The 62,090-nt window shown below is 40.3% G+C and overlaps 2 protein-coding genes and 1 long non-coding RNA gene across 3 annotated transcripts; 1 reads left to right on the top strand and 2 right to left on the bottom strand.

Annotated features, from left to right (window-relative positions):
- Positions 1-215: 215 nt before the first annotated feature.
- Positions 216-6,427, bottom strand: arpc1b (actin related protein 2/3 complex, subunit 1B). The gene is made up of 10 exons (XM_010790823.1): positions 6,140-6,427; positions 5,448-5,582; positions 4,553-4,657; positions 3,784-4,006; positions 3,584-3,691; positions 2,512-2,748; positions 2,331-2,406; positions 1,275-1,474; positions 777-867; positions 216-636 (listed from the first exon to the last, which is right to left on the bottom strand). Exons 2-10 carry the CDS (start codon positions 5,509-5,511, stop codon positions 598-600), a joined length of 1,143 nt encoding a protein of 380 aa, XP_010789125.1. The 5' UTR covers positions 5,512-5,582; positions 6,140-6,427; the 3' UTR covers positions 216-597.
- Positions 6,428-7,305: 878 nt separating this feature from the next.
- On the bottom strand, positions 7,306-8,312 carry LOC104962391 (uncharacterized). Its single transcript, XR_800198.1, has 2 exons — positions 8,194-8,312; positions 7,306-8,104 (listed from the first exon to the last, which is right to left on the bottom strand). It is a non-coding gene; the product is annotated as an uncharacterized lncRNA (long non-coding RNA).
- A 3,436-nt stretch (positions 8,313-11,748) lies between these two features.
- pdlim4 (PDZ and LIM domain 4) lies at positions 11,749-54,242 on the top strand. Its single transcript, XM_010790839.1, has 7 exons — positions 11,749-12,098; positions 21,387-21,535; positions 29,969-30,050; positions 40,168-40,556; positions 42,076-42,233; positions 49,891-50,029; positions 51,799-54,242. Exons 1-7 carry the CDS (start codon positions 12,006-12,008, stop codon positions 52,001-52,003), a joined length of 1,215 nt encoding a protein of 404 aa, XP_010789141.1. The 5' UTR covers positions 11,749-12,005; the 3' UTR covers positions 52,004-54,242.
- Positions 54,243-62,090: the final 7,848 nt, after the last annotated feature.

A 62,090-nucleotide genomic window follows, 5' to 3' on the forward strand; every position in this document is an offset into this window, starting at 1 on the left:
ATCACATCGTCCTCATCAGCAGCGCTTTCTCTGTTCGAACTGCAGATGTTGAAACCTCCCATAATTATGTAAATTTTTGCAGCAAGAAATCAATCTTGAGATTGTTCTCTGCTGCAAAATGAAGAATGTCCACTTCAACTTCTTCATGTTGTTAAAACCTCCACATTTCCAAATAGCTTATAAGCTATTACACACCTGTAATAAACCAAGCATTGTTGAGCACTGTAACAGCAATCATTTATTTAATGCATGTTATGACCAGCATAAGCTTTAACACATATTCATCGTGATTAATATAAAATTCCTGCTTAAAGCATTCAGCTCAGAGGAGCTCTCTCTGATCTTACTAATCTAACTCATTAAGTACTGCTTGCAGACCTGTGGTCAGTCCTCTGCTTACAATGTTGAGTTCAACAAGCTCAGCAAAGAGCTTCAGAGGGATAACAAACACTGTTTGACACAAGTCTGATCGTTTAAAAATGGTATATTAAAAAATACCTGATTAATTAAGGCTAAGAAGCTTTGTGTATAAGGCAGCAGTTTTTCTTCATATCTCCAGAAGCTAATACACTTTGGGCGGAGTGACGTAAACTTCATTCAGACTATCTTTAAGTCCTTCATTGCAGACGCCAGCGACTGAAAAAAATATTCAAAAACAATAACCATGTATTATTATATTGTCTGCGAAAAGATGTCAACAGTATACCAAGCACATACACATTTGACCACATCAATGTATTCATGTGTGATCTTTAAAATATATGTGTATGTGTTACCTTCACATCCCAGATGCCCATTCCCCCATCCATGCCGGTGGTGCAGAACTTGGCGCACTTGTTTCTTCCTCCTTCCAGCACAGAGATTTGGCTGAAACATAGTTTAAGACAAGTCATGACATGTGTTGTGTATTTATATAAAAAAAAAGGGAGTCATACTGTCAAATAATTTAACATCTCCTTGTGGAAAGACAAATATGTTATTTTGTTATTTTATTCCAGAGGCATGAAAATTAAAAGTGATGTGTGAGTGGGTTCCCAAATTAAGAATTCTATATTAACCCTGACCGACTGTTAATTAGATGAAAATCATGCCATAATTTGCCATGAAGTGAAGTGAAATGCACTCATAAGTCATGTCTATTTGTACTTCACAGATCTCATAATCAGATCTTATTTACCCTTGACTTATTATACACAATACACAAATAATTTGAAACAGCTTTGAAGACTGATCTACCCTCCAGAGTCAAAGCATGCATTTTGTTTCCCCCTCACCTGATGCTGTTCTTGTGCAGGGTGTTCAGGTCCTTTTCTGTGCTCTGGGTCTCTGAGGCCCGACGGTCCAGGTTCTGGAAACGTTCCCTGGCACTGATGCCCTTCTGGGCCGCTTGCTTAGGAACGTCCAGTTTGCCACCAAAAGTCAAGCTGGCTTTGGCCCCGTCGTAGACAAACAGCACCGGGTAACAGTCGTGGCCCTAGGGAAACAAAAACACATGAAGATGAAGCTGGAAGAGGTTTTATTTTGATATAATATCTATACGGTATAACACAAGATGTATTGCTTGTGATTTTGGTTGTTATTTCAGAGGTATAGTTAAAAAGCTCAAGGCGAATGAGTGTACCATTTTTTTTTATTATTTTGACCACATACATTTGTGTCCCCATCTGTAAGACTGTGTTTTTGTAATACTACCAGTGGGGGTCGCTAAAGTAAAAAATGACAAAGCTACTGTTCAGACACAGTTGACTTTAAAACAACACTTTGTAGCTTTTGAAAGAAAAATAAATAACATGCATTCTATTACAAATAAAACATTGCAATCACAATAAGTGGATTTTATTTTTGCCTAATTCAACACACTCAGAGATACTCTTGCTACTGACTTACTTGATATGGTATGAATGACCATTAACTTGTGGTGGATAGCTAGCCTTAGTTATCATCATTTGGATATATAATGCTGCTGTATAACTGACATCACTGCTCTGTTCACAGAATGTTGTTACGGTAACACTGCATTTAAGCATGTAACAGATAAACCATGTTAATTATTTTATATGAAAAGATAAGCACAATACTGGGCATTATGAAGCGACGTGGTCTCGCTTCAAAGTACTATTTTCTAAAAAAGGGACCCTTGCCAGTGGATATGATTTGAAAAAGTCAAAAATTCTAAATCATTATTTCCCTTGTTGAATGGATATTTAAAAAATGGTGCAGTTCAACAATAGCTTAGTCAGGCAAATAACTAAATGTGAGTAAAATAAAAATAAAAACTGATTAACATTTGAATTTTTTCAGAAGATATTGGATATTTACTGTATACTCACAGCTGCTACTATGCTGTTCTCAGTGATGAAGGTGACACACAGCAGAGGAAGAGTCTCAGACCTCAGGCTGTTCACCCTGTGGAGGCATAACAAAGGTCAGAGTGCACACCTATAGAATAACACACACAGACATACGCTCATAAAGACAGACACAGAGGTATGTAGCCCCGCCCTCTCTTACGTGCTAGTCTTGCCTCCCTCAGCGACAGACACAGTGGAGTCGTGCGAGGTCCAGGCCAGACGGTTGCCGGAGTGTGAGAAACACACACCGTGCACCCATCCTCCGGCTCCAGCTACGGTCTGATCGGCTGCTCCAGACTCGCTAGACTCAAACAACATCTCTCCGAACGGCATCTTACTGCCCCAGGGAGTGGGGCCGGGCTTCTCCTCCACCTCTTTGATGTAGGCTGAAAACACCCTGTGGGCGAGGGCAAGAGGGGTGAGGGTGTGCATACGATTCAAAGAAGAGAAAGGGAGGCAAAAAGACAAAACGATGGATGTCTGCGCCTCCAATCAAGAGTTGGATGAGCAGAAAAGGTAGACTTAAAAATAAAATAATAGGGGGGAAAAAAAGCTAAATGCATAAGAAGTTATTACACTTATTAAATAACAATATCCAAAATCTTAAAGTGGACCTATCATGCTATATTTGAAACATATATTGTGGGGCCATACCTATATAAAACATGTCTGTGAATTTTTTTTTCAAAATACCAAACAGATCATGCCTTTTAGCCATGCATCATTTCGCTCTATTTGCTCTTTTTTAGCACTGTTTTTGCAAGGGCTGAATCTGTGAGAAGTCTTCTTCACTGCTTTTGTGGCAGACTACAGCGCCACTTACAGGCCTGGCATATGTACTACAGCGTCTCCAGCGGCAATGGCCGTGGCTGCCTCCTCCTGATAGGTGGAGAGTTGCCCATATAGGCGGAGCTCCTCGCTCCTGACGTCAGAGAATTTTCAAATTTGTATCAGTCTGTATCAGATCCGTTGCAGCCCCGTTTTTAGAGGTTTGGGTATGGAGGAAAAGAGAGAGGGTTGTGTTTTCTGACACACCGGGGACACATGTTCACGTATAAAAGACGTACAAAAGTGCATTTTGCATGATAGGTCCACTTTAAACGATATCAAGTCTCATATCATGATATAAATAAGAGATCAATATATTCTCAACCAGAGTTATTCGTTATATACGTATGTAGTCTTTGAAGTGTCCTCAGAAGTGTAGTGACAGATATTTGATTCACTGATACCTGCATTTGAAGTCGCAGCATCCAGCCGCCAGCAGGACGTTGTTGGGATGCCAGTCCAGGCTGAGGATGGTGGAGCGGATAGGCTTCTTGATGTGCTTACACACCCACCTTAAATAACAACAACAAGCATGTGGTTCATATTAATTAAATGCAGCCTACCATATAAATAAGTGGCAATGAGCTATCCTGTAAAACCTCACCAGTCATTTTCTTGCTCGAAGTAGCAGATGGAGATCAGGCGTGAGCCGCTGCCTACAGCAAACTTGTTCTCTTTTGGAGACCACTTCACACAGCGGGCAGCGCGGTTGATCCTGAGGATGACCAGGGTGGGCTTCCATGTGCCCTCTTTCAGGGTCCACACGTAGGCGTTACGGTCTGCTCCACAAGTAACTATACGGTTACTCTCTGTGGCCCAGTCGATACCTGCAGGAGAAAGACGTTCTTATTGTCATCTTATCTCTGTGCATGTTTTATGATTTTATAATTAAAGGACTAGTTCAAAAATGTGTGAAATATGCTTATTTGCTTTAAATCTGCTTCAAGTTGTGTCTTCAGGTTGCTGTCTCTTACTGTAGGCATTTTTGGTTAAAGGCCTGACAACATATCCAGTCCAATGATTAAACGTCTTGGGGCACTAGGTCGCCTTTCACTCAAGAAAGCGATATTGTTTAAGCTAAAGGAGCAAAAAGCCAGTATTCGCTTCTTGTATCCTAAGTACCAATGTTTTTGAGCATGCCTGTTTTTCCAAAATGTTGATCTATTGTTGTATATAAATAGTCCAATTTATTTATTAGATGTCACTGAACAGGAACGTTGGAATTTTAAACAAACGTGTACAGGACATGCAGCACTATGCATGGAAAAGATTATTTATTTATTGAGCTATTCATATATCAAATCATTTTACAAAGTTTGGTGTGTTTATCTGAACGTCAATTTGTGGAAAAAGTATTTGTGATTGTGTCTCACCTGTCACCTGCCCATTGTGCTCCTTCAGCTCATGGATCCTGTTCCACTGGGTCCCATCCTTCTTGTAGATGTGGACCTCGTGGTTGTTAGGGCATAAGGCGATTTCTATAGCACAAACATATATTTAAGTACAATAAACTTCAACAGATAAAAGTTCTGCAAATCAGTGTTACACAGTAAAGGGAAATTCATCAGTGTGAGTAGAGAGTGATTGACGAGAGAAGTTTGAGAGGTTGATCAGTGGAGTGGAACACCAAACAGCTAACAGGATGCACGAGAAAATAGAAAACTAGAGAGATACAATATGTATCTGCCTGCAGCACACAGGCACATGGTATCTTTAAATAGACAATGGGTGAGAACTGTAACCTTCCCCACATAATAATGTAGCAAACCCTGCACATGTTTTAGTCAGCAGATGAGTCAGAGGCAGTGTTTGTCCAAGAGCAGCAGTGTGGGTGCTTTAGTGTGCATGTTTGGCTTTTTCGAGTGTTCCGCCTGCAAGCTGAGCAAACTTAAATGTGCAGCTCACAAGTTGAGTGAAACTACATCTGCATATGACTCGACCACATTCGTCTGTAACATCCGCTTTGCCCAGAAACCAAAGCTCTCATCAAAACAGCCAAATAAGGCATTAGTTTCCTGTAGCTAACAGAGCACAAGAGCCTCTCAGAAAGGCCAGCAGACACCACCGTTACAGGAAACAGGAAATACCTTCTCCCACCTGGGAGCCAGTCACAGCCCTCTGACTCTTACACTTCTTGTTATTTGGCACAGACTGTAGTGGAAGCAAGATGTTCCATGATGTCTGTGATTAAAGCTGTGAGCAGTTCAGAGAGAAGACTCACTGAAATAAAAACCCCAGTGACCAATCAGAGACGGCGAGCAGACTTACGGGTACGATCTTTGTTCCAGGCATGGCAGCTAATTGGTTCCAGCAGGAAACTGTGGTACGCCATCGCCAATCAGATGTTAGAAACAAACCAGGAAGGGGTCTGAGGAACCAGTGGCTCGGAGATAACAGTCAAGTCTAGAAAAACAGAAGTTAAAAAGTTTTTGTTAGAACAAAGAAGTGGTAAGGAGAAAAACCCACACATGATTGTACAATTAGGGACATTTACACAAATACTCATCAAGATACAGACAAAGCTGGTTCAGACTATTTAAGGTGCTTTGAGAAGTAAAATAACATCAGCTGATCTTTAACCCTCTGTGCATAGAAAACAACACTGAACTTATCTCACTCAGGTTGGGTTAATGAAATCCAGACTCTCAGAGGCATGATAGGAATGATGCAGGTCAAGGGGTAACACACAGCCCCAAAACAAACACTTTACAGCGAGCAAACACACCCAGGAAATGAAACTCCATGAGAGCCGTTATAACTTTACTTGCCCTAATCAAAGACAACCTCTACACAATGACACCCAAATGTATATTTCCTTATTGAGTGTGGGTGGGTTAGAGTGCCTGTTGCATACTTTTAGCTTTTCCCTTTAAAATGCATTACTCAGTGTGTGAATATGTGTGTTACTCACATGTCTAAACACACTCAGTCAACTGTTAAATAGTTTCTAGGCTACTTACCCTTAGGGCTGGAGCGAGATCAATGGGTGAATAGCTGCTGTGATGGAGAGAGAGAGAGAAAGAAGGGAGAGGCAGAGGAAGGTGGCGGATCAAACAAAGATGAGGGTGCTCAGCTCGCGGACTCTGGCCAGTCAACGCGAACGCCAACGACAGAGTGAGCTCAGGAAGAGAGAAGCAGAGCAGAAGAGGGAGGAGAGGTCAGAGGGGGAAGTGGAGGAGGTTACAGTGAAGCTCTGAAGTAGAGACATACAGGAAGTTTGTGCAGGTTTATGCTCGAGGCAGAAAAGATCATGGGTGTAACAATTCAAAAATGTAAGCTAACTTTGAACTTTTAACTGATACAGAAAGAGAAAGAGGAGTTTTTGTTCCAGTGAAACTAGGACAACAGGGAGGGGCATGAACACAATACAATGTTCTACAAAAAGGAGGAAGTAGAAACTGAAAAGGGAAAAAAAAGCATGAAAGACACAAAAAAGAAGGGGGAGGGACTTGTGGTCACTTCTGCATAAAGAAAGAGGAACAAGTAGAAGGGGAGGGAAGAAACGTAAACTGCAGACAGGGGGAGGAAACAGTGGCGACAGGAGAAAAGGTTGACTAGAATATATTTTCTCCTGTTTCTTCATGCAGTTATAACATAGTTCCCTAATCATGGCAGTTCCCAACTTCAACTTTTCATGCTTTATAAACAAAACCCCCCAAAACGTTTAAGTTCAAACTAAAAAAAGGTTCAAACTAAATTATGGCATGTTTTTCTACAATGCCTATTTTTTTTATTTGGGAACTATAAGCACAGTGGACCATTCTGTAAAAAGAGACGGACGCATTCATAATCCGGACACAAATATGGGAACTCAGTCCACTGCTAACAGGACACAATTAGGTCAATAAAGAAACACAGGATTGTTATTTAACTGCTTTTAGTGCATGGTACACATGGCTTTTTATCTAATGTTTCAGGAACTAAAACCTCCTAGTTGAAAATCTGAATCTCAAAGTTACCAATTATAAAAACTGATATTCAAAGTTGTCCCCACGTTAATAAATAGTTTTCTAGCAAACATGAACAAATATGGAGTAAAATGTAAGAACATAAACACAACCAACTAAGATCCCCTAAAGGCATCTAGTCTGAGAGAAAAGACAAAGGACGAGAAAAGACGAGTGAGTTGAGTTCTGTAAATTGACCTCATCTTTATTTCATGTCTACCTCATGATCAGTTACATAGAAATCCTCCATCTTGTGTGGTTTTAGTGAAATAGCTACAGAGCCAAGTGCTGTTCGGCAGTGACTCCGCACAGAGTTTAGACAGCTGCTTTCTCTCTCCACCGTCAGACGCTGCACATCTCTCTACAGCCAACCTGCAACGTGACCTCAGAACATCAATAACCCGGGTCCTAATCTAAACAATGACTTCACCTGCTGGAGAATATTTACTCTCCTCCAGGAAGCAAATCATCACGTCCTCCGTTCTACTAAACACTGATGTTCAGTGATCACGTTGAGGTTGATCTGAGGTGAAATGCAGTCTGACTTTTGGATAAAACGCACCTTTTAGTGTCAACTTTTGGTACAGGAGGTTAGATAACATAAAAACACACATTTCACTTCACGTTTGAATACGTGTCAGGGGACCTTCCCACTTTGACACCTGGTTAACCTTCATTTAAAAACAAACAAACAAAAAAATCAACAGTGATGTCACACGTCAGCTTAGTGTGTGTAGTGTATGCGTGTGTGTGTGTACTTAAGTGTGTGTGCGTGAGAGTGTTGGTACACCCAAACAAGTGTGCTGTGTTCTGATCAGTGCTTTAGCAGACACTCGATTAGGGGGTCAGTTATTTGTGTTACTGGCTGCGTCGCAGGAGCGGCGCGGGGGGGGGGGAATGAGGCCTGCTGCATTTTCTTCATTCGTTTACAAGACTTCTTCACATGATGCGGAGACCCTGGATAGATGCTTCTAGACTCTGAGGAGGAAAACAAAAACCCACAAGGAAGTTAGAGACACGAGATCTCAAAGAAATGATCCGTGTAGAGGCGATTTATGTCATTATACCTTGAAGTCCCAAATGGTCATTGCTCCATCGATGCCTGTGGTGCAGAACTTGCGACAATCCTTTTTGTCTCCTTCATAGATAGACACTTGGCTATGGACCAGACATGGAAATACATAAAGACAGTTTAATGGGAGTAAAGCCAAGGAATGTTTATTTATATAGCACCCTTCAACACAAGGCAAGTTAAAGTGCTTTACAAAAATGAGAAACTGAACTGAAATATAGAAATTATAACATACAGCAAATGATGATGATGGATTTTATTATACTGCCCTGACAGCGGTACTGATCCTAAATGGACCTCTCTTAAAGATATGAGATTGGGCGCTATGGCTAAAATCAGCCATAAAACTACAAGATGCTGCTTTTAGAACTGTTTTTATTTTTCAATTGGGTAAAAGCTTATGGTTGCACATTACAACAATTTTAGAGCAAATAGTCATCTGCTTAAGTTAAGGAAGGTAAGTTGCAAACTCCTAAACAAACAGTTACTTAAAAGGTAGGGTAGGTAAGAATGGAGAAACCAGCACGAGTGCGCTAGAATTTGAAAATACACAACCGGAAAAAATCTGCCCCTTCCTTCAGATTTCCTTACAGAGCCCCTCCTCCAACACACACGAACATGACCAATGAGGGCACGAGATAAGTTTGTGCACAGATGGAAGGCTGACAGGCAGGTAGGCCATCCAGTTATTTTAGCCGGGCCGGCTAAAATGATTGGTCGTGCTTTTTACAGTACTACGGCTTCCACAGAGGACATTTTTGTATGGATTTTTTGTCAAAGCACTTCAGATATTCATTGCTATCGGGATGTTAAGAGTATTCCATGGAATATAACAAAAAGTGTATCTCGAGCCGGTTTCTCAAACTTACCCCACCTTTAATCGTTGATACATCAGGTGATTATTTTCCATCCCAGCTTTCTCAAAGTCCATTGTGATGTCTTCTATTGTTTTGCCAATACAAGACCTGAAATATATTCCTTTTAAAATGATATAAAACTGGTAAAAGCACGAAAAAAATATATCCAAGAAGCTTGAAATAGCATGTTTAGTGTTGTCTGTGTGAAAAATGACTAACTCAAAGCACTTGGCTATTATATTTCCATCGATCAACAAATCAATTAGTTGACTAATCCCTGAAGATCTAGACATTCATTATACTACTTTATTCACTGAGGCTTAGGGATCAACAATTGTTGAACAGTTTAGATGACATCACTCCCCAGACAGTAGAAATAATCCAGACAGAGGCAGACAGCCCATGATTACAACACCGCTCGTCTTACCTGCTTTCACTCAGGTTTATTTTGGCTATAACTCAGGGGTAAAATCAGGGAGTCGATAGATTTGTAGGGATTTAAAAAGGACTTCTTAGCCGCCGTCTGCCAAGAGGATGTCAAATGATGACCATCCGGAGGAGAAGAACAGAGGGTCGGGAGCTCTCTGTAGTTAGACTCAGATTTATTAGATACAGGCTTTGAAGAAGATGCATATCCGAAATGTCAGCCTGCTCATCTGCTCAATAAATCTCCAGAGCAGACTACAGCCCTCTCATCCTCTCTTGTTCTTTGGTTAGTCATCCTTTGATGTACCCTTGGTCACAAGTAAAGGAGTAGTACGTAAATACTGTCTGGGTACACCTTTTAAAACATGATTATTGGCTTTGTTATTGTCCATAAAAAAGACTGTATGACATTGTTTTGTTTTGTTCAACTCTGGAACGTTAGTTGTAGAAATGCAACTTGTAAATACAGTTTGATGCACGGAAAGAAAACAGGATGAGCTAATAGAGATACACAAACGTTTTTTCCCCCTATAGTTTGTCTAGCAATTAAAAATGAGCAGCCAGTATTTAATTTTCTGTCAGTTAATGAATTTTAAATCTCACGAGAAGGTTTTGAAATTGATCTGACACACCTTGGTGACTTTGGAGAAACATCACCTGACTCATAGTTTTCATTTGTCAAAACTTGCATCATTTCAGTCACTACTTTCTCAACATGCGCTGTGTCGTCAAGCTGCTAATTTCCCAAGTTTTTACAAGACTTGAAAAACACTTTTACTCATGATGATGATACCCATTGATGAGATCCAGTTTGTTTGACATTTGTCTCAGTAATATTGAGTCAGACCTTCAGACAGAGCTTCACATGCCTGCAGTTGTCGGAAAGGCATATTCCCAGGAATGTCTATGAGCTCATTCCCTCTGCAGTAGAAAAATCGTACTCAAACTCAGTGACTCACCCTGCAATTGGCTCGGGAAATGAAAGAATCAAGAAGTGGGGCAGTGGGGATACAAGGACATCCCCTGATAAATGGGAGAGGTCATTTCTGTCAGTGGGTCGTCCAAATTACTTCTTCATTGTTGAGGCTGATACGCTTTAGACCCTGATCTGTTAGTTATTGACTGTTCTCAGTTATAAGTGTGTGAACATATTGTTTTACAAGCCCCAAAAGCCAGTATATTTGTGTTATCATTTATTTTTAGTCACGCTAGTTAGTGGCTCTATGGATGTCAAAGTCAGTCTGTCTGTCAGTCAGTTGGTTTACTAGGGAAATTGTCTCGACTGTTGGACTGCCATGAAATTCGTTACAGATGTTTGTGTTCTACATAGTTCAATTGTAACAACTTTGGTGATCCCAACTTTTATTGTGACAGTATTATGAGGTCTGAATGTTATTGTGTGCAAAACCTTTGCATTTAGTTTGGAAGAAGTATAACTAGTACTGTTAGAAATGTTATTTGGTCACATTTGCTGGAAAAAGCACATTTTGTAATGAACCAAATCAGAGTTTTGGTGTTGAAAAAAGGCCACATAAAAAAAAAAGCTACAACTAGGCCTAAGAGGGATACTGCCACATGGGGCAGTCTGTATTGCACCTTGTTTTCTGTATTCACGTCACCTTGTTTTTCGTTTATAAGTTAAAGTTTTTATTTTCTTGTAGGCTATGTATTTAGAAAAATGTATAAAGTAAGAATAATTAGACAGTATGACGATGTCAGGTAACCTGTTTCGCTGATGGTACATTTTCGTGTTGACTTTTGATTAGGTTTTTGGTTGTAACTTGTAAGCAGCTGTGATTGACAGACCATCTATTTTGTGTGAGAGGGAGTTAAAATAAGACTTCTCCCTGCTCCTTTCCATCATGGGGTACAAAAAAACTGCTTAAAGTGTACATGTTTTGTTATAATAATTGCCATGAGTGGAATACTACTATTTATTTATATAGATTTTTAAAATGTTTCACTTGCATAGTACAAAAGCTAAGAGAATCAGTAATAATAGTCAGTGATGAATAGGCTACAACTTACCTTTGTGTCAAGAGCCAGAAGAGGAGGAACTGAAAGAAAGTGACATGTAGAAAAATCATGGAAACAGCGATGCATACACCACCCTACTGAGCAACTTGTGGAATATGTATAGTTAGCCCCGTTTATACTTGCACCGTTGAACAACAAGCTGCTTTTTGTGACTCACAGATGAAATGTCGCTGCGATAGACAGTATATCGCAGCACACTGCAGGCTCGGTCCACCCACCTCTCCGGGCTCCATGCTCCGTCCCCTCCCACTCTGCAGACCGGCTGAAGGCGGGCATGTGGAGCCGTAATCACACGTCACAGGCGGCTTCGTTATTTAAACTTGAATCGAGAGGAGTGGAGGAAAGTTTTCTCAGACGGGACAGCGTTGCCTAGCAGCTGGGCAGAGGACTCTCTACTTCACCTTTTTGTTTCCCGTAGGCTAAAACCGAGGCACCGCGGATATCCCCTCGTTCTATCTGCTTGTCATCCACATCTTTATAGCCAAACATGAGCCAGACCGTGACACTAAAGGGACCCTCTCCCTGGGGTTTTCGCCTGGTGGGTGGACGTGATTTCAGCACACCGTTAACCATCTCCAGGGTAGGTAGTCTGTTGCTTCGCTGTGTATCCATTCATTGAGCCGTGTGCAAAGTGGAGATTGGCTAGACAACACCATGATGACCATCCTGATTATAATCATTTAACCGACAATAAATAGTAAAAAAAGAAATGAAGGGAACGTTTAAGTGACTCTGTGAAGCTGGAATACTTTGCCAATAAATTATTCTTCAATACATTTTCGCCAAGGTCTAGTATAGCAGTGTGCATGGGGCAGTATGAACAGGAGCTGACAGACGGTGCCGTCTAACTCCTGGCAGCTGAAGTTGCCAGTACAATTTAGTGAGTCATTGCAATTTGCCGACCATAGAGTAACATCTTTCACTATCCAAAGCGAGGGAGGAAAAAAAGCAATATGGTAGTATTGCCTCATAATTTGTCAATATGAAGTAAATAAAATACAGTTTTAATATTGGTATTTATTATTTTTTTCCAAAATGTCCCCTCCTTCAAATAAGGATTATTGAAATGTTTGAACAGATGCAGGAAATGGCATTATAATAATAATAATAATAATAATAATAATAATAATAATAATAATTATAGGCTACATTGGATTTTGATAGCGTTTTTCCTAGCGCTCAAAGACGCTTTACATAAAAACAGAAACGGTAAAAAACAAAACAAAAAATATAAACAGTCGTCCTTGAGAGATTTTTTTTTAAGGATTCAAGAGTGTTGGCCTTTCGGATCATGATTATTGTGTTATTTTGATGATATTACCTGTTAAAGTGCCACCTAGTAGTAAAGGTAGGGGTAGTGGTTTTCTTGAACTTTCATGAACCTCAGAATATGGGTCAGAAGCGAATATGCTGGCAGTATCCAATAGTTCACCCCGGCCAGGGTAAACACAGCCCGGACCTGCTGCAGGGCTTGCAGAAGGAGAAAGGGGGGGCTGCTGACATTTGTTTTTCATCAGAGCTCATTGGTGCTGCTGAGGGATTCCAGGTGTTGTGCTCAGCTGTACCACCAGCCCTAAACAGACCCTTTAACTACAGGGCCCTAGCACTTCAAACTAGACATGTAATTTCTCGATTTACGGCTGCCGATTAACGACTTTGAGAGAAACAGACAAACCCTGAAGGTCACCTAAAGTGCTCTTTTCTTCAGAACCTATCCCTTCAAAGGAGTTTGTGAGGCAATGGTGAGGCATAATTTGACTCAGTGTCTGGCAGTGTGTCACTTGCTTGCTTATTTGGCGCCTTTGCTTCTTCAAAATGCCAGAAAGTTGCATTTTTGCAACTTTAGAAATGTCTATGGACAGATCACTCACTTCATACTTGATCTTCATGTTTGAGTTTGTGACCTTGTGCACGGAGTAGAGTTTCCATCTGAGACCATGCTGAAGCCCAGAGTAATTTGGAAAAATCTACACTGCAGGCTATTGCAGCTCTCTTGTGTTTCATGCTGAATTTGAAGTCAAAATGTTGCCAGCTTCAAGGCATCTCCGGTTTTGTGATGCATACCATCCTAACTGCTTTAATCATTTGGTCAGCATGCAAGTTGTGGTTTCAATTTGAGTGATTGAACAATTGTTCAAAAATGTTGCTATTTCTTTGCATACTTGTATGACTGCCAATGTTGAAACCATGACATGCAAAGGGAAGTCCTTGCATTGTGAACATTGTATAACTTTGCAATAATGGCATCAGCGAGAATAATTACAGGTTACACTTTACAAACAGTTGCATGGCGAGACTGGCAATAAAACCAATGCTGACATGGAATAGATGCTTGTAAAACGAAATAGGGGAGTTTTGACTAATCCCTAAATCTTGGCGTGACATTTAGAGAAGGAAGCAGCTGGTGACATGCAAACATTCATCAAAATATGTAATATCAGCAGCATAAATTCACACAGTGATTTGGCAGTATGACCCAGAATTACCTCCCAAAGACTGTTCTCTCTACCTGCCGTCCAGAGCAGTTCAGTGTCCAAATGATGTCACATGCTGCAGAAACACCAGATGACAACACAAAATGTGTTTTATTGGCCGAACTTGATAATTGTTTTATCCTGGGGTCTAATATGCTGGTTTACAGAAGTCAATAAATCACAATTATATTCATGGGGAAGTTATTAAAAATGGTGGGAAAGAATCCTCGTGCCTCACCATGGGAGCTGGTTGTATTCTAAGTTTGAGTCCCGGTGTGATTCATTGCTGCTGATGTACTGGAGTATCTCCTAAACTCGCTATTCATCACAGGCTTGCTACATTCTTGCTGTACAGTGCGTGCTCAAGACGGCAATTACAATGTGTTGAATGGTGACACAGAAAGAGAAACATGGAGGGAGAGAGTGTGTGTTTCAGAGAAGGATAGTTTATGTGATAAAGTATCCAAAATGCCTCTTCAGGGAGGCTTAAATATCATGTAAACCTGCAAAACTCTGTGAAGGTTGTAAGAGTGCCTGCTGGCTGTTTGTGACTAGAGAAGGTAAGGTTTAAGACTGCAACGAAACACAAGACCTTCTTTTATTTTATGCGCTATCCTTACATCATTCCTCTACTTTGCACCATTGACAGATCTCCTCCCCTATTCTTAAATTCCCTTATATTAAAGCGAAGAAACACCTGCACTCGGAGACAGTGAGAGTTGTAAATTCCAGTAAACAAGTTGTGATGGCAGCTGCTGCTTTTCCCCTTAAGGTGATAATGTTCCAGGATAAGCCCATTAGTCTCCTGCCAGCCCGTTAAGACTTTAGCCAGTTAATGACGTGTCTACTTGACTCTTGAAATATTTGTGTGTGTGTGTGTGTGTGTGTGTGTGTGTGTGTGTGTGTGTGTGTGTGTGTGTGTGTGTGTGTGTGTGTGTGTGTGTGGTAAAAGGTGTTATGTGCATGAGACAGAACAAGTGGCAGAGAAACACAAACATAATAAAAACCAATGATGTAGCGGGTGGAGCATTTAGAGAAGATCCGTTGGATTTGTAAGGACGTGTCAAACCGACGTCTAGGCAGAAGGTGACGCAGGACACTTGTCCATCCTGACGATTGTCAAACAGTCATTTTATGGACATGGAAATTCACAACTAAGTGTTAGGTAAATAAGGACCCGAGCCGTGCACAGAATCACTGTCCAGCTTCCCTTCTGACACCTTTTTGCTGTTCTTCCCTCTGTGTGGTCTGGCTGGTATGTCCATGCATGATGGGAAATGGTCTGTCACTTTTAGACTGTCAGTGCATTTAGAAGGTTGTTTCCGCAGGCAACTTTCTGCCATTTTTGTGACTTTTAATAATCATTAAATGTCAAAGAAAAGTGAAATGTGTCCATCCCAAACCCCAATAAGACATCTTCAGGGTGCTTGTTTTGTCAAATATCTTGTCCAAAACCATAGTAAATAATGATTATAAAGCAGAGAAAAGCATACATCTATAAATTGATGCTGTCCCAAATCAACTACTTTAATATCATTCAATATAATGAAAAGAAGCAAATCCCCACAATGAGAAACCGTTTGGCATTTTATCTTGAAAAAGTAGTTTAATTATTAATCCATTATCTTATCAACTCGGCAGCACCTGAGGGCTTATTTTTCATAGAGTATCTTTTTTATTACACCTGTTGTAGCTTATTTTATCTTACTGCTATTTACGGCTTTTTCTTTGTCCATATTAACGGATCAAAGTCTAACCTCAGACAGGCAGATATCTTATCAGTGTAGGATGAACGGGGATTTATCTTAAAAAAATTCCTATGCCCATATAAACATCCAAGGGGTTATATTAGTTTATGTAGTTATTCCTCCTCTTCATACTGGCTGTAGAGATACCCCGTCTTAGGTCATTTCAATGTAAAATGTCCTCACAGAAGTGTCCCTTTACCACAAGCTTAGTGAATTTGCGAACTTATCTTTTAAAAATCAAATACAAAGGAGAGATAGAGAGTCAGAGTAATGTAGAATCGGTGAAATCCTTGTCATGTCTCATACTATTCTGCTGCATATAGGACTTCTGGAATGTGTCAGAGTTTGAAGTAAGTCTTGTAATCCATATTTGCTACGGGCATTGGAATCATAAAGTAGGAACACATATTTTAGGTTGCATCAGCAGTAGTATAGTCAATGAACTCAGTGCCCCTTGTACCCTTTTAATCTCCCTGTCTAACTTCTCCGAATACCAGAGACAGGACATGTGACCCAAAGCCACATGGGTTGTTTCTGTGACGCTGCTGGACATAATAGTATGCTTTAGGCTTTTCTCCGGCAGCTCTTTACTCTAAGGCTAAAATTACAGATTCTACGAGCTGCTTCCCCTCAACCAAATGAGCAAAAGATAACATGGCACTCTCCAAGAATGTCCTGTTGTCAGTGAAGCTTTGTGGTTCCTGAAGCAGTATGGGCCCGAGAACAATGCAAAAAACCTTGGGTTGTTGCTGAGCTTTTCCTGCCCATCTTGTTATCTGATGTATGTAACTGAGTCTCTGTGATTGATGTAAAAATGGAAGTGTGTGTGTGAGTACGTGCCGTGAAGACTATGGGCTGAAGGATTTGGAAGAAATTACAAATTGCAATTGTTTTGTTATGACTGTTTTTTGTTAAGCCTGTTGAACACGGTTTGTAGGACTATATATCGCTGTAGCTCCACAATACTTCCCTCAAAAATGATATATTTACACATTTTTGGCCTTTTTACACATATTGTTCTTCCTGCGGTTTGGATATTGCACTACTCAACTGTGGTTTTATAAGTATCGTAATAACAGTTTTCCAGATACACTTGACCATTATGAAAAACAGCAAGTTCTTATTCTTTGTCTATTTATTACGTTAAGTTAAGCACCCTGCAGTTTGACAATTTCTTCTCTCGCAGAGGAAGTCAGTTTTGATTAATGTGCTTTTTCTTGTGAGCTTTCATGCCAGCGTAGCATAGACTGCCGAGGATCTAAAACATGGTTCTTGGAAGGCTCTTAAAATCATGCCAAACATATTGAAGCATGACATGATGAGAAAGACTTACAGGAAACTCCTCCAGGAAAGCAGATCCCACATGCAAGAAACAGTTAGAATTAAAGGGATGACATCACACTTTTTGATCAGTAATATCATGCTCTTTCTGGATATTCACAAATGGATTACAGACTAATTAATTTCCAGTGAATCTCCCATTCTCATTTAACCCCACATAGTTAATTTTCAGCTGCTTGTTGCTTATTGGTCTTGGCAGGTTCTGCTTCTTTGTTTCAGTGTGGTAATCATACACCAGTCAGAACCTCACACCCTGGGCTGTGTAATGGCTTTCCACAGCGTCATCAAGGTCATATCCATGGTTATGGTTATCGCAGGTTCAACAAGCAAACAAAGGCTCTTGACACATTGCCAGCAATTATTCTCTGTGTTACTGAGACTCAGTGCTCCCGCCCAGCATTAGCTTCTCTGTGGGATTCACATGCATGAGGAAAAGATTGGAAGTAATGTTTTTTTTTCACAGCTCTATGACTTTTTCTAGAATTACAAGAGTTTATAATTATCTAATTTTGAAGTGACTGTGGTCATTTTAATATGTGTATGCAGACCAGAAGCTGGGAGTTTTGCCATCCTGGGTCAATCTGTGTAACTATTAAAGTCAAGAACCTCCAAAGTTAGATTTGTCATCGAGCCAGGATGATGATACAAGAGAATACTATACGGCATAAATGTTAATGCATCACGTATAGTGCTATACACTATAACCTTCACACATCTTTATTATTTTCTTTGCGGTCTCTCGTTCATGCTCAAACAAACAGAAAAACATGAGCGCCCACAGTGAAACCACACTGTAGCACACACTCAGGCCTCAGCGTGCCACAGGATGAATCTTTGTGACATGAGGCTGTCATTTGCTAACCGCGCTATCTGTTAGCAATTAACTTTGTCACTGCATGTGGAGCAGCCCCCTTATGGAAACTGTGTGTCTGTTTGGATTGCCCAACAACCAGTAAAGTTGCTTTCCACACAATCACCATTAAATCCTTCTTGGTCTTGATCTTATGTGACCTCATCACAAATGAGCACCATTTTTCACCATTGCAACTTTTATAGTTTCAGAGAAACAAAGAACATCCCTTTTTGTTGTTGTGATCAAATTCCACAAATATCTGCTGTAAGAAAAGTGGTCTAGCAGGTGAAAATGGAATTGATTTCATTTCAAACGATCTCATATGAAGTTGCTATTTCCAGCAAAGTTTGTTAATTTTGTTGAATTTATTGTTTTTTTTGTTCCCCTTTCACACCCATAGTGGTTTAGAAACCACTTCACAATTATTCACCAACGTTTCAGTTCCATCTTCTGCCTCTGCCAATATAACACTTTATTATCCCATGGATAAGTCCTTTTTTTAAGACAGCCTTCATCTGTTATTTTTTACTTGTACTGTCATTATATCCAACAACATGAAGTGAATCACTCAGGTGTTGTTACCAATGGTTTCATGTGAGTATGAAGACTAAAATAAAAATGTTTGTGTGGTATTTAAAGCCACTTGCCCATGTCATAGAGTAAAACATACTGTAGATCTCTGAGTTAAACCATTACATCACTTTACATCTGCAGTGTATATATAGCAGATTATAATTATGTGGAGCACGTAACTCTGCCTACTTACATTTCCTTGCAGGCAGGAATGCTTTGTCCTCTAGTGACGACCTCAGTCTTGCCATTGTAGCACTTTGCATACCATTGAATGTGTGTGTGTGTGTGTTAGTGTGTGTGTGTGTGTGTGATTCATGCCCTACTCATGGTCTGACCCTGAGGTGGCATAACTCACTCTTGCTTGTGTGTCTTTTGGGGGTGCATGAACTTCGGTCCACTATGACACAGCCCATGCACAAACCCAAGACACACACACATACACATACACATACACACCACATCATAAATGCGTTCTCACCAGGGAGGTTGTGCAGATTAGTTTGGGGTAAACTATAACCTCTAGTTAGTGAATGTCAACAATGGAACTGAATCCGTTACATTTATGCTTTTTGTCTTTTTAAAAGACTCCATCTGTAATTTTCCTTACAATAATTCCTGCTCAATATTGTGGTTTATGTTCGATTTCCAACATTGCATCGCATCAATAAAGTTACTTTACTTTCTCCGTAATTCAAGTACACATTACACATTTCCCACAAGGCCCCTGACCTCTGAGTTTACCGGAACTGAGTCAGGGACATTTGGGCGGTCAGAGGCTGTAAATTAGGAATTCCACATCTGAACCACACGACTCAGCTATTAGTGCTTGATGGAGCGTGAACTTGTGTGCCTTTGCTCTTAAAATACTCTTCCCAAGTTAGCAAAGCTGCTTGTCTTGCACAAACTGATATTTTTCTCTCTTTCTGGGTTCTGTTTATCATTCCAGTCAATCATATCCTAATTTATCTAAGATTACTTATGTCTGTAAGACAAATACATACAAAAACAATACATCTCAATGCACAGCTGTCAATGTAATAACAAGATGTTGTGGGGTCAAAGAAAGGTATTCACGTAGAAACTTAGATGACAAGACAAAGATGAATCACTGACACTTGACATGTTAGGTGTTCATTAACTTGAAAATCTTCCTAAATGCTCTGTTCCCTGTGTGGTTATGGGTACAGGTAGTCATTTTAGCCTTTTAGCTCTTTGGCATGTTACAAAGTGCTGGAATCCATCCTACGTTGTTAGGATTTTTGAGATTTCTTTCTTTTGTTGTATCTGTTTCTCAATTAAAAAATTGTGTCGAACAAAATATTAATCTACAACTACAATTATCAAGTCTTTAAAGCAGAAATGTATGTGCCAGCCTTTCTTTTTGATTATTTTCTGGGTTTTTTCTGTATTATACAATTCAAATGAGTTTTTATTGATTGTTGGAAAAAAGCAATCTTAAAATATCCATTTTTTTTTTTACCATTTATATAAACAATATAATTAATCAAGTAAATAATCAGAACTTTATTCGATTCATTCGATAAGGAAAATAGTTGTTGCTGTTCTTGTAGGCGCTTCTCTTGTCTTTGCAATTTCAGCCAGGTACTCTTGCCAGCTGCCGACAGCTGTTGCCGCTGCTAGATTTATAAATCTTACTCAATGCATTGTAAACAGGAAATGAATACTGAGTAACTATTGTGCTTTTTCAATTTGCAACAGAGAGGCCAATCAAACTCTTAGTTAGGCGGTAGTAAAATGTCATAGACTATTGCTTAAAATTCCTCCTAAAAACAATGTGACTACAACAATTGCATCCAGCTGCCGAAAATCTCCTCACTTTAAATTGAATGAAGAGATAATATGGAAATGGTATATGGAAAACAAATCCACGTCATAGCTTCAAAGCAAATTGAGTGTACAGAGAAGAACGATGACGTGATTACAAATGTTGGCATTTTATTACATTTTAGTTTTTTTGCTGTCGGAGTATCCTTCTTTGCAGCTTGCTGCCATATGATAGGGACTGTTTCACTGTGGATATCTTGGTGTGACAAAGGAAGATTTAATGGGTCTTTTCACGTTATTTGTGTCAGCCAACAACCAACTATCAGAGGCAGGCCTGGAAATAGCCATGACATTTGTGTGTGTAATAATGGAAAATTGTTATCAGATGTTGCTTAGTGTGCGGGTATGTGTGTGTTCCCGTATTACCAGTTCCTACTCCCGCCTTTGCCTTACTTGATGGCTTTAAATGTCCACAGACTTTTGAGTGGATTTCTGGAATAAGAAATCACAGAAAGAAACCTGCTTACTGTCCAGGGGCTCAAAGATAATCTTCCAAATTAAAGCGATGTGGACTTATGCATCAATACAGGCCAAGTGAGAAATCTGAGAAAGCTTAAAGAACTTATTGAGCAAATGTTTGTAAATGAATCTAACATTACATAGAGAAAGGTTCAAAGTTCCTTAATGCAAACTCTGTTAGCTTACTTAAATATCCACCAGAGATTCAGGCTGATGCAATTGCTGAGTGAACGTTTTTTTTACTGAATTTCAAAGACCAGGCGTGTAAAAAAAGTTCCAGTTCTTTCCAGACATTTCACCGCCTTCAAACTCTGAGTGGCTTCACACTTCTGAGTGTCGCTGCTGGCTTTTGAAAATGTAAACCTAGAGTGCTGCCCAACGCAATATCACATCAATCAAAAGAGAGCTGCTTTTTGTTGTATTTGGCCTCTGTGTTGACACTCCCACGCTAATACTCTTTTCTTGTTTTTCTTTCTTCCTGACAGTTTGACACCACTTATAACGGCTCTTTCTTTTTCTTTTTCTTGGGTGTGCTTGGATTGCTTTGTGTGTGTGTGTGTGAATGATTCCTGTAGGTAACACCAGGCAGCAAGGCGGCCCAGGGCGACCTGTGTCCAGGCGACACCATCTTGGCCATCAATGGCGACAGCACGGAGCTCATGTCACACATGGAGGCTCAGAACAGGATCAAAACCTGCACTCAGCAGCTTACACTCGATATCAGGTAACACAAGACTGTCCTTAGAGAGCATTAGTCATCTGATGAAACTCTTATACCAACCTACAGAATGTGTAGATTTCATCATCATGATGTTGCTGTTGCACCACAAACCCCCTTATGCTGGCAGTAGACATGGATCCATATAGGCGCAAAAAGCTTCTACTTTTATACCTCAGTTTGAATCATAATGATCAACATCTTTTTTTTTTGTTGACCTTAAAGGGGAGTTCAACAGATTTTACACATTTTGGTATTTTAAAAATTATTTTAAAGCACTTATAAATCCTTTTTTTGCCGTTTGAAACACCTCTGAGCTCAGGGCTAAAATAGCCGCTGTTTCCATTACACAATTAAATTGTCTGAACTGCCTGCATTGCATTGTGGGTAAATAATATTTAACATGAAAAAATAATGTGTGGAGTAAAAATCTGAACTGACAATGCTCCCACAGTCAATTGTTGTAATAATCATACGGAAGGCCACACACATACCAATAATGATGATGTATTTAGTTTACTATGTGACAAGCATGTAGTCTACTGTATGGCTAATGTAATTGCTTGCAGATGTGTAATTTAGAGGCGCTTGCTTCTTTAGAATATGTGACAAACTGTACATGAAGCCAGTTTTCCACACATGAAGACTGATGGGAATTTTGGTGTTCAGAATAATTGGAAATCAGTAAATTATTCCAACATTAGTCACTGAGTCAACGGTCGTCCCTTTTTTGTCAGCAGTGGCTGCTTTTGGTTTTAGTTTTTAAGCTCATTAACTGCAATTTTTGGGAAATACGTTTTTGTGACAAAGGTGATTTACTGCCTGTGGTCCAGGAACACATTGTTTCTATTTCGGGTCGATTGCTCAGCTTGGTACAGTGGAGTCGGTTTAAAGGAATCACTCTCTGCTCCTATAGAGCGCTGTCAAAGTAAATGAGGCTTGCGCATACAGTGAGTCACACAGTGACCTTTAGAAATGGACTTCACAGGTCGATGTTGCTCATTTTGCCAGGACATAAGGCTGGAAAATTAACTCCTCAACATATTTCTTAGGCCATGTAAGGATGGATGATTCGGCCTAAAGCGAAGGACAGAAGCAACATGTTTCTGTCAACAGGAAATCATCCATCTAAACAGTTAATGACAGGGGGAGGGGAGGGGGGTTAACCAAGGAAAAACTGAAATGTCAGTTGCTTCCCACATTTCTATTAGATGGTTAGTGTAGCCAGCTTACTGGAAAGTGCAGAGCGAATCTGGCAACCTCTGAATCCCGTCCTCTCAGATGAAGAACACTGTGTGGTTTAGCCAAATGGTGCCTCAGCTCTGTCCTTTTAGGGCAGCAGACAACACAGTCTCTTTCCTGTAATGGTTAGGAGCACCATGTTGACTTGCAGATGTGGTGGAAATAAGAATAAATCCCGGAGTAATCTGACCTGTCGGATAAGCAAAGCTTCACACATGCTGCAGGAACCTACATTCAGACAGAGAAGCACTTTTCTCTCTCTCCTTTATTTCCACTGTGTTTGTGCTTTATAGTATGCACTCTAGCATGCAACAGACGTCCCTTTCCCCACAGACTGTAGTAGAAGCCATCCATCCATATATCAAGCTGAGCGTTAAGTGGTTTATCCACATAGGGATGGTTAATTTATTTAAGGATACATAAAGTAGTATTCAGCGCAAAGACTGGGGAAGCTCTTCTGCAGCTGCATGACCACAAAAAAAGGAACTCCCTCACTTAGCCCCTTGCACCTTAACTTCGGCTTCAATCTTCCTTTAAGAAGTCAAAATTGTTGGAGACATTACAGCATGTAATTTAGTGTGATTAAATAAAATAACCACAAGTAAACCACCAGACAGTCATGTTGTTCATCAACCCCCCTTAATTTTCCATCGAAACTGATGAGATAGCAACACAGCAGACGCAAAACAAGGTTATCTGCTGGTATGTGACCTTTCCACAGTTTATTGCTTGAATAATTACAGTCTGAACTGCCCTGCCGCTGGACAGGAGCAGGGTAAGGCGTGTCTGAGAGATAGGCATGCACCTTTGGCTCCAGAGCGCTGAGCTGAAATGAACTGCTGGTGAAGGGCAGGGCAACAGGGGTTCAAGGAGAAGAAAAACAAGGCTTTAAAAAATGGATATGATGTTTTAGGCTAGCAGACAGATAGGAGTTGAATAAAGGCATGGCTTGAAGGTGTGGATTATGAGAAAAGACAAAAACAACAATGGTGGAAAGAGAGCAAGACAAAGAGAAGTCAAAGCCAAATAGAGGAACGGTGAACCAGAGTGACTAAGTGAGAAATCCACATGGCCTCTTCTCTGCCTCGACTGCTGGTTTACTGCCAACATTTTCTGCTGGGTACATTGATGGAAATTCAATTACCCAGACAACACAGTGAAGCAATAGTTGAATTTCTTTCCCTGAGATAGGGGACTTGCGTCACCACAAGTTTTGAAATAAAGTGAATATTAATAGAATATCCCAACTGGACACTATGAAAACACAAGATAAAGAAACAAGACTTTCTCACACACACTTTAAGTCAAATATATATTTCAGGCTGTTTATAGGTTCAATCTCATTCCAATTCTGTTCAATCCATAGCCTGGGGATTAAAGTGTTACATTGGGTGTCTTTAACATCCAGTGTGAGGTAGCTTTTGGCAGGAATAAAGCTGCACAGGAAGTTGGGATAATAAACGGCAACGGTCACTATGACAAGGCAGACAAACAAAAGCCGCCCTAATAACCTCAACCTTCATCAACAGGATGAAATAGGTCATGGTTTTGGCCTCTACTTATTAACCGCTAAAACACGATTCAAATATTGACATAAAAACGGCACAATACAAAGCAACTCTAAGGCAGGTTTTCACATTTTCAAAACCTTGAAAATGTTCCCTCATTAAGGCAGTATGTTCTCCATTTAAACATTAAAATCCATAGAATGGGGATCTCCTATTCATTTGAACTTAGTACTTAGGTTATTTATTGAAGGAGATTGGTTTTATTGGAAACACCCCTCAGTTGTGGAAATAATGGAGTAAACTAAAAGAGAAAAAGAAAGTTGGGAGTGACTCAAATAACTCACGTTGACTCACTAGAAAATAATATTTTAGAGGTCACCACTTCTCAGCCCTCCATTAAAAGCGTAGCTCATAAAGTACTCGAAACAGACTCAGAGTCGTAGAGGGAGAAACGGGAGACCTATAATTTTGTGTTGCTGCCGATAGACAAATATATGAGTCTACACGTCTGCTGAGAACCAAAATTACAGTATACTGGATACATCTGAGTTTGAGGTCTTGTATAACACAAGAATGTTCCTTTGTAATGTCTTTGCATTTATTACTTCACAACCCCCATTTTTTCATAACTCCTATTACCGGGCATTTTGAAAAGTGCTCCACATCTGAAGTTGGTGTCCAAGAAAGCTCTTGAAAGCTACATTTGAAAAAAATAAGCTTCATTAAAATTCAGCCCTGTAGTTTTTTCCCCATGAATGCGGTCATTTGATGAACATTTCACCTTTCAAATTCTCATATACTGTCATAAATGTCAGTTCTCCCGGATTTTCTTCTTTTGTGTAATTTACAGGCAATTATTTCTACTGACTTTGATGTCACCTGTCCTTTCCTTCTTGCGCCACTATGATGTTGACTTTTGTGGTTATTACATGCAAAACAAAGGACATTTAGTTCTCAAAGACAATTCTTCCAAAATAAATTAACTTATTTTGCGTTGGTGTTCCTTCCATGATAATAAAAAGGTCTCTATCTGCCACCAGAGCTCAGTTTTGTTGTGGCGAAGAAGGCCATAGCAAATTATCATATCATAGTCAGACTTTCATCTATCCATGTACAGAAGACAATTGATGCAGAAAATGGAAAGTATGGTACATTAAACAATGACTCTTGTATTCTTGGTCTGTAAATACAGCAACCAAGTTACGAGAAAGATTAGAAGATAAAGGAAACACGTTAATTGGGGAAAAAACAGAGAAAGAAAGACAAGGAGAGTCAAACAGAAAGAAAGTGCTCTGAGGTCACCGCTGCTTTACCACAGCTTTCCATTTCATTCAGGCCTTTCTACTGATCCAGGCCTGTCAACGCTCCACTGTGAGGTGAAACACCCTTGCTATTTTCTGTAAGTTCTTGGCTTCAGTTATTAAATTGAGCTGTGTCATCTCGCTGAGAAGGAAAAATGTCCGCCACCCCCACCACAGACACGTACACTATCCAAGTTCATTGTAATGTCAGAGGACTCGGACAGACACACAATGGACTGTGTCATGTCTGCTTTGCTTGGCCTTTATTTACTCTGACCTAAACTTAGTCTTTGAGCATGTGAACCAGCTGTGGTAGAAACCTTTTCTCCTCTATTTCCTCCTTGTTGTTCTTTTCATGCTCATCCTTTGATTTCTCCATCAACCATTCTTCCATGATTTCTCCAAACCTAATTCCTTCACTAATGCATCATGTCTTTTTTATATCTCCCTTCATCTCACTCTCTTCCAACCTGCTTTCACCTCCCTGCTGTTTCTCTACGTTTGCCAGAGCCTATTGGAGAAGGCCATGTGGTTTAGAGGCCTGAGAGACAGATGATGGCGGTTTGGATGTGTTTCCACCGCTGGTCAGGCAGTTCGGAAAGCATCATGCTGGGGTGGCAAGTGAAATGTGCTGAGAAATGAGTCATGTTGTCTGAGCTGTGTGTGTTACTCTGGCTGTGTGTCTTGTTCATGTGAAGGAAGGACACCCTGCTGTGTTTGTTTCAGTTTAACTCACTGTTGAAAGGAAAATGTATTAGCTTCAGGTCGGATGGAGATGCAGATAGTTATAGTTAAAAGGACCAGTTCACCCCAAATAACACAGAAACATGTTAAAACATACCAGTTATTGGAGTCATTTGTGCAACTCAAAACACTAACAATGACATTTAGAAAACTATTCTATTCTATTGGGGCCACAGAAGAACAAGAACATTGTAATAGGAAACTAGCCGTTTTTGTGTTTAAAGCAACATTTGCATTAGGTAATTTGGATTTAAATGAATCATTACGAATCATAGCAAAACAAAGGCAGAGCATAATGTGAAATCAGGGAAAACAAGCCGAGAAAAGACCTCTGAAGACTTGCCCCTGCTGCCTTTCTTTGACTCTCAGACCTGTGACTCACAGTTGAGGAATTATGCACGAGGCTGCATGGGACCAAAAGGAACACAGGACTCCAGCTGCGATGAAGACAAAAAGAAATACACACACTCACAGCGCTCCACTACAAGCTTCGCTGGATTCCCCTTCATCATCCCTTCATCGCATCATTCCTCTCACGCTCTCCCAAGGTCTCTTTCTTTTGTGGTGAACCATCAATAGAGTTTGAAAGGCTGTGAGGATGGGGGAGACCACAAACCTCCCTCTTCATCACTTGCATCGATCTTGTCATTTCCCAGATGGCGATCTTTTCAAGTGACACCCCAAAAGTGTTCAGATCAGACCCCCATCCTCTTTAAAAGGAGGTTGTCTACCTTCAATCTCAGGGGAGAAAACATTTAGACTCTTCTAACATAACAAAATAACAAAGGAACTCCTCCAGTGTTGGTAACGTATCATAGAAAAAACAATTCTGATGGGTTTCACAGAGCGAGGCATCGGGGCAAGTCTCTTCGGTGAACCCTGAAATGTTCAGTGATCAGCCGCATCTTAATTTGAGGGCATTTGGTTTTATAGCCTCGTGTCATGCTCCTCCTCGAACATGGTGATCCTCTGCAGCCAAAGTAAACTCGTCCAGCACTTTAAAAACCAGATATCCCCGATCAGGAAATTAAACCTGACGGGGGAGGTCAGGCAAGGGAAAATATGACCATAGGAAAGTGGTTCTGATGACCTGAGACTTTCTATTTTCTCTGCATGTATTGTTTTTCTTTGTTTCCCCTTGATTTTGTCTATTTTCCTATTCTTATTCAGACTTCTGACATTGGTAGTTTTTTTCCTTTCTTTTTATAATCCTAACAGTACTTTTATGGCCAATATTATGTGATCTTTTAAATCATGTCCTTGCTCTTTGAAGTTCCTTACGATGATAACTGTGACCATTTGAAAACAAAAACCAAGTAATTTAACAATATGAGAACATGTGGATCTATATTTCAGAAACGTGTGGTCTCTGAGTTTTCTTTGTCTTCCACTTTTATTTCCATTTATCTATATTCAATAATGTTCAAATCTGAACTATACAGTTCAAAGCAGATGCTGGATGAAAATCAAAGACAACACTTAAGGACTGAGCCTGGAACTACTCATTCCTGTCCTATTTATCATTTTGAAAATGTATTAAGAAAGTGCACCTAAACAGAGGAGGTAGAAGTAAATATGGGAAATTGATCATTCAATTTGAAAAAAGCTAGGAGGGTCTTTTATGGCTCAGGCTCGATTTTCACCTTGGATCTTATAAAAAAAAAAAAAACAGACGGAGGAAATAGAAAAACAAAGAAGAGAAGAAAAAAAAAAGTTAGTGATGATTCACGGGTTGGTGAATGTAAAGCAACAGCTGGATCCTGATTCCTCACCTACTGACTCAATACGTAACAACATGCTAAAGCGGTAAACAAAAAAACAATACAGTTCATTGTCCTTATCCAAAGTGGTGTGCACGAAAATGTTTCTTTGCTGTACTAATGTACATTTAAAATACTTGATTATGTCCATTGCTCAATATTTACAGTGTGACATCCAGTTGTAAACATGAAGCCTTATAACTGAAATCGCAGCCAAGAGGCTTAGCAGTCACGTAGCAAGTGGAATTAATCATAAAAACATTACTGACATCCCTCTTCAGAATGACCTAATGAATGCAACAGTGTAACACTGTAAATCCCAAGCTGGTCTGCCTCTCACAGTTTCCACCTATGCGTAGCCATTTAAATCTCCATTTAGATGGATGAACGCAAAAATTCCTTGTTTTCTGTTTTGCACTTCTGAAATGTCAATTCAAATAGGCCATTTAATACTGAGCATTTACTTGTTTCAATGGGCTGTTTGTGCGGTAACCATCGAAACCAAACAATCTGAGAACACGTCGGCTTTCTGGCGTTGGAGGGGCATGTCAGCCCACGCAGTCTGCCAGACACTCGTCGCCTCATAAGAGTGTCCTTGATAGCAACACCTCCGTGGTTCATATCTGAAGCATTGCCTCAGCTCAGCCAACGCTGTGCCAGCTGCAGCCTGATGACCTCACCTCTTCAGACGTCAATCCTCCCTCACTGTGGGGTCCATGGATCCATGCAGCACACTCACAGTTGATATTCATGTCCTATGGGTGGAAGTGTGAAAGAAAAGAGGGTAGATGCAGTGTCCTTTAGTAGATCTGCTTGATCTCCTGGTGTTACTCTTTTGGAAGTTGGATGCTTTCCCACTGCTGAGCCAACACCATGGATACAAAACCCACCCAACCCGTCGAACCAAAGAATTCCCCTCAGATATCTTTTGTTGATATGGCATGTAGACTGCCATTACTTTAACACATAACTTGAAAGTGAAAACGGATTGCAAGTGAAGCGTTGAGTGATGCCACTGAAGATTTATTGCTATGTTTTATCAGCATGGGAAATGTGTTCCACTCTATTAATTTCATCAAACCTTAGAATTATCTGGAAATAAAATATGTTGGTCCCTGCTTATGAATGCAGACTTGGCCCATTCAGCAGTGTTGTAAATAATGTTTTATCATTTCTGCCAGTCAGTACGTCATGTAGTTTCTTGTAGGGAAATGCAACTGGAGTCTATCACTTGTAATCCGAACAGAAGGGGGGGAAGCTTCAGATACTAGTAATTCAGTTATCACTCCTTTTGAAAAATCATGGCCCAAAATGCAATGTGTTTTTCGAAACATTTGATAGTTTGTACCCTTGAGTTATGATGTGATGAGGATTTTATCTTTGTACCAGAGGGAGGAGGCCAGAATGAGCTGTATCCCATTCCTAATGTGAATACCTGCCAAATGTACAAATCCAAATATTCACACACACACACCTTAAAATGGAAATACGAGTGCAGTATATGAATTTTTTTTTTAACTGCAGAGATTAGTGTTTTCTGCACATAAAGGGTACAGCAGTTAGCAGGATATCATGTAACATGAAATTGAATATCTTGAATCTCAATACAATTCGATCATCAAACGACTGTGAAGCCAAAGTCATTATATTTCCCAGCTTAATGTCATTCTTTTAGTATTTAAGTTAAATGTGTCTTGGCATTCCCTTTTTTTCCAGTTTCCTTTCAAACATTCCCACTCAGAAATAATGAAACTTTATACACTGGATATTCTGTGGAAAGGAAAATTCATACTTTTCAGCATAAACGACTGCATTCCTCAACACTTGGGTGTTGGATGGCGGAACACTTATCTGACTCTTTCTCTCATGGGTATTGTCTTTCAGGTCTGGATCGGGAGAGAGAGTGTGGTCGCCAACAGTTAGTGAAGATGGCAAGACAAGCCCTTACATGGAGCCCGACTCACAGGTAAACACTGTTTACTTTGGATTTATAAAAACACAAGTAACAATGGTTGCTCTACATTTCTATTCACACCCACTTGGATGCTATCAAAACCCATGTGCTTTTTTTGTGCTGAGTTTCAGTGCTCGGATGAAAACATGTTAAATTACTCACCAGACCAAAGAAAGACACAGAAAGAACCTGCACATTAGTTAAGATGGTGACGTCTTTCGTTGGATTTGTCACTTTTTTTTAATAGGTTTGATTGTCTCTTGCCTTGTGGGGAGACACATCAGGTAAAATATATATTTGAAACATACAGAGATGGGTTGCTGGTTCTGGTTGTGATTGTAGAAGGTCAGTTGTGATATATTATATTTAAAGTTAGGATTAAGGTTAGGGTTGGTTAGGGTTAGGTCCTATGAACAGGATCTTACACTGTAACTATTCATGAAATATCAGCTACAGCAAATTATTTGATTATATTCTACGTGTTTTACTAAGCTAAGCATGTTTTATGCTGCTCAAAAGCATATCTACTAACCAACCAGTTTCAAGCGCTAGGTAGCTTCTTGTGTTGCACACATTTCACTGGTTTGATTTATTGTGAACATGGTTTCAAGCCTTCAAAATCTACTGCTTTGTGTAAGGGTCCTTTTGCTTCGTACTGAATCAGCCACGAGAGGATCAATCAGATCATGGGTCATAACTTTAAAGTGCAGGTCTGTGCCTGGGTGTGAGACTCAAGTCGTCTCAATCTGTTTATACCACAAACAGAATCCATGGAAACAGCCACAACACTGGATCCTTAAATTGCATGTACGCTATTATTCACATGATATAAATGAGATAATGCGTCCCACTGTTCACTGGAATGGTTTTGAAATAGTATCTTGATTGTTCTTCAATCGTACGAGCTGCCAAATGGACGTCAAAGGCATGATGATCTTTCCCAAGTTTTCCAGTGCTGGCAAGCCAACAGGTTTTTTGAGCACAGAGAGAATAGGAGGTGTGTGTGTGTGTGAGAAGACTTTGTGACTGAAACAGACAAACAATGAGCATATTGTGGCTCCGACATGCGGGTGTCCATTTGTCATGTATTGTATTGTGGAAGTTGTGAAGTCTGGACTGATGTGTCTCTCAGCCCTCTCTGTGGCAGGGTCTCCTTGTCTGAAAAAGGGTGGAACAGACACACAAAGAGCTAAGTGAAATCCATCTGTCCACTCATCAATGGGAGTTTTGATGTCTTGCTTACAGGAAAATATTGTTTTCAGTGGCAGAGATGAAAGTCAAAGAAGCTTTAGCATATGTAATTCATCTTTGTTGTTGTGGCTGTGAGAGTAGAGTAGAATTCCCATCAAATGATATTTCACTCGCACACTATTGTATATTTTGTACTATATGTGACCTGCTCTATCGAAATCAGTCGCATTGACCCGAAGACACATTTTGAGTTGTATACACTGCTGGAAAGAGGATATTCCTAGCTTTCTAATGATATCAGGATTGTTTTTGTACTCCAAATATTAAGCGAAATATGTCACATTATATAATGACTGTCACCGAGTCATCATTTTGAGAAAAAGGCCTTCAAAGTTTTCTCTTCTCTGGAATCCATCGATCTGATTGATTATTAGCAAATGATCAAAATAGTCCGGAGGGTAGATATTTTCGTTTGGATTACTGGTCTGGGGGAAGCTTGCGAGTGTGTGTGTGCGAGTGTGTGTGTGCGAGTGTGTGTGTATACGTGTGTGTAGTTTTGCGTTTTGCGTTTGTTTCCCGGGGGAAACCCTCACGAGAAACACCGGCTGTTGTTATGCCTGCTGTGACGTTAAGTTACTCCGTTCTCCGCTTGTAATTATGCCGTTACAAGCTTCAAAGTTGTATTTATCATCTGAATTTGCCGAAACAAGTTTAATATTCTGAAAGCCAAGACTTTGTTTTAATTGAAATCAGATGAAAACAAACTGTAACGGACCCTGCCGTGTTATTTATGATTACTCTACGCTTACATTCATAATGTCAGCCGGAGGGAGGGGGAGCGGCGCTGCGGAAGAGCAGATTGCCTGTCATCTTCCCTTTACAAGCTTAAAGAATGTATTTATCGTGTGAGTTTGGAAATAAAAGTTTCATATTCTGAAAGCCAAGACTTTGTTTGTTTAAAATCAAACAAAACACCCGAACCCCGAAAAAATAGTTTTTTATGCAAATCCACGTTTATTTTGAAATGAGCCGTTGCGACTTCCGACTGATTTCGATAGAGCGGGTCACATATACAGTAGCCACAGAAATGACACGTTTCCTATTGTGATTAAAAGAAGTACAAACTAACCCGATAACATGTTACCAACAATTAGAATTGAATAAAATATTTTCTCGGCTACCCAGAAACGAAAAAGAGAAGAAGATGTGTGTAATTTGAGCTATAAACTCATATGTGGATACATTTAACAGTAACTCTGCTCTAGTCTTCATCTCATAATCTCAACACCAGCTCTGGTCTTGTTTTGATTAACACAAGAAAATAACAAACTTGTGAGAGAGATTAACCATCAGCACAACTATTTATAAGAATACTGAAGTGCATGACTGGAGGACTTTTTTGTTCGGGTGTGCTAGAGGAGTAATTCTGTCTCTCAGGCACTTTTCTCTAGGTCTGGTCTACTGTATCTCTGTAACATCTTATCCAGTCCTTCCTTCTCCCTCATTGAACCTTCAAAATGTTCCCTAAAGTCTCTTTTAATGAAACAAACCTGGACAACTGGAAACCGCAGAGTCAGAGCCACTTTATCGCCACGCTCAGGTGGATTCTTCTGTGCATGAAGAGAGGAAACATCCGCTCCCCGGGGTCGCATAAAAGACCAAGGCTCTCTTTTTCTTTATCTACTCCGACACATAACAATGCCAATTGTTCCTCAATGGAAACAATATATGCACCGGGGCCTCTCTCACGCCAGATGAACCATCTCCAAACTGAACTATGTGAAACAGTTGGCCCACAGTGACTTCATGATGAGCCAGTTTTGGGCAGTTATGGTGGCCTGAAGGTTTGTTCGTCCGTCATCCACTCTCTGATTCAATATGCTTCGGCTAACAGGGTGAGAACTGAGTCACACCAGGGCTTGTAGCTATAAAGAAAACAATTCTACTTGAAAATGACCACAAATTGTTTTTGGCCTACACAGGCATTTATTGGTGTTTTTCGTCTCTAGATTGACCCCATTAACTAAGAACATTGCAATATTTTTCTACATCAGAATGCTACTACTAGAGCCCAATAAGCAGCTCCTGAGTAGCAACGAACCCAATGACGCCAGTCTTCAGGACATTCTCTTTTTTTATCATTTCCCTTTACATGTTTTATTCATTGACTGACTGGAAATTCCAGTCTCACTTGTGGGAATAAGCTTCTGAGCAGGAAGTGTCACATGGAAGCTATGAGGTGTTTCCTTTCACCTCAGGAACAGGGTAGACTCTAATAAAAGACTGAGGGAACTGCATACATTACAAGTGTATGACTCTATGACTTGACTTGAAGCAAGTGTTTTTGCTTTTGGGTGTTCAACGTTTTGGGGTATTCAGTGCAACTGTATGATGTGTTTCCAAAGAACTTTCCTCATGTCTTTGAGCACAGACTACTGGATGTGACACACAACTTTCCTGAAATAGAAATAATTTGATAACGCAGGGTGGGAGGTTGAGATAATGATGATGTGTCGCACAGTAAGTAAAAAAGTAAGGGTATGTGTTGGTTCTGCATCACTTCTTTGGCTGTGAGAGTTGTGTCAAGGCCTTGTTAAGTAGCCCCTGACCTCATCTGATTCTGATTGTTCATCTGATATTTTCCTCAGCGGCATTAAAGTGTTAGCGGAATTATTACTTCAAGATGGAAGTTACATCAGTTTTTGCGAGATGACCGTGAGGAAATAATGTCTCGTGGCTTCAACACATATACTGCCGAAACCTTCATAATCTCATCACCTCATCGTCTTAAATTGGAACTTTTTCCGATGAGAAAGACCGATTTGGAAAGAAAATGCCTCTATGCCTTGTGAATGGTTATCTCATTGTACATCTTTCTGTCTTAGTCCCGGAGCAGTTTTATTCAGAAGTAAAATGATACCACCACTTACTGTCATTTCAGGTTTTCTAAGAAATTCCTTCCATTTAATTAAATGGCAGTTTCAAGTAGGTAGGAATGGCCTTTTGGTCCAATTTAAGACCAAACTGCATTTTTTGTTTGTTTATCAGAATGCCATTCATTTCCGCTACCCTATTATTAAAGTGATAGCTATTGTGGTGGAGCACTATGGCCCTGTGGAAAGAATGAGGCCTCACAATGCGGAAGCTAAGAGGTCTGGATCACACCAGATGTAGCCCCGGAGCTGGCAGCTCAAGGCAAATTCTGGAAGCTAGCTTTAATACGAGCTGACAGATGGAGTCCTTGCATGACTTATTGACCGTAATTCCTTCACTGCTTGGAATTACATTTTACTTCAGATAAAAAATGTGTGCATGATACAAAATAGTTTTATGAATAGAACAAGGCAGTTACTTTCCAATATCTGTCATTGAGAATAATTTGCCTTTTTTAAAAACACAAAATAGTGCAAAGTTGTAAACCTTCGTAATTTTCTAAGATGCATATTTATGAATAGGAATGATCAATAGTGAATAAGGCCAGTTAGAACGATAGAGTTTGTACAAAACTGGATAAACACCATAAAGACCATTAATACAAAAACAATATGGGGCCATTAAAGAGTATACTCATTGGTTGCAAAAATATGTTTACTAGGTCCACTGCTTCTCAACCCCCTGCCAGGGAATCTCATACTCGTCATTCACACAGCAGGCCTTTAGATCACAGACCTCTGACCCCACTTATTTGGTTGTTTGTGTTCACTAATCAGCCAGTAATCCCCAGAAATGTCCAAATCAGTCTTTTGGTTTTCCTAATGGAGCCCTCTCTGCTCTGCTTGGCTGTCAGCATGCTGAGGAGGGGACGGGGTCATTGAGAGCAACTCTGCTTGGGTAAGAAAGACCAAAATACTGCAGCCATCCAGACTCAGTCAGAGTTTGATGGTTAAAAAAAGAAAATACTGAGTTTTTTTGGGACTGAGACTGGGAAATTCCAAAACAAAGAAAGTTATTTTAGTGTATTGCTGTTGCACCATCCACTTTTATTTAACCTTATTCTGCCAGACTATAAAGTCTTCAAAGTAACACAGATGTCTTAAATAAACTGCGTGAACTTATTGGTCTTATCACCAATAAACTTATTGCTGATAGTTAATAAACTTAAACATTGAATTTTGATCAAAAGTAGGATGTCTTTTTATTATGTATCTGTAATTGGAGACATCTTACCAAATTTAATTCAACCCAGAAGTGACTTTGTACGATCAACATGGAAGTAAAAGTTTCTAAACAGCTGCCGGAAATTGATCAAATGCATGACATTTAAATTGATTCAAATGCTAAATCCTTTGCGCCTTAAGCATTTGTTTTCTCTCAGACATGCTCATGGCCCGAAGCCCAACAACTCTACCATTTTCCGGTCTTTCTCCCCCAACCCCCCCACGTCAGCTCTCTGCTACCTCCTCTCTAGCCTGTTTGTCTGTCCCTCCAGAGAGGCACCCAGGGCCAGGCCCAGGGAGCCATAAAGGGCTGGTTTGTGTTTGGTTAGTGGTGCAGAGCGCCATGTGAAAAGCTTAATTTCGAAGGTCCAGGGGGATTAAACCATGCAGGAGGCAGAAAAGAAGGAGGTGCTGTGCATGTGTGTGTGTGTGTTATCATGAATTTGTGTTTGTGTGTTCTCGCTTAAAGACAGGCATATGATTTCAATTAGGTTCCTCCACCTTTTTTCCCCTCCCCAGCCCCTCCTCCTCTGGTGTGTTGGTGTAAGCCTCCCTAACCAATCTGTGGTTAAACTTAAACTGTAGTCTTCTCCTATTCAAGCTCTTATTAATCAGGGTAACATTCAGTCAGGTTGATAAAAGGAGGGACGTGGTGCCTCTTGGTTGAATGCACCCTAATAAACATTATGCAGTTTGTAAGGGCTTACACAGAGATGAATGAACATGCATGCAGAAGCAAACTTTCTTTCTCTTTTCTGTCTTTCTTTCGTTCTCGGACATCGGTCATCCTGAACCATTAGCCATGCTTGGTTACCGTTGTAAAACAGGTCAGTGAAATCGGATGACTGCCAGAATGTGCTTATAGACAACGCCGGTTCCCATAAGCAGTTTTTGTGTTTGGATCTCATTCCTCTCCTTTACTTTTTTTTTTTCTACCTTTCAAAGTTTCTTTTCATCCAAGCCAGGAGGAATGCAGTCAAGATTTGGGAGAAAATGAAAGAGTAACCATGCTCAAGAGAGAGAAATTAGAAAATAGATGATCTCACAGATGGTCTTTTTCAACCGTTATTGAGTCTCTGTTGGACATAAAACTGCAGCTGGCAGCTGCTCATATTAACTCTAAACTGTTTTGACTACATTGGTAAAACACGATAAGGTTTCCAGGGGGATTAGGGTAATAAGGCATTCACTAAATGAACATGACTGTCACCTTAAACCAAAATCTCAATTAAACCTATATGTAGTCCAGCAGTGAAAAGGTTGAATTCATCTTTTTAATGAGTAAGTTGGCTTACAGCTGATTTTTGTTAGAAAAAGGAATCCAAGCCACCATACCTTTAGACCAACATGAAAGCACTTACAGGTCCTGAATGTTACCAAACTGGCATTTTTATAAGGCAAGCACCAGATGTGCTGCCTTATAAATCTGCCATCCACCCAGAGCAAATATCTTTGCAACAGGCATGTGAGGCCAGAGAAAGTGTTGAGAAAAAAAGACAAAAGGAATGGTTAGGGAGGGGGGTTCAGCTGAAACGGAAGTATTCACAATGTCAAGCAGGAGTGTGAGGGTGAGAATTGTAAAACATATACTTACTGCTGACAACAGGGAAATCTACCCGGAGAAGCATTTTTAAGGGGTCCATTGGCCTTCAAGGTATTCACATATAACTTTTCCTCTGAGTGCTGCCTGTGTTCTTTCTTATTTGTTTTTCAAACCTGGACCCTATTTTCCCATGTTTTTGTGTCTAAGTGACTAATGAGGACAACAATCTTTGAAATTGGTCAATTATTGGGGCAATTGCTCACCGTTAATGTACGCTCATTAGTAGTGTTTGCTTTGGCCACTGACGAGCCTGTGTTTGACAAAATATGGAAATCACAAGCGGTGACAGGAAAACAACAGTGAAGACCTGAATGAAAGAATGAAAGTTGGAGGAAACAGTTCTAGGAGGAGATTTTTTTGTTAGGGTACAGAAAGCTTAGTTTAGTGTCTTAAAGATCATAACTGATTATTAAACTGATTTCAACAGTGTGTACAGGGGTAGAGAAAAGTGTTGTATTCCTCTCTGAAGTCCTTACCATAAAGAGAAAATAGAGTCCAGGTTATAAAACACTGAAGTCAATGTCTATATTGTTCTGCCTCAACTAAATCAAGGGTCTGTTTGTTCAGATTTTTGAGCACATAAGTGACAAAATTGTGATTTGGGGCAATGTAAATAAAATGAGCTTCATTGCTCCATCAGGAAAATGTCCCGTCTTGTCAATAAAGCAAGACAGGAATGTTTTTCTTACCCTTTTATCACCTTATATGTTAGCGTGCAATTACCTGTCCTCCTTCGCATGTCATGTTTGTACAGATTAGGAGTCATAAATGAAATGTCTTTACTGTCAAGCCACTGCATGCGGTGTAATATAATACGGGGATTTTTCCTCCGCTTGCTCCTTTATTCTTAGGACAGACATGAATAAGCTCGCCTTACAGTCTTACGGTTATTGTTCTGATTGTTATCTGCAGATTTAGCCCTTGTCTGAATATGACAAATTAATAATGGGTTTTCATTAAAACTAAAAACACTGAAGAACTTCACCCTTCCATATCGGGTATGTTCTCAGGAAAATGAAAGACGTCAGATTAATCAAGTTATGAAATAAAAGATAGTTAGGTTCAAAAGGGCACTTTAAAGAAAGCAGGAGGAAACATTAATATCCATTGGCAGAAATGTTCTTTTATAGGAAAAATGTAGAGGATTTGAAATAATCATTAAAGTGTAAGTCGCAGTCCCAAACAAACTGTGCTTCTAATCCACCTTAAATCGTCCTTGAACTCTTCTATAGCATGGCTGGGATTATTAATCAGTAGATGTTAATGTCCTGAGAGTTTTTCTTGGAGCTGCATTTTGCAACAGTGGAATCAAGATTTTTAAAGCACTGTCAATGTAATCAGGTAATGCTCATTAATATAACTTTGATATGATCAAATGGCCTAATTCTTTCTATATTCAGAAAAAGAAAGAGGTCGAGGGAACCTTTGATTAAAGTCACATGAGGTCCACCATCTGTGCAAATAGAGCTAAAGATAACGAGTAGGATCTGGTTGGGCCGTGTGGTGAGCACCAGGCTTCAGAGTGTCTGGTTTACTTGGAGAGAGCCACAGAGAGCTGGGTGTTTCTGACATCCAGCCCAAACAGGGTTTGGCTCTGGAAGAAAAGCTGCATTGAGCGCTGACTCCCCACTGCTTCTACGAAGTCTAACCATCAATAGCTATCTGCTAGCATTTTGTTCAGAGGGTTTCTGGACTTATCTATCTTCACTGTCCGAGGTTTTGGGCCGAGTAGGAAGAAGTGGTTTTACATTTCTCTCAAGTTCTCTGTCTTAACTGCAGGAGGCAGGGCAATGACAGACATTTTGTGTCCAATATGTGGGCTTATTGGTGTAGGAGGACTGAAAGGTAGTGATTACAGAAGACCTGGGTGTTTGTGTGTGTCAGTACATGTGTGTGCGTGTGGTCCGACCAAGGACAGGATGACATCCAGCAGACCCATCTGTTGAAATGACAGGGGTCCTTTCTGGAGAAGCTGTGAACCTCCACCTCCTGTGGTTAGGATACTTGAGCTCAAAACACACTCTTTCTCTCTCTCACACACACACACACACACACACACACACACACACACACACACACACACACACACACACACACACACACACACACACACACACACACACACACACACACACACACACACACACACACACACACACACACACACACAGACCAGTGGCTCACAGTTAAAGCAGTCTGACTGTCTCCAATCCTACTGCATTGCCTAACTTATAAACAAGTCACTCTCTCATCTAAGATGTTTATAGTCTGAAGTTATGATAATGTGCAGCCCTGTTTATTCTTTCAAAACTGCAGGCTATCTCTGAAATTCAAAGCACTATCAGAGGTGGTGACATCACTGCGAGCCATGCAATAAAAGTCTTATCTGTGAAGTTCAGTCTCTGAAACGGTAAAGCCAGGCTGGCAGTGAGTGTTATCACTATAGTGTGCTGATAACTGTGGTAAACACTGAGGCTCAGTGATGTCACTGTGCAGTTTGTGCAAATGCATGAAAAGGGCGTTGACCTCAGCATAAACACACTGAGTATACAGTGGCGTAAGTGTAGGTGTCTGCATCTGTCCTGAATTAGTGCAGATTCTTCCAAACAGCTCCAGCAGAGCATCTATGTGGCAAGAATATAGAAACTTTAAGTAGCATGTCAAAAAGATGATATGTTAATCTTTCTGAGCTCTGTCTGCTTCTATAAACTGTTCAAGAAGCAGCTAAACTACATTTTTTTATTTACACCACAGAATTTAATTTGTTTTGACAAAATCATCTGCATGAAATCTATTACAAGCTTTGTGTTAATAAGCCTTACCATGAGAAAAGGAAAAACAGAAATGAAGTGGAAAAAGCCTTTTCCCTCAACCCTCACCACTGCAAAGCCTCATTTAGGAACTACCACTATATTCGCCTTTGAAGATTTGTGGTTTTTCAGCACCACTGGGCTTGTTTTCTCTGTTGACTTTCATTTCCTCAACCTAAACATAATGAGGCATTCTGTTATGGGCCCATTACCCTTTTTTCTTTTTTTCTAACATTAGTAATTACATCTATGATGCTCTTTCACTTTTACCATTGTATCCATGTGTGCTTGGTTTTAAAGGATTTCAATACCACTAACAGCTTTATCGAGTCTTTTGAATAAGTGTTGTTCTTTTTCTTCCTTTGTAGAATTTCCGTCCCATCACCAGCGGATATGGTGGTCCCAGTCTCAAGTCTTCATACACCCCTGAACCCCAGTACCCTCCTTCCCCCCAGTACCCTCCTTCCCCCCAGTACTCTCCTGCTCCCCAGTACCCGCCTGCTCCCCAGTACCCTCCTGCTCCCCAGTACACTCAAGCCCCACAGTCCCCACTGGCTCCTCCCCCTGCACCGGCTCCACAGCCCCCCCACCTGAACAACGGGCACTCCAAATCCAACAACGGCTACAGCTACGGATACGGGAAAGGAAACGAACGCGCTCAGTTCAACAACCCAGCAGGACTTTATCAAAACGGCAGCAATGGAGAAAGAATTCTGCCAAGCAAGATGGGAGGCCTTAACCTCAGCGCCTCACAAAGGTGAGGGGATCCAATTGTGCTGCAAGGGGGAGAAAGAGAACAAAATATAAAGAAATGGGTTGTTGCATATCCAGGACTAGTATATACTAACTGTAGGGTTTGGAAAAGAAAGTTCTTAAATGGATTTAAGTATCGAAAAGATAGAATAATTCAAATATAGTACCACACACTTTTTGTTATTGCCAATAATGGACCTGTCATCATAAGAAGACTTAATGTAATGTCTTTGCTGTAATCTAGAGAAACCACATCTTCAACAAATTCATATATTTTATAATTGGAAACAGTGAATAGTATCCATGTAGTGATTGGAAACAGTGAAAATCTTTTAATAGACACTCAGTTTGTGTAAAAGAAATAAGAACATTGTTACTGGGGGTTAGGTGCCTGCTTCTTAAACCCATTAACCTTTACATTGTTAAAGCATCAATTATGAGTATTCATGTGCTCTCTACCATAACAGATATAAACACACTTTGTATCTCTTTAGACTCACGTGCACAGGTGGTCCTGTGGACTGGAGAAACACTTTGTCGTGGTGCACCACTAGAGCAGGCTGTAAATCTGTGTGTTAATTCTCAGAGTGAACATCTTCTCCAGAACTCAGCGCTCCCCAGGACTGGATTTTTTAACTTCCTAGTCCCTGACACACGTGCAGTACAAACAAACACAGTTTAAAACCATTTTATCTCTGCTCAATGCCCCCTGTCAATCATGTTTTCTAATTATTTTGGTACACAATGTCTCTGCATTCTCCTGACTTTCTTTCTCCTTTCTGTCTCTCACTCACTCAGTCAAATGTTCACCAGTTTGGTCTTTCTCTCTCTCACACACACACACACACACACACACACACACACACACACACACACACACACACACACACACACACACACACACACACACACACACGCTCAGACTGCATTGATCCCTTCCCTCCTGGAGTGGAGACAATCGTGCAGTAGAGTGTGACAGAATTGGAACACATCCGTCAGCATCCCTGCTCCTCTCCCAGAGGCTTGAATGTATCACATGAATGGGATCCGTCCTGTTAGCTCTAGGAAAACGTGATGGGTGATTGAACATGCAGATCCATAGCACAGGGCTTTTGTGATTAAGACTTCATGCCTGTGGAATCACACGCAGATTATAACGTGTACTCTTTGGTTTTCCCCTCCGAGCGTCCACCTCTGCTGTCTCAGCGTGTCGAGTTTCTTTTTCTGCCTCCGGTGGTCTGGGTATTGTCATCTATTGTTTTTTCTGTTAAGGCCACTTTGGCTCCTTTCATTCTTTCCTTGCTCAAACATCACATCAGGACATCACATGATAAAAGACACAAAACAGTGGCCATATGTAATACAATAAACAAACGAAAATACATATCACCCTAACATCAGCACATTCACTTGTTGTCAGAACATCGAACCTTGTTTTCTTTCTAAATTGATGTATTTTGTCTTTTAATCACCATTCATTAGATAGCAGAAGAATAATATCTCTCCTCCCTTGTGTCTTTCAGCCCGGAGCCTCCCTCACAATCCCCTGTGAGCCGCAATGGTTTCGACCCGCAGTCAGACGTCTACAAGATGCTGCAGGACTATGAAGAGCCCGTCTCTGCACCCAAACAGTCCGGCTCCTTCAAATACCTCCAGGGAATCCTGGAGGCTGAGGATGGAGGTAGGGATATCTGATGGTGTGTGTGTGTGTGTGTGTGTGTGTGTGTGTGTGTGTGTGTGTGTGTGTGTGTGTGTGTGTGTGTGTGTGTGTGTGTGTGTGTGTGTGTGTGTGTGTGTGTGTGTGTGTGTGTGTGTGTGTGTGTGTGTGTGTGTGTGTGTGTGTGTGTGTGTGTGTGTGTGTGTGTGTGTGTGTGTGTGTGTGTGTGTGTGTGTGTGTGTGTGTGTGTGTGTGTGTGTGTGTGTGTGTGTGTGTGTGTGTGTGTGTGTGTGTCATAATGTGAAGCTACTTTTCCATGAACTGAAAAATGAATTCGGCCAATGCTGTGGTGAAATGCTGACAGAAGCACACCTATTGAACTGATTGTAAAAAGGTTATAAGGGCATACATGTGAAAGCTATAGGGCTGTGCCTAACACTTATTTCGTTTTTATAGATCCATCTGAATTATTTCCTCATGCTGTTGATTTATCTTGGCATCTATGAAATATCAGAGTACAACATACTTCTCACACACTGCCAAAAGTGAGAAAGCGTAATTTGTGAAGAACAGTTCACCAACCAAATCAGTAGTTCTCAAATATTGTATTCCCGCTAATTTGCAATCAGCATATCAGCTATTTTCACTTTGATAGACGTTGCTGCTCCACAGTCAAACGACTATACTGTTAAACTGACTGAGACTGTTGAGCTAGTATTTATTAAGATGGCTTTAACATTGTGAGCATCTGGTTTACCCGCGTGCATCTAGAAATCCTCACAAAATACTTTGTTATTTATAAACTTATCAAGGTGAAAGTTTGAGTGTAAATATTTTCTCCTATGCAAACAAGAGTCGTGATTCCAGCCAAAAGGAACATCTTGCCTCGCTCGGGCAGTTCCTCTCTCTCTGTTTTGATCTGCTCTGTCTTACTGGCATAGTTTTCCTTTTATAGAAAGACACTAGACAGGGAGGTTAGGGGAAAGAGGGATAAGTGAGAGAGGCAGAAAAGGAGAGATGGAGGGAGCTGGAGAAAGATGAATCGCTTTAAATAGCTCACTTACGGGTGAGCAGGGGGGGAGTTTTGGTTTACTGCAAAAACAACTTCAGAAAGGACAATAAAGTGAGAAATATAGTTTTCCTGTTTGCCTTTTGACCGCTCAACATTCCAGCTTTTGAGCACGAGTCATGTGATGCTGACAGCAGCAGAGGAGGGCTAATCCCCCAAAGTAAAACAGTTTTTTCAGGTTCTGCGTTTACCCCCACAGCATGGCAAACGTTGTTTAAGTCGTATGTATAATCCGAGTGTTGGTATGTTAAAGCGGAAATAGCCTGGACCTCAAAGAAGTGGGCTCTTGACCTTTTAGCATGGATTTTCTATGATTAATGTTACTTTTTTAAACCTCAGAAACATGTCCGCTATGAGAAGTATTAATGCCTTAATATACATATTTTTTCATACTCTATAGACCCTCCAGAAAAACGCGGGCTAAATTCCTTGATTATGTGATTAAACATGCAGGGTTTTTATGTGATTTTATGCGGTGAAATTGCGGGAAGTTGCGAAATATGCGGAAAGTTGCGAAATATGCTAAATATGCGGGGAAAAAGAATAACAATTTTTTAAAATATTGGGCTGTCTTATTTATTCTCTCTCACACACAACCTGCCACTAACGTTAAACCCCTTTACTATTCAATTAAACACATTCAATGTTTATTCATTGTAAAAGCAATTGGGCTTTTTTAATCACACACACACACCCCCCCCACACACGCACACACACACACTTCTCCGCCTCATTCTGTTTTCATTTACTCGTTCGTTATCTGCAGCTTCAATCTTGTAGGCTACTCACTTCGTTTCTTGTAGCCCTCGAAAGGGTTTTGGAGGTTGATGCCTCGGTGAACGTGAGTTGTTTGGCTTTCTTGTTCGCAGCAGCAGAAAGCATTTTCGAATGTTTGAATGAATCAAAGTGGGTCGTCACCGTCGATTTTCTCTTATGCTCCAACACACAGTTGCACGGGGTGCAGAATAGTTTCCCCCCACTTTTTGCCCGGTCTTTAGTAGAAATGTTCGTCGGTAAATGAGATGGATTAGATTTTTTCATCTTGGTGTTTTCTCTATCGTGTGAGCTCCACACGTTCACTCTATACAGTGTTGTTTACATTCTGTGATGCGCGAGCTGATGACGTCACGTCAAGACGAGTTAAAAAACATTTTTCTCAACTTTGTGTGGAAAAATGCGGGGATTATGCGGCCTTTTGATAAATATGCGGCCTTTTAAAAATCTGCGTCATTTTGCTGATTATGCGGTAAATTCTGCGATCGCAGAATCGCGTTTTTCTGGAGGGTCTAACTGTATACTCCTCTATGTTAACTCTTAACTCTTAGTTAAATTGGAGAACCCCCTTCTTTACATTGAATGTCAAACCATCCAAAACCCACATCAGTGATTCTCTGGCTTAACTGATGTGGGTTTTGGATGCCAATACTGGTACAGATGTGTTTTGTTAGAGGACCTAATGATGGCTAATCCCTTTGTGTTTTTATGAAACAAAACAACAACAACACGCAGTAAATTTGTCCTCCTGAAAACATACTTACATACAAAAAACCATATGAAATAGAATTCAAGCCGAATACACAGTGGTCTTTTCTCTCTTTAAAAACTGTGTATCACACCCTTGATATAACACTTTTTGAAAATTGACCAAATTGTTGAACTGATAATGTATAACCGATTGATACGTCTATTGGTTGACTGAAGCAGGGGCTGTGTTTCCCCTTAGACTAATATTCTCTCAGGGCCAGAATAAAAACTTCCTGCTCAGTTATCACTTTGCTTGGTCTACGTTTGATGTGAGGGCAGACCGGATTATCTACAGCACAAGAAGCAACGCTGCCTGCTCCTGAAGTGAGGCCTGGAGCAGAGCCAGAACATACTGTTTCCTTAATTTAGCACTTACCATTACACTCAAAGTAATGAGAGAGAAGGAGAGGTAAAGAAAGAGACCGACTCCAATGACAGACGGAGGGGGTTGGAGGGGGAGAGACACCGCTGATGGATTAATTTAAAAGGAACCCTTTTCCGTCTGCTGTCGGTGGTCTTTCAGCTTTGGGAGACTGACAGGATGATTGACAGGTTAAGCCCTTGATGAAACAGTGAGACACCTCAGGTTTACATTTGGGATCTTTTTAAAAGCTGTCTGTCTGTCACTTGATGTATGGCTGAGTCATTTAATCTGTGTGAGAGTGTTAAATAAAGTCTCTCTCTTGGTTATTATGAAGTCAAATTTACAGTTGATCATGTCCAGCAAAAGTCAAATCATCCTGTTGTTGAATGCATACCTTGCCGTCAGGCTTTTAAATCACAGTAGTGCTTCCTCTTTTGAAGGTGAAAGCCCCTGTAGAGGCCATGTTGACTTTCAGGGGGCTTTTAAAGTTAAAGCAAACAAGAGTGTCAGTTTACCCAGAATTCCTCAGGCTCTGCCATGATTGGATTGCAATGTGGATGGAAAAGGTGCAGTGAAAGTTAAATACTAGATTTAAGTTGGATGGTTGGAGCAAAAGAACGTTGTACTTATTGTGCCATTATTAGGGTCTGTTTTTTCCATAATGTCATGGTATTACTTACTTTATATAGGCTTACAATACAAATAAGCCTTTACAGATATGATCGAATTTAAGTGGTTTCCAATTGAATGTGAATATTTGGGATTTCTCTGCTGCCAACAGGATTTTATAATTTCCATGCGAGTTGAATTTAAGGGGAGTACAGACTGGAGACGTGATGGGGGAATGTTCCTCTAACAACTGGAAAGAGAAATAAACAAAATTCCTGTGACTTCTCTTAAACGTCACTTGTTCCTTGAACTGCAAGCCTATTTGTTTAAAGGAACTCCTGAATAATATCACAGTTTCTACTCTTCTTTCATTTTGTATTACCAGATGAGTGGCTTAACAGTTTGCCGTGGTTATTTTTCCAGCAGATGGCTTGTCACAACAGTATGAAAGATGCTCTAAATACCCAGTTTTAGTAAACGCAAATTACTCAGGAGGGAAGCAGGCTGTGTCCTTTTTTTAGAATAAGACCTCTACTTACTAGGATATCCTTCAGCATCACTTCAATGCACAGCGGGAAATGATATACTTCCAATAGACTCGTCCAATGATTGGATTATAACATGTATACTGGGAATCTTCACATCCAGTAATGTTTGCCACTTTTATCTTACTTTGCTTCATATGTATATTTGATCAGAATTGTCTGTATTTGTGACCAAAGATAAACATCACATCTGTCACGTCCCCCCTTCAAACACTCTGAGTTATTCAATTCTGGATGGGAAGTTCCAAGGAAAAGTAGGGGGAGCATTCCAGGCAGATCGTTATTCCACAGGGATCAAGACAGAGCTGAAAAGATACAAGATTTAAAGCCCAAGCAAGACTTCTGGTCCACTGGGGGTAAACATGTGATGCCAGTGGTGAGGGGCTTAACTCTTCACTGTCTGGTAGAGCAGATTGGTTCTTTAGAAAGCACTAGAGCCAGTGTCCAGTGTCTTTACTCATATATATATATATATTATAAATGCGCTTCCAGTGCCCAAAGTGAAGCCACTTTTTTTATTTGTTTGAACGAAAGCTGAAAACGTTGAAGTACTGGTGTGAAACAAGCAATAGGAAAGGGTCATTCTTAGGTTTGTTCAATATATGCTTCAAATTGAATATCAAACGTATCTACGGTAATTCATTTTTATTTCAACACTTTCTCTTCTGATTATACTTGTTTTCTCACTTACTGCTTGTTTGACCCCAGTGTTTATAAGTGTGTCTCTCTGACACATTTGATCTGACATGTAGTCTTGATAAAAACCCTTTTTAAATCCCACGGTGACACACAACGCGAGTATATGTGCAGCGTAATCAAGAACAGATCCAGGTTGTTTATTATTTTACTTTCTCAAAAAGTAAATACAATATCCCACCATAGCTGTCTGAAATGATATTATTACAGCTGTCTTTTGACACTGTGACTCTCTTTGCATCACATTCCCTGAGGCTTCCTCCTCTGCATTTGACAGGTTTGAGTTAGGATGAGGGCTGTTTTACAGTATGTCTGGGTGATATTAGTCACAGCGTAGCAGTCACAGCGTAGCAGACACATTGTGCCGTGAATGTTGCTTGGGGTGAGAAATGTGTTGTAATCGCCCAACGTGTCACTGTCTGTCAAATAAAAATATCTGTCTGCGTTTGGAACGTATACACAGGCCCTACGTAGACTGGCTATTTAATAATGTAGGAGCAAGATTAAACAAGCGCTCATTCATTCTGCTTTCTGTATCTATGCCTGACTTTGGTGTGAAGATTTTTTATTAGTCAACCTTTCTGTGAGAATGTCATGAGTGTGCTGCACATAAAAGGTTTTCCATTGGAGTGCATAATTAGGTAATAGAGACATTAATCCCAGGAATAACATACCCAGCTATGTCAGCTCTTAAACGCACCATGGCACAGTCAGAGGCTAACTGTTACTGAGAGATGGAAAGTGCTTTAAATCAGGTGCCAGATGCAAAGTAATTAGACTGGTGTGCAGTGTAAAGTGACTTCAGCCTGTTTAAGCCTCCGCTGGCACATCGGGAAAGAAGAAATCTTATAGTGTATTAGTACATATTGGAGTAGCGGAGTATGCAGTATTAAGTATGTCCCTTTCATGCATTCCAGTCTGGCATAACTCAACGAATGATGATTTAATTTGATGGCTCAGTCTAAATATCTAATTGCCATACATGTAAATGCAGAAGCCCCTGTCTACTACCAGAATATCAGCTGTAATTGCTTAGAATAGTTTTAAAAATAACCTTTTTTGAAAGGTTTTGTAACATAACATAAGCCTTGGTGCAGCTGGTTGAGTTGGTGTGTAGAAAGCATCTCATCACTAATTCCTATCTAAATATAGAGATATATTTTTTGAATTAGGAAGAAAGTGTTCTCAAGGTGTTATCTTTTACGAGATGTTCTGTTCACTAACTGTTCTTAGGTCAGCTCGAATCACCTTGTGTCGTTCACGGTTCTCCTGTGATTGTAGCATATCGGTGTGATGGTTTAAGATTGACTCTGTAACATGGGATTTTTTTTTCCTGCTGGTTGTTTAGTTAGGTTGAATAGGAAATACTACTCCAGAGTCTTGAATTTAGCACACAGGAAAGAGCGAGAATACACCGAGGTCAAAGAGCGGGGAAGGTGGACGCGAGAAAGACAACAATTATATTCAGTAACTGTAACAGCTGAAAAAAAGGGAACACCTTCTTATGAGTTAACACCAAGCTGCAACCTCCAGGACTTTCAGGTGCTGTCAATGCAGGCGGGTCCACTTAAAAAAAAGTCCAATTGATTAATTTGTTATCTCAGTAAACCTTTTCCTAACAGATAGTTTTAAGTCTTTTCAAATACAACACAATGTTCATTCAGTAAGTTATTGTCTTATTTAGAGTAAAATAGATGATAAAGCAGGATATACTTCAGTTGTTATTATCAGTGTTTATAATTTGTAGTTTTTCCGTTGAAGAATTTCTTGCCAGTCAAAACGCCAAATGCAAGGCTTCAAAATGGTTATCCACAAACCAATGGATGACCTCAGGATGACTAACTTAACTTCTTATACACAGTCTATGATTGAAACAGACTCACAGACTTATATTTGATAAGTATAGCATTTTCACATCTTTGAATCATATACATTTTGACACCACCATGAAGATGAATTGCCTTGTATATTGTAATCTTTATTGGATATTACATTGCGTGCCAAAGGTTGTATTTGATGGAATCTGAAAGTGAAAGCATGAAACATGTATGTTTCATGCTTTCACTTTCAGATTCCATCATTCCACACAATGGAGAGGCTAAGGAAGAGGACAAGTGACATCCTGTTTGGGAAAGCAAGCAACAAAGTTAATGAGATATGTGATCCCTACTGACAGAAACACTAAGGCCATCGGCTAGAAAAAGAATAAGTAAACAGCTAAGAGCAAGAGAGGTTCAAAGCTGGATGAAAATGGAAGGAGACAGACATGAGTTCAACACTTAATGGAACTTTGAATGGGCCTTTGTACTGTATAAAAACGAGTTAATTTAAAATAATATGTAAAGAGATTGTAACAGTTACAGCGCAAACAACCTCAATCGCTGCGGTCGGGTTATTCATCTGTTTAAAAAGGTCTGGGATATGTGGAGACTTCTTAAAGTCACATAGGCCTGATTAATTGCTACAGAGTAACACATTATAAATACAGTTCCAACTGTTTTAATCAATGTTACGTCTCAAATAATGTATTTATTTATTAAGCAACCCTATAATAACTGACTTGCTGTACACCATCCCTTGCTTGTTGTTGCCAGATGGTCACTAAGGTGATCTTCATATCATAATTAGCCTACTACAGACCTGACAACAACCATGCTTTTGTCTTACTACCTGAAACTGTTAGGGAAATTCCTCCAGGTTACAAACACAAAGACATGCTTTCATGACTCTGTAAGGCTTTTCCCCTTGAATTACACAGGGTTACCAAAGGCCCTCATAGGAAATGTGATGTCAGCACCTGACACCCTCATAAATGTACATTTGTAGCAACCGTGTCCAAAGTTCCTGTGTTTATTCTCTGCTGGTTTTTTCTAGGTGTTTCCCCAACAGACAGAATGAGAAACCTAAAGTCACCTATCATGTCTCCAATCCCTAAACTGGGAAGCCCCATCCCGAGCCCCATGTCCGGTCTTCAGAAGCTGCCCCAGTGCACACGCTGCTGTAACGGCATTGTGTAAGTATATAGTATAGAACAGTCCATACAATTAGCATGTGGTTGTGAGTTATTGGTGATATACTGTAACCACTTTAAAAACATGTGGAAGACCACTCAAGGCATACAAAATGTTTATTTTATAAATGTTCCACTTTTGCTTTTAATTTCAACACTCTGACATTTACAGACATATAGTATTAGTTTTAAATGTTTAATTGTAGGGTGGTTTGTATCACAGCATAACATTGTATGGTTTAAAAATGTTGGGTGCAGTGGTTTATAATTACAGACTAGTGAAGATACCTTTAATAAATACATTAAAATATGGATGATTTATTATCAGATTCGCTCTTTTAATCACCATCTGGTAATTATATGTCTGTGTGTGGTTGTATCACTCTTCCTTTCATTCTAACATTTCAAAGTTGAACAACTCGAAGGGAGTGAAGTTTCCTCCGTGACTCTTAAACAAAAAAGTAAACTTGCACAGGTCGACTTGCAGCAACAGGCCTTTCACAAGAAAACATATTCCCATTTGTAATGTTAACGATTAAGCCAAGCCATCCTCCACACCCTTTCCCACACACAAACATGTACACACAAGCTTACACTAAACATCGAACACAAGCACACACGCTTTTCTGCCAAAGTAACCACATGCACCGGTAATCCCCCTTCTATTAAGCAGCTCCAGGTAAACACTGATGTCATCGGCTTACTTTACGTGTTAACAAGAGGGCATTGTAGGAGCTTGCAAGGCACAAAAAGGCTGTTATGACCTAGGAGCATTTTACAGCTTTTTAAAAGGGTGTAGAGCACTGTGTCAAGAGTTTATCCTTCAAGTCGTGCGGTTAAATGGGGAAAGCGGTTAAAAAAAGAAGTTGGCTTGTGAATGAATGGTTGCTGGCCCTCGTCCCTCGTCCAGAAAGGAAAATCTTATTGGGAACTGTGAATGAACAACGCCCTTAATGACTGCCATCACTGTGTGACTGACTGAAGCATTGAACTACCAAATGCACCAGTGTTGATCAGCAGAGAAAAAACAACTCTCTATTCAGTTCCCAGGTGTGCGTTGGTGTTATTTCCCTGAAATATGACATCAATAATATTCAAATACTTGCGTGGGCATAGTTGCTAAACGGTATGATAACTGCTGATAAGCATAGATAATGGTAACTGAAAAGAACAACTGTGAGTCATTCATAAGCAATTTATCATCACTTACTTCCTTTTAAAGTGTTCCGCTGAATGTGTTGCCTCTACAATGTTCACCTCCCTCGAAAACACATTGGACCTTTTAAGGCAATTTGCATGTCATCGCATCGTTTTCCAAAAGGATCAGATATGAAATTGTGCCAAAGGTATTGGAAAGATAATCTAAACCCCTATATTTTAAAAGTATATTTCAAGCTAAGGTTTTAAACAATTGTCCAAAAAAAATCATCTCTTAAACAAGTCCAGCTTTATTTACTCTTTTGTCAATAGCATCTGAGAAACAATATATGGGAAATTAGAATCAAAAAGTGTCATACTTAGTTCTTACAAAATAGTTAAATGCCAGGTCTTTAAATCATGATTAACCACGACCAAGCAAAAAGATTTAAGGCTTAGTAAGCACTGTCTAAGATCAGAGGGTAAAGTTGGAAAAAATAGGGAGTTACCTACACTAGCACCAAGTCTGTTTCATGTATCTCTCTTTGTCTTTATGAGTAGTTTTTAATGTGCATCTCCATCATTTCCGAAGTTGTTAAAGTCTTATCTGTATCTCCTTTTATCTATTCTTCCAGTGGCACCATTGTGAAGGCCAGGGACAAGCTGTACCACCCTGAGTGCTTCACGTGCGATGACTGCGGCGTCAACCTCAAGCAGAGAGGCTACTTCTTCATCGAGGAGAGTCTGTACTGTGAGACCCACGCCATGGCGCGCGTCCAGCCCCCAGAGGGCTACGACGTGGTTGCTGTGTACCCCAACTCCAAGGTGGAGCTAGTCTGAATCAGAGATGGAGCTGGCTATACTGTAATATAACTGGGGAGGTAAAATCTGGGAGAATGGGGGCTACTGAGTATTTTATCCTAAATGTATCAGGCTCTGTCAAGCAGGAATGCCGATCTTGCATAAGTGTTGCCTTTGGGAGATTCCAATGAACTGCGTGTGATCCAAGATAAGCATTTCTACACTGACAGTCTTGATAAATGCTATGTATATTGAGAATATTGTAATTTGTTGACAGAATAAGGCTTGGATCTCATGAGTATCCCAAAACTCAAGCTGACATTGTATGTCCCAAGCTGAGAGCCCTCATCTCTCAATCAGTTTGTTTACGTTCAGTTTTACGTCCAAGAAACATATTGAACGAGTTAGGGCCTTATTCAGAAAAGATGTTCATATCCACATTACAAGCACGGCATATTCAATTTAAAAACCAAGAAACTGCACAGATGGCAATAGTCTGCAGGTATTAAACTGAAATTGTTATGCAATTTGAAAGCACGACACCAATAGACTCCAAATATCTGCTTATCTAACAGCCAGAACATTCGTTATTTTACCAGCATAATATTCAATGTCGCATGACACCACTCACTCAAGTGTGTGGGTGTGAGATGCAGGTTATCACATGGCAGTTTGGAGTATGTTTGCTTTGATGAACTATGCAGAGGAATTAGTAGTTTTTCTGCTATCAAGCTAATTTTGCATTTAGATATAATATATATAACACCATTTACCCTGCAGAATGTCAGTTTGTGTTTTGCCAAGTAATTTAAGGTATAACGATTTTTTTACAGATTTGGTTAAGGGGTTTAAAGGTTTCAGTGTCTTTTTAACCATGTTACAATTACACCTTATACTCCTGTTATGATACATGGACGTTTGCATTTAGTCATTTACATCTATGCAGTTTATATATCAGACTTTCTATGTTACAAAAAAAGAGGAACATCTCTTTATTATGCTCACTTTCTGCTTAATTTTCAGTTATTTGAAACAATAAATAATAATTCATTATACGCAGATTTCTACCTAGTTATGAGTGTCTGGAGTGTGCTTTGAAGCAGCTATCCAAGCAGCCCCCCCTCTGAAATGTAAATAAACCCTGCTGGAGACATCCTCTGATTTCTTTTAGGAACTAAAGAAGTTGTTGAAAATCAGATCCCAGATGTGATCACAACCACTTCAGTTTAAAAACAACTCAATTGCAAGAAATTAGACTTTAATGATTAAGTAGCCTAATGCAGTGCGTGCATGCATTCATGACTTTTTGAAAGCATGTGACACACATTTAAAGACGATTGTAAGTTAAGTGCTCTCAGGAACCTAACTGAGAGAGGAATGTCAGCTTTCATGTATGTTCACACTCTAGAATTCCTTTACATAAAAACAAGAGCATAGAGTTTATGGTGTGCGTATATTCAAAACACTTTTTTCAACAATATGCTCTCCATCTCTCATGACAATTTGAAAATGATCATGTGTACTTGAGACGGGAGACATATATTTTAAACTGCCCACAGCCTACAACATGTGGGAGTAATTCACTTTTTTATTTTTTTGGACCTGAAACATAGATGCATTACTATTCTTTTTTTTCTGATTGGACAGAAATTGGAAGTATGCACACTTGTATTCCCTTCCTACTATGACCTCAAATTTCTCGATGAAAAACATATATTTCTTTTACATTTCCTCTGAGAGAGGGGGAACAGAAAGGGAGGGAGGTGAGAAAGAGAGATGAGGATGTTTTTATGGAAAGAAGCGTGCCTTTTTGACTCCAATGTGGGGCCATTTGTCTTGGCTAATTGTGAATAGTGAAGTAAAATGGGTGGAGGAGAGTGATCGTATTCCTAATTTTAGAAATATTTCTAACAAAATTACTTTTTTATTTGAAATGAGACCATTAACTTTGCAGTGCTGATGTCCATTGTTTTTTAGATATCAACAGTGATGTGTAGCTGCTGGTATGCCATCTATACTAGTTATCTTGTAAATTATGTGAAAATTATATTGCTACCACATTGTTTCGTTGGTTTTGTACATATTTCTTTTATCATGATGCTTTAACATACTGTTTGTAACATGTCACTCGCGTGCCTTTGCATACCCAGTGTCTTTTAAATGATTTCCTTGACACAAATCTACTTTTTCTGTTTAACTTATTGTTTTACCAACACATTTGTTTGTTCCTATATGCTTTTTTTTCTAGAATCAAAATAAAATGAGTGCATTACCATGATATTATTTTTCGCATTCTTTCTTGGGATTAACTTAAAACAGAAACCAGAAACGTATTGAGAGCTGTACTGGGAAAAACACAAGGTATTCAGTTCTTGTATTGGCTCTTTTCCATAACATTTCATGTAAGACCTCCAGGCTGCAATATGTGTGTCTTGCAACCTAAATCCTACGGTCTTAATCTGAAGTTAAACCTACATCGTTAAAGGTTCAATTAAGCCCTCATTTATTCCTCTATTTATTCTAGTCTTTTTTCCGAACATTAACTCATTCATAAAGGAGTCGGTTAAATGTGATTCGATTACATGCCATATCAGAAAAAGCCAATTTAAGCTTATATGGTTTAAAAGGGCACTTTAACGAAGAAGTAGGCTTAATGCCTGTCTGGGAAATGAGCCAGTGGTGTTCAAGTATTTTCATACTTTGTAGTAATTGTACTAATGTGTTGAATTTCATCAAGTATGTGGCTTCTCATGTTGCTGTATGTGGACCAGCCTGTCAAATCTGTGATTCATGCAGTTGCGGGACATGGCACAGATTCAAGGGACCTCTTGTAATCCAAAACCCAGAGGCGAGAGGCCACCTCATACCCCATTAAATGACTTTGCACCTTCAGTATCAACTCATTCGACAACCACACTGAATGCCTGCAGATTTCAAGCAAGCGATGAGAGAAATTGTGGTGAAAAGAATAGACTAGCCTTCAAGAAACAAAGGCAAAAGAGAAGGACAGGTAAACAAAGAGCCGACAGCTTCTCCTCTGAAGTGGTTTCTGTAATCACAATGACTCACATTTGCTAATGTGTCCCATGTGCATGGCAGTACCAAATGTACATGAATGTTTACATGTATTTTTGCTCCAATCCGCTTTATCATTATGCCTCCAGTAATCGTAATTTGACTTCCAATTTATTTTCCCATTTATAAAGCGCTAGTCTCTCGACCACTCAACACATATTTACCCGTTCACACAAACATTAATACATTAATGTCAGGGCTGTTATACAAGGTGCCAAACTGCACATCCGGATTTCATTTAAAGCTCATTCACACACACCGAGTGCAATGCCTTGGGGAACAATTTGGGGTTCAGTGTTTTGCCCAAGAACACTTGACTTACTGAATATCTAGATGAAAAGTGCAGCGTCTCTTATAGGAAACTGTTCTCTGTATAACTCCTTTTGTTTGTAAAGTAAATAGGAATAGCTTCAATATCTGCTGTGAAGGCACTTCAGAACTTCTACAATCCCTCACAGTGTTATCAAAACAGAGGCAATGAGAGCTACAGAGAGAGAGAAACCAACGCTTTGCTGCATGGAAATAATTCTGCTCCTCTCTCATCTATAAACATATAGTCCTCTTAAAGTATAAACACTTCAAGTTGCTTAGAAACAGAGCTTGCTTTGCTCTCCAGTCGGCAGCCAGTTGAACTACTGTCCAGCACATTTTTCTTCAACGCACTTCCAAAACCTGCACCCAAGTTACCGGGGTCAGATTCCTCACATTGGCCTGTAAAATTAAATGAATAGGTTAACTGTATCGCATGGTCTTTCTGTGATTTATCTCGACATACACAGAAACATTTACAGTTTTGATCCTGTTTGCATGTATGTGTAAGTTTGTCATTCCTCTCTTTCTTGTCTTTTCCCTGCACACGCTCTGATCTACTTTCTTTCAATAACCAACGATTTATACCTCACTGATGCTCACAGTCCGATTATCCTGTTTGCAAATCAAAAGCTGTAATAACTAACCTCCTTAGTATTAAATGACAAAACCTGATCTCTCTATTGTCACTGTTGTATATGTGCACCTCTTATCTTTATGGAGCATGCTGTTCATTCCTGATCTGTGGACCCATACGGTACCAACCTGTTTTCCGTGACAGTGGTGATTTGTAGAGTTTTACTGGACGAGTGCCGGCTATAAACTGTGATGTATACCGGGAGACTTGACATACAGCAGAGCAGCATTATAGCCATTCCTGCTCAATTTTAAATTGAATTTCAGACATAACTTCGAAACCCATGGTATGAGGTTTAATACGGAGCATGGATGGGTGAAGAGTCTGGAGATAACCTTCTGTTTTACTTTATATTGACACTGGCAATTTATAGTGTATTAAAGAGCTTTTTAACCAATTCAAAATTCGAATGGCTGTGGTGTAACTGCAGAGGTAATGCAAGCAATGTTGTTTGGATGTGTGTTATGTAGTGCGTTACAATTGTTTTTTTTTAATCTGTTATTATTTTTCAATTTCCACATCCTTTAGGTAAAAAACGTCTATTTTAGGTCCCTTCAAATGTAAAATACTTTTACAGATAGAGCCACAAGACCAGCTGACTTATTAGAACTTGTCTACATATTGTATATCCAAATATTTCAAGGTCCTAGACAGATTGCAAGAGCGATTTTATTGGAAAATCTTTCATTTGACAGAGCTTTTATGGACTAAAGTCTGACAGGGTTTGGTTTTATCTTTATTTATAGATGTACATCTGTGTGTATTCTCGTATTTCTTTTATGAGAACAAAGTCTACACACAGGGATGAAAAGGTGCCCAGTCTGAGTATATAGTATATCCTCATGGTTTGTTTGCAAGGATCTGTGTATATCCATGGTAGCCCCTTGATCCTCCTCATGTTTAGTTTGGCCTTGTGAAGGGATTAAACGTTGATTGTGCTTTGCTTTGATTCTCATTAAAAGGGGATTTGGAAAGAAACAGTCACTGATCTTGAGACACCCACAGGATGACCTCAGTTGGACAGCTTTTAGAGCAGTAATACATTCTCAATGGTGGTCCTAGTTAAAAGGAAATGGTTCTGATGCTGCCGCAATGAGAGGTTCTCTCTGAGGTTATATAAAAGTGTGCAAAATCTGTCTCATGTGAGGCAAATATAGCTTTCCCAAAATAGATAATGTGAAAACAGCAAGTGGATCCAATGAGGCATTTGATGACAGAATATGTCTGCCTATGCAAAAAGTTGTCCAGCTGTGAATTCATTTTGGTTTTTAACCCAGCCTTTTTTTTGCCTCTGATCAGATTTAGCCTAATCTGATCCAACCTAAACTGTTGTTTTTTTCCACAGAGGAGGTTGTATTTTCCTTCCCAATTGTTTGCAAGATTAAAGGGGACCTATCATGCAAAATGCACTTTTGTACTTCTTTTATACATGAATATGTGTCCCGGTGTGTCAGGAACTCACGCAAGTTTCAGAAAACACAACCCTCTCTCTTTTCCTCCATACCCAAATCTCTAAAAACGGGGCTGCAACGGCGCTGATACAGACGTTAATTTTTCTTTATCAGGGGAATGGGGGGTTGGGCCACGGCCACGGCCATTGCCGCTCGAAAGCGCTGGAGACGCTGTAGTACATATCCCAGGCCTGTTAGTGGCGCGGTAGTCTGCCACAAAAGCAGCGAAGAAGACTTCTCACAGAATCAGCCCTTGCAAAAACAGGGCTGGAAAAGAGCAAATAGAGCTAAATGAGGCATGGCTAAAATGCATGACCTGTTTGGTATTTTGAAAAAAAAACTTCACAGACATGTTTTATATAGCTAAGGCCCTACAATATATTATTCAAATATAGCATGATAGGTCCACTTTAAGCAGGATATTTTTTAATTGTGATGACATATTTAAAGGGGACCTATTATGTAAAATGCAATGTTTTGGGAGTAATATGCTGTGTGTTTACATTAGCAAGCGTGCTAACACTCAGAGCTAACCAATGGCGCTAACGCTGTAGGCTACTGGAGAGAATATGTGTAACGTAATGTCCTTGTGGTAACCCCTGCGAGAGAGAAAGGTTTGAGCTCCATACTGTTTCAGAAATAATGCTTGAAGTGATTGGGAACATAAGATGGCATTTAATCACCGCAGCGTTTAGCTGAGTTTCTCCCGGTAGAAAACTCTCTTAGCAGGGGAAAGCTGCATGACGCTACACAGGGGCGTGGCTAGCAGCAGCCGTTCCATTTAAAGCAGAATCAGCCTTTTTGGAACAGGGCTGGAATAGAGGGTATGAGCAGTATGAGGCATGGCTACAATGGGTGATCTGTTTGGTATTTTGTTTGACATGTTTTGTATAGGTATGGCCCTACAATATATTTTTCAAATATAGCATAATAGGTCCACTTTAAATAAATGTGGTGGAATGTAAGAACACGAGCCAAGCACAAGATAATAACTTCAAACTCTTTTTTTAGTTTCTCACAAACAAGCTTGATTGGAAACCGATTTGACAAATGTATCTTATGTTGCACATCAATATTTTTGATTTTACAAATCAATATATTTTCCGCTTCTACAAAAGAGTAATGGCACATTTATGTTGTTTGTGCTGCCTTGGCAGAGGACTGCACTTTGTGAGCAATTTCTAGTTTATTTTAGCTGATTCAACCTGATATTTTATCTGCTTACATTGAACTGTGACCAAAAAGTTTCATGTGATAGTACAAAATGTCAAAAGTCCATTGTTCTTTGAAGAAATATGATGTACTTGGAAACTGTGTTGACAACATTTGTGTTTGTGATTAAATCTTCATGGTTGAAGATGCACAAACAAGAACTGACATGGTGTAAGCTGGTTTTGGAAAAGGAGTTATTGTCGATCCGTACGAAGACTTATTTTATTCACAGTCAATATTTATTCATGGTGACATTGTTGATGTACAGAACATAAATTAAACATAAGGCAGTGATGAAATCCCGTCTGAGGTATTTTGTTTACTCAGAAGAGTATGAAGGCCAAAGTGGCCCTCCACCACCACATTGCTACAGAATGTATTATTATTCAGACGTCCGTTTGAATGAAAGTGGACGTAAAAAGAAAACAGATGGTTTGTGTCGAAGAGGCATGTCTGCTTTCACCAAGTCCTGATTCAGAATGAGGTAAACTGAACTGAAAGTGATTACACCGAATCTATGGATGGATTTTTCTTAAACTACTAAACAATTTTTTTTTTTTTCGTAACCAATTTAAATGATATCTAGTACCAGACTTACCTACCTGTGAATCTGAATGAATTTCACACAAAAACATGAATTAAAACACAATAAATTACGAGTGTTTTTTTTTTCTTTGATGCATACTGTATTCATACTCAAACAACATTTTATATCAAATCATGGTACAATATAAAACATTGTACCATATATGACGAGTAGCTTGTAGGTTGGGAACATCAAGTTTCACATTAACTATTTTATTAAAAATATGGTTGGCCACTTGCTGCTCTAGAAAGGGTTCCATTATGTTCGAAAGCAATTTCTCAAGAACTATGAGTTGTTTTCAACTAATTAATTAATGGGGATTTGAACTTTTAGCAGTGCTACTAATACAATTAAAGACTAGTTTGATCCCCTCCTGTAAGCCAGAGAAACACAGTCCCTGTCATTTAGGCAAATTCTCTTCTCTCTTTTTCTGTCTGTACTTTTAAACTCTTTTCAATGACACAACTAAAGCACACACATTCACACACGTTACTTTACCTCTTTCTACCCTGACAACATTAAGTTCAAACCGGAGAGACGTGATGTATGGAATACATATTTATTGTTACACGTCATATAAATGAAATGATTGCCATGATAATACAACAGGAGAATGTAATGGTGTTTGGCGATTAGGCCCCGGTTTGCAGGATAATCATTCAGGAGGGAAAGAACCGCTCCGATGAAAATCCCCAAGACCAGTGAAGTATAGAATACTGAGATGAACTGAGTTTTTTACCTTGTAGGGTGACTGTGGTGATCTGGGGATGAAATAATAGATTAACATATGTATGCGGCAGGAGGGCGGAATCACTGCCGGAGCTAACGGGTCATGCTGAGACTCTGACGGCCGAAATCAGTGCCGGTCTTATCTGAAAACGACCTGAGGGTCGCCTGCCTGGCTAGCAGGGCTTGACTACGCCGCCACGAAGGTCGAACGTCCTGCCGAAGCAGGGATCTTGTTTTTACAGAGACCGAAGTCAACGGGGACCCACAGTCCCGAGACCGAAGTCTACGGGGATCCGCAGTCCACAAGACCGAAGTCTACGGGGACACACAGTCCACGACCTGACGTCGCAGGGTATACATTTTTACACAGGCACATTTGAACACAGGCCGAAGTCTACAGGGACACACGGTCAACACAGACACAAAGTCCACAACCTAACGTCGCAGGGTATGCATTTTACACATACGCATTTGAGCACAGGCCTGGGATTAGATACCTGCGTGCAGGAGAATGTAGCCCGTGACATGTAGATGCAACGTGAGACGAAACATTATTCCCTGTGGGCGGGGGCCCGCGGACTAGGACAAGAATGCAGTTTGAAATCCGATATCATAATGAAACATGTATAAGTGTAAACGTGTTATGAACCACCACCAGTTATATGCATAAATACCGTAGTTAGGGTCTGAGAGATCTTTGGGAAGCCAGTACGGCGCTGATGTCCGGGCAACTGATAGAGGCAGTCCCGAAGGTTCCGAAGTGTCCCATCCCCAGGAAAGTAGGGGTGACCTGAAAACATCGTTTTTGCATGTCAGGTCGCCATTTCTTTGGTTGTATCAAAAGGGTCGAGTAGCTTGTTCTTTGAAGAGTTTCCTTATATTAGCCAGGAAAATCGAGGGAGGGGAAGAGTCACAAGGCCAAGTTTAGCGCGGGGGGGTAGCCTTATCGGTGTGCGTTTATGGAGACTCTTTTTTTCCGACTAAAAGCTAGACAGGCGTAGGCGAGCGCCGGGTAAGACGTGATGATCAGAGTCCTATAGGGAGGTCTAGTTCAAATAGGGAGTGATACCGGAGTCACCTATTACGTTATTTCTACTAGTTCAAGTGCCCGTCGCGCGACGCGGAGGTTTTCCACCGCGGTAATGGTCTAACGGAAGTTTTAGTGAGGGGTAGAGATCAGTGAGGCGGCAGAGTCACCTTAAACAAGCCGTAATTCACCCTCAGGGTTTGAGCTCCGCAAGCGGACTGGAAGCCCACGTCTTCGTGGGTACGTAAAAGTTAAGGAAGAGCCTTCGCGAGACGACTAGGACGACTTGGAGCAGTCTTAGCGGAGGCAGAGGTGGATGGCCGCAGGAGGAGTGGATGCTAGGGCGTGCGCCTCTCGAGTCCCTAAGAGTGACCGGTTCGATTTGTAACCGAAAGTCGCTCAAATCCACAGGGAGAGAGGTTTCTCCTTTTGCAATCCAGTAGTCGGTGTTGCATCTCAAGAATCCGTAGTAGGGCTTTTAGGTATCTGTACTTCCGCAGAGAGGGGAGGCTGTTTAACGTCGCGAGGCCCTGTAGTGGTTCAATACGCTCGTTGTCAAATAGTGTTGTGTTTCAACAACGAGGAATAGAGCTGTGGAGTGAAACGGTACGCGCACGTAGGGGGTTCCGCGAGCAAGTGAAGGGCGGAGGACCTGGTCGTAGGCCGCCAGCTGTTGGAGTAGCCTCACGGCAAAAAGAATCTGCTTCCGACGGCGAGTCTGGAATGTCAAAGGACCAGGGAGGACGGCGGGTGACCTTGCCTCAAATGAATAAAATGCTACTGGAGCACACAAGGAGACTGAGTTAACTCCAAAAATGCCTAACGGCGGGGTTAGGCACCCAAAACCCCCAAAGAAGGTCCCTCTCAACCAAGCGTCCCAGTACCGGGAGAAGGATTAGTACGAGTAGGAGGGCGAGACGTGGCTCTAGAAAGGCTCGCAGGGCAACGTACGGTGCATACCCCAGGGACACAAGGGGCATTTGCGTAGAGCCCGTAAGAGGAAGTCTATCCATGGTCGGTGGAGTTACGAAGATTAGTTCCAGAGAAGATGGAGTAGGGATGTTGTTGATCCTGCCCACCCAGGAGGGAGGCGGAAGTGT

This window comes from Notothenia coriiceps, unplaced genomic scaffold, assembly GCF_000735185.1.
Source record: "Notothenia coriiceps isolate Sejong01 unplaced genomic scaffold, NC01 NC01_scaffold00001471, whole genome shotgun sequence".
Lineage (NCBI taxonomy): Eukaryota > Metazoa > Chordata > Actinopteri > Perciformes > Nototheniidae > Notothenia > Notothenia coriiceps.

What these genes read in the sequence shown, in the direction of transcription:
- arpc1b (XM_010790823.1), bottom strand. Translation starts at nt 5,511, where the DNA reads ATGGCGTACCACAGTTTCCTGCTGGAACCAATTAGCTGCCATGCCTGG. An exon ending in TGCTGCGACTTCAAATGCAG is followed by an intron (nt 2,749 to 3,583) that starts GTATCAGTGAAT and finishes CCTCGCCCACAG; the next exon opens with GGTGTTTTCAGCCTACATCA. An exon ending in CTGCACAAGAACAGCATCAG is followed by an intron (nt 868 to 1,274) that starts GTGAGGGGGAAA and finishes ACTATGTTTCAG; the next exon opens with CCAAATCTCTGTGCTGGAAG.
- pdlim4 (XM_010790839.1), top strand. Translation starts at nt 12,006, where the DNA reads ATGAGCCAGACCGTGACACTAAAGGGACCCTCTCCCTGGGGTTTTCGC. An exon ending in CACCGTTAACCATCTCCAGG is followed by an intron (nt 12,099 to 21,386) that starts GTAGGTAGTCTG and finishes TGATTCCTGTAG; the next exon opens with GTAACACCAGGCAGCAAGGC. An exon ending in CCTGGAGGCTGAGGATGGAG is followed by an intron (nt 42,234 to 49,890) that starts GTAGGGATATCT and finishes GGTTTTTTCTAG; the next exon opens with GTGTTTCCCCAACAGACAGA.